The 72,089-nt window shown below is 43.1% G+C and overlaps 1 protein-coding gene across 32 annotated transcripts; it reads right to left on the bottom strand.

The window, feature by feature from the left end:
* Positions 1–23,181: 23,181 nt before the first annotated feature.
* Positions 23,182–29,754, bottom strand: LOC123127619 (uncharacterized). Of its 32 annotated transcripts, none has more exons than XR_006462680.1 (13): positions 29,262–29,752; positions 28,982–29,103; positions 28,519–28,652; positions 28,331–28,408; positions 28,151–28,241; positions 27,199–27,349; positions 26,963–27,074; positions 26,492–26,558; positions 26,370–26,419; positions 26,231–26,292; positions 25,277–25,435; positions 24,365–24,499; positions 23,182–23,588 (listed from the first exon to the last, which is right to left on the bottom strand). XR_006462680.1 is itself a non-coding variant. In XM_044547374.1 (4 exons), exons 1-4 carry the CDS (start codon positions 26,440–26,442, stop codon positions 23,499–23,501), a joined length of 360 nt encoding a protein of 119 aa, XP_044403309.1. In that variant the 5' UTR covers positions 26,443–26,457; the 3' UTR covers positions 23,182–23,498. The 32 variants fall into 32 exon arrangements, 1 of the variants encoding a protein (XP_044403309.1); XR_006462681.1 differs by having other exon boundaries at positions 28,331–28,485; positions 28,585–28,652; XR_006462685.1 differs by having other exon boundaries at positions 28,331–28,485; positions 28,585–28,652; positions 28,982–29,075.
* Positions 29,755–72,089: the final 42,335 nt, after the last annotated feature.

Genomic DNA, 72,089 nt, shown 5'->3' with positions numbered 1-72,089 from the left:
TCCCCTCCCTCTGTCGAGGACGAAGACGACACAGGAGGAGGCGGGCTGGGCCGCCTGCTGGCTGGGCCGGCCTGCTGCTGCTGGGCCAGAGGCGCCAGGCAGAAGCCCAGGTAAGGTTTTCCTGTTTTATTTCTTTTTCTAAATTTTCTGACATTTGTTTTGATTTAATAAAATACTAAATCAATTTATTACCTTATGCCAATTTTTGCAGGAGCTAGATATATTATTCCAGAGCTCCTTTATAAATGGCATAATTTTTGGACCATATTTCATATATATAACAATATATATCCAAAGCAAATAATTATCGGATTAATCCAAATGGCCAAAATTAAATATCCATGAGCTCCTAAAAATATTGGTTTGATTTTTATCTCTGTCCAATACTTTCAGAGGGCAACATGAGCATTTTCTTGGACCCTTTTGGAGAAATTTTTATTTGGGTCATTTTCAAAAATGATTCTTAGGGTTCCACCAATCCTCATTTCAAATTTAAATGAGATTTAAACATGATGCACAAATGGCTAGCTAGTCTAGGTCATACCAGACTAGGGATGTGACACCTTGAGGCCCTTCTCTCCTTTCCTGTATGGCCCATTAAGGCCCACTACTTCCCCCGGCGAATTCCGGTAACTCTCTGGTACTCTAAAAAATACCCGAATCACTTGAAACCTTTCTGATGTGCGAATATAGCCTTCCAATATATTGATCTTTATGTCTCAACCATTTCGAGACTCCTCGTCATGTCCGTGATCTCATCCGGGACTTCGAACAACCTTCGGTACATCAAATCACATAACTCATAATACAAATTGTCATCGAATGTTAAGCGTGCGGACCCTACGGGTTCGAGAACTATGTAGACATGACCGAGACACATCTCCGGTCAATAACCAATAGCGGAACCTGGATGCTCATATTGGCTCCTACATATTCTATGAAGATCTTTATCGGTCAAATGCATAACAACATACGTTGTTCCCTTTGTCATCGGTATGTTACTTGCCCGAGATTCGATCGTCGGTATCATCATACCTAGTTCAATCTCGTTACCGGCAAGTCTCTTTACTCGTTCCGCAATGCAACATCTCGCAACTAACTCATTAGTCACATTGCTTGCAAGGCTTATAGTGATGTGCGTTACCGAGAGGGCCGAGAGATACCTCTCCGACAATTGGAGTGACAAATCCTAATCTTGATCTATGCCAACTCAACAAACACCATCGGAGACACCTGTAGAGCATATTTATAATCACCTAGTTACGTTGTGACATTTGATAGAACACTAGGTGTTCCTCCGGTATTCGGGAGTTGCATAATCTCATAGTCAGAGGAACATGTATAAGTCATGATGAAAGCAATAGAAATAAAACTAAACGATCATTTATGCTAAGCTAACAGATGGGTCTTGTCCATCACATCATTCTCTAATGATGTGATCTCGTTCATCAAATGACAACACATGTCTATGGTCAGGAAACTTAACCATCTTTGATTAACGAGCTAGTCAAGTAGAGGCATACTAGGGACACTCTGTTTTGTCTATGTATTCACACATGTACTAAATTTCTGGTTAATAAAATTCTAGCATGCATAATAAACATTTATCATGATATAAGGAAATATAAATAACAACTTTATTATTACCTCTAGGGCATATTTCCTTCAAAGACTCCATATGAGATACTTACCGGCAACAAGCCCAATCTCAAGTACTTCCGAGTGTTCAGTTGTAAGTGTTTCATTCTCAAGAAAGGTGTTCGTTTGTCTAAATTCAAACATAGAGCTCAAGAGGGCATGTTGGTTATGCTACAAACTCTCATGCTTACCGTGTCCTCAACAAGTCCACGGGACTCGTTGAGGAGAAGTGTAACATAGAGTTTGATGAGAATAAAGGCTCCCAAGTGGAGCAAATTGGTCTTTGTGATGTAGGTGATGAAATTCCTCCTCAAGCCATAAGAAGAATGGGGATTGGTCAAATTCTCCCCATTGAGGAACCCCTTGTGGCCGAAGGAGAAGGACAATGCTCTACTCAAGTGGAGCCATCACCTACACTAGACCAACACGCTTCCGAAGAACAAAATGAAGGCCCTCAACCCAATGAACAAGATCAAGGGCAACACTACTGTAGGATGCTGCTAACGCGACACTATGATCAGAGACCCTTCGATGAAACTGTGTGTGATGCAATAATCGCAAACACTGATGTAAAACTCATCAAAAAAGGTGCAAAAAATGTTTGCGATGACGGATGCATCAAACACGGTTCAGATTTTAGTTGCGTGTGCGATGAAGGGCATACGGTTAAGTTCAATGAACTGTTTGCGATGAGGAAGAAGAACATAAACGGGCAGCCAGATGAAGGTGTGTGCGATATACAACATACGGTTCACTCGGATGAACTGTTTGTGATTAGGTAACACAAAAGAAATAGTCAGCCAGATCAAGGTGTGTGCGATATACGACATACGGTTCACTTGGGTGAAATGTTTGCTTTGAGCCAAGAGAACAGAAACGGTTCAATTTAACAGGATGTGTGCGATACGCGGTAAACAGGTCTGTAAACAGAAATGTGCGTGAAGACCGATAATAACACAGACGATTGCTTCTAATAAGATGTACGTGATATGCTCTGTCTACACAACATCTATTGGCCATTAGGCGACTGGTGGTCATCCGGGTACGCCATAAGCATGCGAAGAGGCATCCTCTATCAGTAAGGACTAGATGTTCCACCAATAGCTCATCTAAGAGAACTCTCAAGTTAACTGTGCTCAGGCTGGAGCAGCCATGAGATGGGTGACCGGATGGGGAGTTGTCAAAATTTCAAAACCCACTGATGGGATGTATCTTCAAGGTCCTGAAAACCCACTGATGGGATGGATCATAAATGTCCTTAATGGACCTTTAAGATACATCCCATCAGTGGGTTTCGAAATTTTGACAACTTCCCATCCGGTCACCCATCTCTTAACACATGTTAAAGAAGGTCTACCGCATTACTTCTTGACAATGTGCGAACATGGCATACAGTTGATCCACCCGGCCTGTTTGTGATGGAATAAGCCATGTGTGTTGTGGGGTGGAATTAACCTCAAGGTCCTTGTTTTGAAAAAAAAAATTTACTTAACACATGTTAAAGAAGGTCTACTGCATTACTTTTTGACTACATGTGATACGTGGCATACAGTTGATCCATCTGACCTGTTTGTGATGGAATAAGCCGTGTGTGTCATGGGCAAACGCTTACTAGTAACCAACTGTTTGCGATTGATGAATTAATCACCGACGGGTACCGTATTGTGGTCCGTGTTCATCTAATCATCATCTACTTCTTGTGCTAGCTCGATGTTCCTTATATGCTAAGTTTCCATTAATTGATGGTATTTTATGAGAACACCACTGTTTCCCGCCATTTCCTCACCTGTTTCCCGCCACCCAGCGATATTGCGCATAAACCTAGGAGGCGTGCGACGCACGGAGGCAACAAGCGCAGCCTGTAGCACATCCACCTTTCCCCAAGCATGCCAACCCACCAAAGCGCCACCTCTGCCATCAAACTTGTCGACGAGGAAAACGAGAAGGCGCCACGGTCCATCGAGGCCGAGGCGCTCCCCGGCAATGCGATGGACGACGCCGTGATGCGCGACATCGCCAGGGTTGAGTGATACGTCCATTTTGCATCATGATTTTATATCAATATTTATTGCATCATGGGTTGTTATTACACATTATGTCACAATACTTATGCCTATCCTCTCTTATTTCACAAGGTTTACATGAAGAGGGAGAATGCCGGCAGCTGGAATTCTAGGCTGGAAAAGGAGCAAATATTAGAGACCTATTCTGCACATCTCCAAAAGTCCTGAAAGTTCAGGGGAGCAAGTTTCAGATTATATAAAAAATATTGGGCGAAAGAAGTACCAGAGGGGGGCCACCCACCGTCCACGAGGGTGGGGGCGCGCCCTACCCCCCTCGGCGTGCCCCCTACCTCGTGGGCCCCCTGGCAGCCCTCTGATGCCCATCTTTGGATATATGGAGTCTTTCGTCGAGTAAAAAATCATAAGCAAGCTTTCGGGAAGAAACTCCGCCGCCACGAGGCGGAACCTTGGCGAAACCAATCTAGGGCTCCGGCAGAGCTGTTCTGCAGGGGAAACTTCCCTCCGGGAGGAGGAAATCATCACCATCGTCATCACCAACAATCCTCTCATCGGGAGGGGGTTAATCTCCATCAACATCTTCACTAGCACCATCTCATCTCAAACCCTACTTCATCTCTTGTATCCAATCTTTGTCCCAAAGCCTCAGATTGGTACCTGTGGGTTGCTAGTAGTGTTGATTACTCCTTGTAGTTGATGCTAGTTGGTTTACTTGGTCGAAGATCATATGTTCAGATCCATTATGCATATTAATACCCCTCTGATTATGAACATGAATATGATTTGTGAGTAGTTGCGTTTGTTCCTGAGGACATGGGAGAAGTCTTGGTATAAGTAGTCATGTGAATTTGGTATTCGTTCAATATTTTGATGAGATGTATGTTGTCTTTCCTCTAGTGGTGTCATGTGAACATCGACTACATGACAGTTCACCATTGTTTGGGCCTAGGGGAAGGTATTGGGAAGTAATAAGTAGATGATGGGTTGCTAGAGTGACAGAAGCTTAAACCCTAGTTTATGCGTTGCTTCGTAAGGGGCTGATTTGGATCCATATATTTCATGCTATGGTTAGGTTTACCTTAATACTTCTATTGTAGTTGCGGATGCTTGCAATAGGGGTTAATCATAAGTGGGATGCTTGTACAAGGAAGGGCAGTACCCAAGCACCGGTCGACCCACATATCAAATTATCAAAGTACCGAACGCGAATCATATGAACGTGATGAAAACTAGCTTGACGATAATTCTCATGTGTCCTCAGGAGCGCTTTCCTTTATATAAGAGTTTGTCCAGGCTTTTCCTTTGCTACAAAAAGGATTAGGCCATCTTTCTGCACCTTATTTACTTTTATTACTTGTTACCTGTTACAAAATACCTTATCACAAAACTATCTGTTACCGATAATTTCAGTGCTTGCAGAGAATACCTTACTGAAAACTGCTTATCATTTCCTTTTGTTCCTCGTTGGGTTCGACACTCTTACTTATCGAAAGGACTACGATAGATCCCCTACACTTGTGGGTCATCAAGACTCTTTTCTGGCACCGTTGCCGAGGAGTGAAGCGCCTTTGGTAGGTGGAATTTGGTAAGGAACAATTTATATATATAATGTGCTGAAATTTACTGTCACATGTTACTATGGAACATAATCCTTTGAGAGGCTTGTTCGGGGTATCTTCACCCCGACCAGTAGAGCAAAGAGTTGCTCCTCAACCTACTGAACCTACTGAGAATGTTTGCTTTGAAATTCCTTCGGGTATGATAGAGAAACTGCTAGCTAATCCTTTCACAGGTGATGGAACATTACATCCCGATTTGCACCTAATCTATGTAGATGAAGTTTGTGGATTATTTAAGCTTGCAGGTATGCCCGAGGAGGTTATCAAGAAGAAGGTCTTCCCTTTATATTTGAAGGGAAAGGCATTGACATGGTTTAGGCTATGTCATGATATGGGATCATGGAACTACAACCGATTGAAATTGGAATTTCACCAGAAGTTTTATCCTATGCATCTTGTTCATCGTGATCGTAATTATATATATAATTTTTGGCATCGCGGAGGAGAAAGCATCACTCAAGCTTGGTGGAGGCTTTAGTCAATGTTATATTCATGCCCCAATCATGAGCTCTCAAGAGAAATTATTATTCAAAAAAATTATGCTTGGCTTTCTCTCGATAATCGCTCCATGCTCAATACTTCTTGTACTTGTTCTTTTATGATGAAGACTATTGAATTCAAATGGGATTTATTGGAAAGAATTAAACGCAACTCTGAAGATTAGGACCTCGACGAAGGTAAGGAGTCAGGTATAACACCTAAGTTTGATTGTGTTAAATCTTTTATGGATACCGATGTTTTCCGTGAATTTAGCACTAAACATGGACTTGACTCTGAGATAGTAGCTTCTTTCTGTGAATCCTTTACTACTCATGTTGATCTCCCTAAGGAGAAGTGGTTTAAATATGATCATCCCATTGAAGTAAAAGTAGTTGAACCTATTAAAGTTGAAGAAAAGACTATCACTTATAATGATCCTGTTGTTCCTACTGCTTATATTGAGAAACCACCTTTCCCTATTAGAATAAAGGATCATGCTAAAGCTTAAACTATAGTTCATAAAAGTAATATTAGAACACCTACACCCTCTGAGCAAATTAAATTTGAACCTAGTATTGCTATGGTTAAAGATCTCTTGGCTGATAATATTGATGGGCATGTTATTTACTTCTGTGATGAAGCTGCTAGAATTGCTAGACCTCACACTAAAAATAAACATAGACCTATTGTAGGCATGCCTGTTATTTCTGTTAAAATAGGAGATCATTGCTATCATGGCTTATGTGATATGGGTGCTAGTGCAAGTGCAATACCTCATTCCTTATACAAAGAAATTATGAATGATGTTGCACCTGCTGAGTTAGAAGAAATTGATGTTACAATTAAGCTTGCTAATAGAGATACTATTTCACCCGTTGGGATTGTTGGAGATGTTGAAGTCTTGTGTGGGAAAGTTAAATATCCTGTTGATTTTCTTGTTCTTGGTTCCCCACAATATGACTTTTGTCCCATTATATTTGGTAGACCCTTCTTGAATATTGCTAATGCTAAGATAGAATGCAATAAGGATATTGTTTCTGTTGGTTTAGGGGATATGTCTCATGAATTTAATTTTGCTAAATTTCGTAGACAACCCCATGATAAAGAATTGCCTAGTAAAGATGAAATTATTGGTCTTGCTTCTATTGTCGTGCCTCCTAGTGATCCTTTAGAACAATATTTGCTAGATCATGAAAATGATATGTTTATGAATGAAAGAAGGGAAATAGATGAAGTATTCTATAAACAGGGACCTATTTTGAAACACAACTTGCCTGTTGAAATCCTAGGGGATCCTCCTCCACCCAAGGGTGACCCCATTTTTGAGCTTAAACCTTTACCTGATACTCTTAAATATGCTTATCTTGATGAGAAAGAGATATATCCTGTTATTATTAGTGCTAACCTTTCAGAGCATGAAGAAAAGAAATTATTGAAAACTCTGAAGAAGCACCGTGCTGCTATTGGATATACTCTTGATGATCTTAAGGGCATTAGTCCCACTCTATGCCAGCACAAAATTAAATTGGAGAAAGACGCGAAACCGGTTGTTGATCACCAACGACGGTTAAATCCTAAAATGAAAGAAGTGGTAAAAAAAGAAATATTAAAGCTTCTGGAGGTAGGTATAATTTATCCCGTTGCTGATAGTCAGTGGGTGAGTCCTGTCCATTGTGTCCCTAAGAAGGGAGGTATCACTGTTGTTCCTAATGATAAAGATGAATTGATCTCACAAAGAATTGTTACAGGTTATAGAATGGTAATTGATTTCCGCAAATTAAATAAAGCTACTAAAAAGTATCATTACCCTTTACCTTTTATTGATAAAATGCTAGAAAGATTATCCAAACATACACATTTTTGCTTTCTAGATGGTTATTTTGGTTTCTCTCAAATACCTGTGTCAAAAGAGGATCAAGAAAAGACAACTTTTACTTGCCCTTTCGGTACCTTTGCTTATAAACGTATGCCTTTTGGTTTATGCAATGCACCTGCTACTTTTCAAAATTGTATGACTGCTATATTCTCTGACTTTTGTGAAAAGAATGTTGAGGTTTTCATGGATGATTTCTCCATTTACGGAACTTCTTTTGATGATTGCTTAAGAAACCTTGATCGAGTTTTGCAGAGATGTGAAGAAACTAATCTTGTCTTGAATTGGGAGAAGTGTCACTTTATGGTTAATGAAGGTATTGTCTTGGGGCATAAAATTTCTGAAAGAGGTATTGAAGTTGATAAAGCTAAAGTTGATGCTATTGAAAAGATGTCGTGTCCTAAGGACATTAAATGTATAAGAAGCTTCCTTGGTCATGCCGGTTCTTATAGGAGGTTCATTAAAGACTTCTCTAAAATTTCTCGGCCTCTGACTAATCTCTTACAAAAAGATGTTCCATTTGTCTTTGATGATGATTGTGTAGCTTTGATTCCTGCACCTATTGTTCAGCCTCCTGATTGGAATTTACCATTTGAAATTATGTGTGATGCTAGTGATTCTGCTGTAGGGGCTGTTCTAGGACAAAGAGTTGATAAGAAATTAAATGTTATCCAATATGCTAGTAAAACTCTAGACAGTGCCCAGAGAAATTATGCTACTACTGAAAAAGAATTTTTAGCAGTTGTATTTGCTTGTGATAAGTTCAGACCTTACATTGTTGATTCTAAAGTAACTGTTCACACTGATCATGTTGCTATTAAATATCTTATGGAAAATAAAGATGCTAAACCTAGACTTATTAGATGGGTTCTCTTGCTACAAGAATTTGATTTGCATATTATTGATAGAAAGGGAGCTGAGAACCCCGTTCCAGACAACTTGTCTAGGTTAGAGAATGTTCTTGATGACCCACTACCTATTGATGACAGCTTTCCTGATGAACAACTAGCTGTCATAAATGCTTCTCGTACTGCTCCATGGTATGCTGATTATGCTAATTATATTGTTGCTAAATTTATACCACCTAGTTTCACATACCAGCAAAAGAAAAAGTTCTTCTATGATTTGAGACATTACTTTTTGGATGACCCGCACCTTTATAAAGAAGGAGTAGATGGTGTTATTAGACGTTGTGTACCTGCGCATGAACAGGAACAAATCCTACGCAAGTGTCACTCCGAGGCTTATAGAGGACACCATGCTGGAGACAGAACTGCACATAAGGTATTGCAATCCGGTTTTTATTGGCCTACTCTCTTCAAGGATGCCCGTAAGTTTGTCTTGTCCTATGATGAATGTCAAAGAATTGGTAATATTAGTAGAACGTCAAGAAATGCCTATGAATTATTCACTTGTTATTTAACCATTTGATGTGTGGGGCTTTGATTATATGGGGCCGTTTCCTTCCTCTAATGGGTATACACACATTTTAGTTGTTGTTGATTACGTTACTAAGTGGGTAGAAGCTGTTCCAACTAGTAGTGCTGATCATAACACCTCTATTAAGATGCTTAAAGAAGTTATTTTTCCAAGGTTTGGATTCCCTATATATCTAATGACTGGTGGTGGTTCACATTTTATTCATGGTGCTTTCCGTAAAATGCTTGCTAAGTATGATGTTAATCATAGAATTGCATCTCCATATCATCCACAGTCTAGTGGTCAGGTAGAATTGAGTAATAGAGAGCTTAAATTAATTTTGCAAAATACTGTTAATAGATCTAGAAAGAATTGGTCCAATAAACTTGAGGATGCATTATGGGCTTATAGAACTGCATATAAAAATCCTATGGGTATGTCTCCGTATAAGATGGTTTATGGTAAAGCCTGTCACTTACCTCTTGAAATAAAACATAAGGCATATTGGGCCATCAAAGAGCTCAATTATGATTTCGAACTTTCCGGTGAGAAGAGGCCTTTTGACATTAGCTCACTTGATGAATGGAGAACTTGGGCTTATGAAAACGCCAAACTGTTTAAAGAAAAAGTTAAAAGATGGCATGACAAAAGGATACAAAAACGTGAGTTTAATGTAGGTGATTATGTATTGTTATACCACTCTCGTTTAAGATTTTTTGCAGGCAAACTCCTCTCTAAATGGGAAGGTCCTTACGTTATCGAGGAGGTCTATCGTTCAGGTGCCATAAAAATCAACAACTTCGAAGGCACAAATTCGAGGGTGGTGAACGGTCAAAGAATCAACATTATATCTCAGGTAATCCTATAAATGTTGAAACTAATTTTATTGAAATCGTAACCCCGGAGGAATACATAAGGGACACTTTCTAGAACGTTCCAGACTCCGAAAAGGAATAGGTATGAGGTACGATAAGTAAACCGACTCCAAAACAGTTCTAATGGCAATTTTTCTCCGTTTTGGAATATTTAAGAAAATAGGAAAATAAGAAGCAGTCTGGAAAGGACACGAGGCTTCCACGAGGGTGGAGGGCGCGCCCCCTGCCTTATGGGCACCTTGTGTGCTCTCCGGACTCCGTTTTCTCGCACGCTACTTCTTTTGGTCGGCAAAAAATCATTATATAATCTCCCGAAGGTTTTGACCACCGTATCACGCAAATATCTCCTGTTTTTGTTTCGAGCTGTTTTCTACCAGGGTTGTCAAGGCCAGGCATCATGTCGTCTCCCTCCTCCTCCAAAAATGAGGGCAACGATTCTTGGCTAATGAAGATAGAGCTGAAGAGAGAAGAGCCCGGAGAGATCAACAAGGATGATGGGATCAAGAAGGCCATGTGGGACCAAGTTCCGGCAGTAGCAGAAGAAGACATCCTTCAACCTCACCAAAATCTCTTTACCCCAACGGAGATTGAGGCTTTCAAGATGATTGAGTTAGCTCGTATTCAAAACAAGTATCTCACGAGTGAAAATATTTTGTTGCAGGAGCATATCATCGCACTCAAGGGCATTATCCGCAAATTGGAAGATCTCCTACGCTCGATGTGCGACTATCCATCATCACCAACACCTTCTTCACCAACAAAGAAGAACTGAGTATTGGGTATGGGCACTCCCCTTGGCCACAGCCAAGATTGGGGGAGTGCCCCGGTATCATATCACCATCACACTTTTATCTTCACCATTTTTTAGTTCGATCCTTTTGATAATATCTTGATCTAGTAGAATAAAGTTTTAGTATGATCTAGTTTTGAGTTTGCTTTATGATCCTTCTTTGTAATCGAGTCCGTGAGCTATATATAATAAAGATTAATGTTGAGTCAAGGGCTTGATTACCTTACTACGATATTGAGGGAATAAAATAAAATAGAACAAATGAAAAGAAATAAAGGGATCATATGGATCTTATGGAGAGTAATGACTTCACATATAAAGAGTATGATGAATAAAAGTTGTTGAGAGTTGACAAGCATAGTTTTGGTCATCGTTGCAATTAATAGGAAGTAATAAACACCTAGAAAGTACTTCTAGTTTCATACTTGTTCTAGGTAAAGCGAACGTTAAGCGTGCATAGAGTTGTATCGGTGGTCGATAGAACTTGAGGGAATATTTGTTCTATCTTTAGCTCCTCGTTGGGTTCGACACTCTTACTTATTAAAGAGGCTACAATTGATCCCCTATACTTGTGGGTTATCAAGACCGTTTTTTGGCGCCGTTGACGGGGAGTTATAGTGTGGGGTGAATATTCTCGTGTGTGCTTGTTTGCTTTATCACTAAGTAATTTTTATTTGATGTTCTAAGTTGTTCTCTATCTTTAGTTATGGATATGGAACACGAAATACCAAAAAAAAATAGGTTTACTTGCTACTCATAGAGATGGGGAACCTCTTAAAACCCTCGATGCTCATTATGTGGAAGATATTATGTACTACTTTGTTAATCCTGAGAAAACCCCATTCAACTTTATAATGGGAGTAACGTTGGATCAACGTGAATACTTTAGGGATTGTCGCTTGACTCAAAAAGGGAAACTATTATGGGATCAAATTTATATGTTGCATTGGTATGCTCAGCAACTATGCTTGAGATATGATTATACTTGTTACTCTAGGATGAAGGCTCCACACCTTCCCTTTTCATGTGAATTTAATGATGATGAAACCTTGGCTTCTTATGCTAATGGTATGTACGATTATTATGATGTGGAACAAATAGAAGAATTCGTTGCTTTTATGGTGCTTATGAAATTGAATCTTTGTTTAAAGAGTTTGAAGATTTTGATGATTCAGTTTATAGACCTAAAATTTTTGCTATACTTAAATATTGCTATGAAAATTATGAATTCAATTCCGATATTGATGATTTTATTGAGAAAGTCTCCGCTGTCCGAGAAGAGATTAATATTTTGCAGGAGTCTATGGAAGAAGGAATTGATGAAAGTGTGAGCTCATTGGATGAAAAAGATGATGAGGAGAGCGAAGAACAAAAGGAGGAAGAGCGGATTAGCTACCCATGCCCACCTTCTAATGAGAGTAACTCTTCAACTCATACACTGTTTAATTGCCCTTTGTACTTACCGAGATTGCTATGATGATTGTTATGATCCCGTTGATTCTTTTGAAGTATCCCTTTTTGATGATGCTTGCTATGCTTGTGGCCAAGATGCCAATATGAATTATGCTTATGGAGATGAACTTGCTATAGTTCCTTATGTTAAACATGAAATTGTTTCTATTGCACCCACGCATGATAGTCCTATTATCTATTTGAATTCTCCCGACTACACTATATCGGAGAAGTTTGCCCTTATTAAGGATTATATTGATGGGTTGCGTTTCACTACTACACATGATGACTTTGATAGATATAATATGCATGTGATTGCTGCTCCTACTTGCAATTATTATGAGAGAGGAACTACATCTCCGCCTCTCTATGTTTCCAATAAGATAAAATTGCAAGAAACTATTTATACTATGCATTGGCCTTTACTATGTGTACATGAATTATTCTTTTATGACATGCTGATGCATAGGAAGAGAGTTAGACTTTGTTGTTGCATGATACTAGTTGACCCGTTGCGCCAAATGGCGCAGAGACCCGCTAAAGACATGTTGTCGATGAAAATAGTTTCATTTTGCAAGAACATATTCGATGTTGGTAGTAGAAAGCCTATGTGTTAAGTCATACTATATTGATAATATGTTTATGACGCTGAGAAATCTGAGTTTGCAAAAACAAATCTTATTTCTATAACATGCATAAACCAGCTAAGGGTGCATTTTTTTAGTTGAAAATATAGTTACCATGCTGAGAAATCTAAGTTTGAAAAAAATCAAGTTTGCATAATATATATAGACCAATTAAGGATGCATTTTCTTAGCAGTGTTTGCACTAAACTTTTATTTTCCATGTGCACGAAAAGAAAAACCCTCTATGTGTTGTGCATATGGAGGCATGGGTATTTGAAAGGCTCATATTCTACCTAGCCTAGTCCAGGAACAATTCTTTGTGTGGGCCATCCGGATACCTAGCCCGGTCCAGGAACAATTCTTTGTGTGGCCCGTCCTGGCCCATTACGCCATATAGCACAATGTCCATTTCAAACACGAAGTGTTTTGAAAATTAAATTAGGTTTTAGCATGGAGGAATAGTCCAGACTTGAAACAGCGGATGCAACCACTTTACCAATTCAAACTCTTTAGCAACCACTTATGGTTATCATGTCAAATGGCACAAGGTGTCGATTTAGACTAAGAGTTATTTGAAAAGTGTTTCATTTGTTCTTTATAAAGTGTTAGATACAATATCACTACACATAAGAATTTTCAAGCTCAGTTAAAAAGGTATTTTTAAGCATACAAACCACAACTCGGCGATGCAAAATTGTGGTTTAGTTGTGGATGTCAAAATGCTTGTGATTAAAAAAAGGCATTAGCTAGTTTCCTTTAATAGGGACAAACGATGTAAATACACCTTTTTTAAAAGAAAGCCCACTTAAGACAAAGAGTATGCACAAATACTAACATTAGTTTCTGTACGTGATACGTCTCCGTCGTATCTACTTTTCCAAACACTTTTGACATTGTTTTGGACTCTATCTTGTATGATTTGAATGGAACTAACCCGGACGGACGCTGTTTTCAGCAGAATTACCATGATGTTGTTTTATGTGCAGAAAACAAATATTCTCGGAATGACCTGAAACTCCACGGGAGGTCTTAGAAGAAATAATAAAAAATCCTCGCCAAATATGAAGACCAGGGGGCCCACACCCTTCTCACGAGGGTGGGGGCGCCCCCCTACCTCGTGGGCCCCCTGGAAACCCTCCGACGCCAACTCCAACTCTATATATTCGCTTTCGGAGAGAAAAAAACAGAGAGAAGAAATCATCGCGTTTTATGATACGGAGCCGCCGCCAAGCCCTAAAACCTCTTGGGAGGGCTGATCTAGAGTCCGTTCGGGGCTCCGGAGAGGGGGATTCGTCATCGCCGTCATCATCAACCATCCTCCATCACCAATTTCATGATGCTCACCACCGTGCGTGAGTAATTCCATCGTAGGCTTGCTGGACGCTGATGGGTTGGATGAGATTTATCATGTAATCGAGTTAGTTTTGTTAGGGTTTGATCCCTAGTATCCACTATGTTCTGAGATTGATGTCGCTATGACTTTGCTATGCTTAATGCTTGTCACTAGGGCCCGAGTGCCATAATTTCAGATCTGAACCTATTATGTTTTCATGAATATATGTGAGTTCTAGATCCTATCTTGCAAGTCTATAGTCACCTATTATGTGTTATGATCCATTAACCCCGAAGTGACAATAATTGGGACACTTACCGGTGATGACCGTAGTTTGAGGAGTTCATGTATTCACTATGTGCTAATGCTTTGTTCCGGTTCTCTATTAAAAGGAGGCCTTAATATCCCTTAGTTTCCAATAGGACCCCGCTGTCACGGGAGGGTAGGACAAAAGATGTCATGCAAGTCCTTTTCCATAAACGCGTATGGCTATATACGGAATACACGCCTACATTACATTGATGAACTGGAGCTAGTTTTGTGTCACCCTATGTTATGAATGTTATATGATGAACCGCATCCGGCATAATTATCCATCACTGATCCGGTGCCTACGAGTTTTCCATATACTGGTTTACGCTTATTTACTTTTCCGCTGCTACTGTTACAATCACTACAAAATACCAAAAACATTACTTTTGTTGTCTTTACTTTTGTTGCCGTTACCACTACTATCATATTACTTTGCTACTAAACACTTTGTTGCAGATACTAAGTTTCCAGGTGTGGTTGAATTGACAACTCAGCTGCTAATACTTGAGAATATTCTTTGGCTCCCCTTGTGTCGAATCAATAAATTTGGGTTGAATACTCTACCCTCAAAAGCTGTTGCGATCCCTTATACTTGTGGGTTATCAAGACCTTTTTTTGGCGCCGTTGTCGGGGAGTATAGCTCTATTCTTTGAGTCACTTGGGATTTATATCTGCTTATTATTATGAAGAACTTGAGAGATCCAAAAACTAAGATCTATCCCTCAACTACGAGGGGAGGTAAGGAACTGCCATCTAGCTTTGCACTTGATTCACCTTCTGTTATGAGTAAGTTTGCGACACCTACACCTGCTTCTGCTATTCGTTCTGATATGTCGTATGTTATTGATGATGCCACTTCTGCTATGCATGATAATTATGATGAAACTGCTTCTATATCTGATACTACTGTGCCCCTTGGTGAATTTCTTGATGAGCGAATTGCTAGGGCTAGAGAAAAAGAAATTATTGAATCTGAATGCGATGATGATAGTGATGATGAAAACATACCTGTTATTCCTAAAGGTTATCTTTTTGATAAGGAATCTTCTGTTGCTATTTTCGCTTGCAAGGATAGATATGAGCTTAAGAGGTTATTAATTTAATGGAACAAGGAATCACTTAGAGATAGAATGAGACCCGACCCTGCTTTTGCTACTTCACCTATATGTGTTCCTGATAAAGATTATGAATTCTCTATTGATCCTGATATAATTACTTTGGTCGAATCTGATCCATTTTATGGCTATGAATCTGAAACTGTTGTGGCACATCTTACTAAGTTAAATGATATAGCTGCCATGTTCACTAATGATGAGAGATCACACGTTACCTCTACTTACTCAAAATATTTCCGTTCTCATTAAAGGGTGATGCTAAGATATGGTTTAATTCTCTTGATCCTGGTTGTGTGCGTAGTCCCCGGGATATGATTTATTACTTCTCTGCTAAATATTTCCCTGCTCATAAGAAACAAGCTGCTTTGAGGGAAATATACAAATTTGTGCAAATTAAAGAAAAGAGTCTCCCACAAGCTTGGGGGAGGCTTCTCAAGTTACTTAATGCTTTGCCTGATCATCCTCTTAAGAAACCTGAAATACTTGATATCTTTTATAATGGACTAACCGATGCTTTCAGAGATTACCTGGATAGTTGTGTTGGTTCTCTTTTCAGGGAAAGAACGCCGGATGAAGCTGAAATTCTATTGAATAATATGTTGACAAATGAAAATAATTGGGCACCTCCTAAGGCACCTCCTGAGCTAGCTCCTGCTCCAATTACTGAGCCTATTCCCAAACCAACTCCGAAGAAGAGAGGTGTCCTATTTATCAGTCCCGAAGATATGCAAGAGGCAAAGAAATCTATGAAAGAAAAAGGTATTAAAGCTGAAGACGTTAAGAATTTACCTCCTATTGAAGAAATACATGGTCTTAATTCACCGCCTGTTGAAGAAACTTATGATTTCAATTATTTATTTGTTGAAGAACCTCCTGATCCCGATATCCCGACATAGGTAGTAAAGGTAAATTCTCTCTATAGATATGATAAAGCTGAAGTTCCTCCTACTAAAATTGCTAGTCAGTGCTTGGATGAGTTTGATAACTTTATGTATAAGCAAGACGACTTCAATGCTTATTTTGGTAGACAATTAAAAGAAAATGCTTATATGATTAGACGCTTGGGTGATTATATGGCTAATATTAAAGGTGAACTTAAACTTGTTAGAAAGCATGCTTCTATGGTTACCACTCAAGTAGAACAAGTACTTAAAGCTCAAAAAGAAGTGCTTGATGAAATGAATAGTAAGAAAAATGATTATGCTAAGAGTGGCTACTAGAACTGGTAGAATGACTCAGGAACCTTTATATCCTGAAGGCCACCCTAAGAGAATCGAGCAAGATTCTCAGAGAAATAATATTGATGTTCCTAGTTCTTCTAAAAAGAAGAAAAAGAAAAATGATAGAACTGTGCAAACTTCTAGTGACCCTATTGCTGAACCACCTGATAATCCAAATGATATATCTATGTCTGATGCTGAAACACAATCTGGTAATGAGCCTGAACCTAATAAAAATATTAATACTGATGTTCATGATGATGCTCAACCTAGTAATGACAATGATGTAGAAAATGAACCTGCTGTTGATCTTGATAACCCACAATCAAAGAATCAACGTTATGATAAAAGAGACTTTGTTGCTAGGAAACATGGTAAAGAAAGGGAACCTTGGGTTCAGAAACCCATGCCTTTTCCTCCAAAACCATCCAAGAAAAAGGATGATGAGGATTTTGAGCGCTTTGCTGAAATGATTAGACCTATCTTTTTGCGTATGCGATTAACTGATGTGCTCAAAACAAATCCTTATGCTAAATATATGAAAGATATCATTACTAATAAAAGAAAGATACCGGAAGCTGAGATTTCCACCATGCTTGATAATTATACTTTTAAGGGTGGAATACCAAAGAAACTTGGAGATCCCGGAGTACCTACTATACCTTGCTCCATTAAAAGAAAATATATTAAAACTGCTTTATGTGATCTTGGAGCCGGTGTTAGTGTTATGCCTCTCTCTTTATATCGTAGACTTGACCTGAATAAGTTGACACCTACTGAAATATCTTTGCAAATGGCTGATAAATCAACTGCTATACCTGTCGGTATTTGTGAGGATGTTCCTGTTGTGGTTGCAAATGTTACTATTTTAACGAACTTTGTTATTCTTGATATTCCCAAGGATGACAGTATGTCTATTATTCTTGGAAGACCTTTTCTTAATACTGCAGGGGCTGTTATTGATTGCAACAAAGGCAATGTCACTTTTCATGTTAATGGTAATGAGCATACGGTACACTTTCCGAGGAAACAACCTCATGTTCATAGTATCAACTCCATTGGAAAAATTCCATCGATTATAATTGGAGGTTTTGAATTTCCTCTTCCTACTGTCAAGAAGAAATATGATATTCTTATTATAGGGGATGTGCATATCCCCGTTGAGGTAACTTAGTGTTATTCGAAATTTCTTCGGTTTCATGATTATCGGAATGAGTTTGTTAACAAGACTTGATCAACCTTGTTAGTGGATTCTTTTTTATGAGTGTGAGATGGATGAAACTAGAAACACAAACTTCTGTACCCTCTCTATACTTTCTATTATTTATATTAAATAAAGTAAAAATAGTATTTTTCTGTCTGTTATCTGATTATTCGTGCAATATAAAAATAACCCAAAAATAAAAGTCCTCAGAATGACATGCCAATTTAATATGATTTTTTCAGGAATATTTGAGGATTTACTGTGCAAAAATCACCACGGGAGGAGCTGCCACCTGGCCATGAGGGTGGTGGGCGCCCCCCCCCCTATAGGGCGCGTCCCCCTACCTCGTGGGCCCATGGTGGCCCTCCTCCACTTATCCCAGCACCCATCTTCTTCCTCTATCTCACACAAACCCAAAAAACCAACTCAAGCACGAGTTCCAGCCACTTTTGTTGTGATTTTCGATCTCCTTGCTCAAAGCACCTCTCGCAAAACTGCTTGGGGGGGATTATTCCTTGGTATGTGACTCCTCCATTGGTCCAATTAGTTTTTATTCTAGTGCTTTATTCATTGCAAATTTGTGCTGCATAGGTGACCATGTTCTTGAGTTTGCATGTCAAATTTATATGGTTCCAAGTAGTTCTAATGCTTGATATAGGCTCTAGGCACTTGTAGGAGTAGTTACTATCAGTTTTATTGAGTTTGAAGTTACTAAAAATTTCAGATTGTTTCAGAAAAATGATGAGGAGATTATTGAGGGGCTCATCAAGCCAAAGCTCAAAGGAAAAGGCACCGAAGCCTAAGTATAATTTGCCACGCACCGCGGAGATTCGGGCGTGTGAATGGCCTTCTGAAGATTTCTTGAGAGCAGCCGGTATCTATGAAGATTTTCATGAATTGGCTCATAATGCAGGTCTCACCGCTTTCCTCCATGACAAATGCGATCAGTATCTCTTACTCACAAATACCTTTGTGCAAAACTTTTATTTTCATCCTAGGAACTCACCACCTACGGTGGAATTTCATTTATATGATGAGCCTAAGGAGATGTCACTTTATGATTTCTGTCGGATTTGTTTAGTCCCTTTTGAGGGCAAGACAGAAGAACCACATCATGATGATGTGGCTAGGTTTATTGATAATATCACTGTAGGAGAAACTAGGAAGGTCTCCGATGCATGAATCACTAGCATACATGTTCTTGTTTTGCGTTACTTTGCATTATTTGCTAGTCGTTGTTTAATTGGACGCGGAAATTCTAGAAACCTTAGTATCCCTGATTTAATTATTCTGCTCCAAGGTTTATATAGTGATAACACTTTTAGTTTGGGCGGTATTATTGCTAGACGGTTAAATATGAACTGTACTAAGGGCCCCATCTTTAGAGGCATCTACGCCACACGCCTAGCCGCACATTTTAACATACCTATTAGGCATGCTGAGAAGGAAGAAAAGGTGTTGCCCCGTGTTTATCTAGATCATAAAAGTATGGTGGCACATGATTTTATTGTTAAGAATAGGGCAGGGGAGCTTAGATATCAATTGTTCTTTAATAAACATCATCCTGAGACTATTACCTTGCCTGCTCCTTCTTTGTTTGATTTGATTGTAGGCACATATCTTGTTTCGTTGACGGCTATTCACGCCTACCGGAATCCTGCACCAACCGAGGAGCCAAAACAGGAACCACAAAATGAGCCTCCATGACAATCTGTTTATTTTTTGGATCCAGAGATGACTGTCAGCCAGTGGCAGCCAGAGTCCTCTTCTTCATCACAGTATGATCCCAACTATTCCTCCTCATCATAGTACGACCCCAACAACTATTATTATGGATATCCGCCAGGCCAGTCGTGGTCATAGACCAACTTAGGCCAAAAGCCTAAGCTTGGGGGAGTACGTATTTCTCACCGACATTACATTTATGTTCACACACACTCATTACTAGATGTCAGTGCTCATACTTTTTCACTGTAATATCCATGCTAGTTTATTTTCTTTTTCCTGCATTCTTCTTGTGTGCTTGTTAAACCTTAAGAAAACCAAAAAAAATAGTAGTAGTTTATTTTTCTGCTGTAGTAGTAATAATTAAAAAAGAAAACCCAAAAATATTTCCCGTTCTTCTTTTGCTTGTTGGGAGCTTTCCCGTGTAAATATTTTTATTTCTTTTCTTTTATTTGGGGGTCAGTAGGAGAAGACCATAATTAAATTGTTGAAGCGGCTCTTATATGCATTATTGTTGAATTAACCAAAGAGCCCATATTGCCTTGCCTTCTCCTGTTTATTGAATGCTCGCAGATTCCAGCTTAGTCCAATGCACGTGCACTCTTATTATTATTCACACCGTTCGGTCGTGCAAATGAAAGGCAATTATGATGATATATGATGGACTGACTGAGATGAGAAAAGCTGGTATGAACTCGACCTCTTTTGTTTTTGTAAATATGATGAGTCCCGCGTTCTTGATTCAGCTTATTATGAATAAACATGTTTGCAATGACAGTTAGAGATCGTAGTTGCTTGTGCCATGCTTGATTAGCTATGAGTTATAATGATTTACCTTGTATGCCAACATGTTATTAAGATGGTTATGATGTGGTATGATGGGGTGGTATCCTCCTTTGAATGATTTAAGTGACTTGACTTGGCACATGTTCACGCATGTAGTTGAAACAAATCAACATAGCCTTCACGATATTTATGTTCATGGTGGATTATATCCTACTCATGCTTGCATCCAATGTTTATTAATTTCAATGCATGTACATGGCTGTTGTCGCTCTCTAGTTGGTCGCTTCCCAGTCTTTTGCTAGCCTTCACCTGTACTAAGCAGGAATACTGCTTGTGCATCCAATCCCTTTAAACCCCAAAGTTATTCCAGATGAGTCCACTATACCTTCCTATATGCGATATCTACCTGCCGTTCCAAGTAAATTTGTATGTGCCAAACTCTAAACCTTCAAATAAACATTCTGTTTTGTATGCTCGAATAGCTCATGTATCAACAAAGGCTGTCCTTATCTTTCGTGTTAGGCGGGTTCTTCTCAAAAGGAGTGGACTCCGCTCCTCACTCACAAGAAAATGGCTGGTCACCGGGATGCCCAGTCCCATGCTTTATGCAAGCTAAATCCAAATTAATTGCAAACAAAACTCCCCCTGGGACCTGATGTATGTTGGAGGCACTCGTTGTTTCGATCAAGCCATGGATTGATGCTTGTTGGTGGAGGGGGGGTATAAACTTTACCATTCTGTTTGGGAACCGCCTATAATGTGTTTAGCATGGAAGATATCGCCATCTATTAGTTGTTACATTGACAATGAAAGTATACCGCTCAAAATACAATTTATCTCTATTGCAAAACCGAGTTCTGGCACCTCTACAAATCCTTACTTCCCTCTACGAAGGGCCAATCCATTTACTTTTATGATTGAGTCATCACCCTCTTATTAAAAAGCACTAGCTCGAGAGCACAGCTGTCATTTGCATTCATCACTATTAATTTATGTTGGGTATGACTATGATTGGATCTCTTTTATCATGAATTACAATGTCTAGTCAGTCCTTAATCTTTAAAGGTGCTCTGCATTTATGTTTTGCGGTCTCAGAAAGGGTTAGCGAGATACCATCTTGTTATATCATATTATGATTGTTTTGAGAAAGTGTTGTCATGCGAGATTTATTATTATGATTGCTAGTTGATTATGCTATTGATATGAGTGATTATGAGACCTGAGAATTATTGCAAATGTGGTTAGTTATGATCTATGCTGAAAACTTGAATACTAGCTTGACATAGTTACAACAATAAGAGCAAACAGAGTTTGTAAAAGTTTTTCTTTCTTTCTTTCAGTTTGTCAACTGAATTGCTTGAGGACAAGCAAGGGTTTAAGCTTGGGGGAGTTGATACGTCTTCGTCGTATCTACTTTTCCAAACACTTTTGCCCTTGTTTTGGACTCTATCTTGTATGATTTAAATGGAACTAACCCGGACTAACGCTGTTTTCAGCAGAATTACCATGATGTTGTTTTATGTGCAGAAAACAAATATTCTCGAAATGACCTAAAACTCCACGGGAGGTCTTAGAAAAAATAATAAAAAATCCTCGCCAAATATGAAGACCAGGGGGCCCACACCCTTCTCACGAGGGTGGGGGGCGCCCCCTACCTCGTGGGCCCCCTGGAAACCCTCCGACGCCAACTCCAACTCTATATATTCGCTTTCGGAGAGAAAAAAATCAGAGAGAAGAAATCATCGCGTTTTACGATACGGAGCCGCCACCAAGCCCTAAAACCTCTCGGGAGGGCTGATCTGGAGTCCGTTCGGGGCTCCGGAGAGGGGGATTCGTCGTCATCATCATCATCAACCATCCTCCATCACCAATTTCATGATGCTCACCGCCGTGCGTGAGTAATTCCATCGTAGGCTTGCTGGACGGTGATGGGTTGGATGAGATTTATCATGTAATCGAGTTAGTTTTGTTAGAGTTTGATCCCTAATATCCACTATGTTCTGAGATTGATGTTGTTATGACTTTGCTATGCTTAATGCTTGTCACTAGGGCCCGAGTGCCATGATTTCAGATCTGAACTTATTATATTTTCATGAATATATGTGAGTTCTAAATCCTATCTTGCAAGTCTATAGTCACCTATTATGTGTTATGATCCGTTAACCCCGAAGTGACAATAATCAGGACACTTACCGGTGATGACCGTCGTTTGAGGAGTTCATGTATTCACTATGTGCTAATGCTTTGTTCCGGTTCTCTATTAAAAGGAGGCCTTAATATCCCTTAATTTTCAATAGGACCCCGCTGCCACGGGAGGGTAGGACAAAAGATGTCATGTAAGTTCTTTTCCATAAGCACATATGACTATATACGGAATACATGCCTACATTACATTGATGAACTGAAGCTAGTTCTGTGTCACCCTATGTTATGACTCTTATATGATGAACCGCATCCGGCATAATTATCCATCACCGATCCGGTGCCTACGAGTTTTTCATATACTGGTTTACGCTTATTTACTTTTCCGCTGCTACTGTTACAATCACTACAAAATACCAAAAATATTATTTTTGTTGTCTTTACTTTTGCTGCCGTTACCACTACTATCATATTACTTTACTACTAAACACTTTGCTGCAGATACTAAGTTTCCAAGTGTGATTGAATTGACAACTCAACTGCTATGCTAATACTTGAGAATATTCTTTGGCTTCCCTTATGTCGAATCAATAAATTTGGGTTGAATACTCTACCCTCAAAAGTTGTTGCGATCCCCTATACTTGTGGGTTATCAATACAACAGTGGAAAAGTAGATATTCAATACTATGGTATTTGTAGGTGGAAGAAAATGTCCGAGGATACAACAGGAGCATAATAAATAACATTTTGCTTCTGTCTAACTTATGAGCACAACATGCCCTTTATTTACTCTAGGAATATCGTGTACTCTTTAGCTATTTTTGTAAGTGCATGGTGCATGCCCATTGATCTGAGTAAGCCGCTTCTTCAATATTGAAGAGAGAAGTTTGAGGCTGTCATGCCCACTGCTGAAATTAGACTGGGCATTATTCTGTAGGGCTTGGGGCACAGAATATCCTGAATCAATCACAAGACAAACATCAGTATTAAGCAAGGACTACAGTAGAAGTAGCTAGAGATAATAAACAGAATAAAGGGCTATTTTTCTATAAAATGTTTTTTTGCTATGAACAAGATTTGTTTAATTGAAATTAAATGTCAAGAAGTTAGAGAGCATGATATGATAAGTTCGAGAGAATGATTTGATGTTGCTATTCAACTGTTGAATAGATATTGAAGGCACATTACATAAGAGTCCTGGATTTTACATATCTGAAAGTAGGCGCACCATGAAAGTGATAATCATCCAATTAATAAAACCATTATTCTAAAAAAAAATAGACATTGCCTCATATACCAACGGGAGTAACTTTCTATTGGTTAGAAACCGTTGTGCTGACAGTTATTTAACACGTGTTTTTTTAGATGCACTAAGACCATATATAGGATGCAGACCATTCTCATGCCAATGTCTAGAATAGCCAATCTACATAAGTCCTAGTAGCATGCTCCTATAAGATTCTTACAAAAACCTACATGGGTATGTTCCCAATAGGAATGGATATAGATTATGCTTACAAAAATGCTACACTCTAACACTTCCACCGGAGCACAATTCAGCTCCCACAATCAGTAATCAGCATGAAAACTTAAAAAACAAGTTTGATAGAAATCAATGTTCAGGAAAGCATGAAGCATAAGCAAAGCGACAGGCTGACGCTTAGAGCAATGGGCGCTTAAGCATTTTTAAAAATAGAACTACAGGTTTTGGAGGTTGTAGACCGAGAATTAACCTGAGTAGACGATGCGGGACCTTGGGGAAGTTGGTGACATATTTCCTGAATGTGTATTGGCCTGTGTTGCCGCAACAGCATAGATGTGCAATGAAAGAACTTCATTATAAACATATGTTCCCAGCCTGGTCCTTGCTTGGAAAGAGAAGCAAAAAAGAAAAGGATTATGCAATAGACACACCAAACACCAAGGCAATGCAAAATATTCACTGATTTTACTCATATTTTTCGACGACACATATAAACTGGCCCTAAACATTATATTAATTAACAATAATGAAAAGAACTTCTTAAGGCACTCAGTCACAGGTTATGATTCTATCACCTACCATTTTTACACTGTAAGATGACCATGTCAGTACTGATTTTGTATGAAGCTACAAAGAGATAATAATAATAGCGACATTGATGAAAACTGAAATCACAATATATATAAAACTTGGTGTCACTCCCTCCTTACGTCATGGCAGTACCTGACCTCTATTCTAATAAAATCATATTATAACAATTTGCATATATATACCTGACCTCTGTTATAATAGAATTTATATATATGCTTCACTCAGTGTGCCTACAATTTTTAGAATGTAATTTTTCCCATGTTTTGAGAAACCATTTTAGGATTGCAAGGAACAATTTTGCAAAGTATAACATTGCAAGCAAATCACGAAGAGTTACTGAGAAGCTACCTAGCCTGTAGCATGGAATCTCTTTCGTCAGCACACTCAACCAAGAGCACCATTACACAGAACAAAGAGGCGTAGGAAAAATAGTTTGTTTCATGTATACTTGTAAACGATATTGCCATTTTCCAATAAATAAAGTCATTTCCTGAAAAAAAACGCAGGAAAAAGAGGAACAACCCAGGATTATCAAACCACCTCAACCCATAGACCGGCCCAGGTGGCTCACCTCAACTAACACTCGGAAAAGCATGTCAGGTTCTTGATGCCAGGCACGCTCTCGACATTGTCGCCTAGTGAGATATAGCACGCCACCGACGGTGTCCTCTTCCTCGTCCCCCTCTCTACTTCCCCACTACATGTAATCCGCAATCTGACTCCCCAGATCCTAAACAAAGCACCATCGATATCTTTAGTGTCTGAAGTGGAGAACCATCAAGGGACACTGTAAAACAAATTATTTGCAGGTACCAAGGTGCAGCTACTAATTTCCCTTCCAACCATATGAACCTTTGCCATACAAAACATTATTATGCAAAGCTATACATACATGAACATAGCTACGTACTCATTATACATTATCTTGCAGAACATTTTAGAACTACTGAAATAGCAGCTGATGGTAACGAAACACCGTTAGATTTTTCAACAAATAATCTCCAGCTGCTAATTTCTTGGGCGATTACAAACATACCCAGCGTCCATGTGTACAGGAATTATTTAGACAGGTCCCCAGGGCATGCTCACAGTCTATTCTATGTTACAGATAGCTTAGCTGTGCAAGAATTATCAGGGCAGTCTACTCTATGCAATTCAGTCAAGGTGTTGGTATCAATTACGATAACAGCGATGATACATGTGTGTGCTATATCCACCGGGAATTGAACTAAACTACTCGGGCCCCAATATTTCATAGTGAAAAATCAGTAGAAACTAAAAAGAATAAATTGTAATTAGTTTTGGTAGAAACATATTTCACATTAATTTTAATTAAGCAGAGCAGGGGAATTTCCTCAATGAGATGGGCCGGTGTGTTCAGAACCAATTGTGATCAGCAGAAAAAGATAAATTGTCAGGATGCCGACAACATGGATCAATGGAATAAATTCTCACAAATGAAATGACAGTGAAGGGGATATGAATCTTGACTCTGGATTGAACAAAGTAAATGGGATAAGCTCACCTTGCCGCAGAGAAGACGGACACCCAACTTCAATAAAAAAAGGCGAGTCCGCCAAGCAAAATCTGCAAGGGAAATCTTAATTTAGACATGGTACCACCTGAACATAGCAAGACATCCAGATGTCTAAAATGCACCTCACCTACTGGAATCACCCTCGCCTCAATGAAAGAAATATAGCGCAGTTCGACCCTGAATATGAAGCAAAAAGACATAACGAGACATGTTGAACCTGCAATGAATGAATGAATTGTTTGAACCTACACTGAATAGTTCATGTCCATCCATCCGTATGCTACTTTCTCATCAGAACGTCAATCCCAAAGATCTTCTGCTGGAAATATAACTTTATATTAGTCAGCTGACACAACACCTTAACTATCCAAGGGGTTTCCTAATACGCAACACTCTCAGAACATTTGAGGAACAAATCAAGGGAAGTTTTCAAATCAGCATTACATGTGTAAAGTCATAATCCCTGAACATGATAAATAGCGTAGTAGAAAATTTGAAAAGCGCAAAAATAGATATTAAAGATAGCACCATCGGGGCTAATGTACTATCTAAAAGTGCACTGATGCCTAGTATGTAAAGTTACCTAGAAAAACTCCAGCACATGAAAGGTGTGCCAAAATAAAGGGGAAACAACAATCCTCCTCAAGAAATGGTGCTGATAGGCAGACATATTCCTTTTCATGTACTGTGGTGCAAGAGTTCAGAAGAAATCAGGCTCACCTATCTTGGAAGGGTCCGACTGCTCTAGGGACATCAAGCCACAATATCTCCGGCCACTCAGAACCAAAACAATATGCCCTATCTTCAGTTTCAGACTTCCAGTCAAAGGAAACTGTATGGGCCAAAAATAATCTTCAGAGAACATAGCAAATAATAAATAAGCAAAAGGATCATCCCTGGAAATACAATACATGTTGCAAAACAGTCAAGGTCGTTTGAAAATATACACATCTTACCCTGCTGCTTGTAGTCCTCGACGACCTGCTCCTTCTTCCTGTCGTTGGCCGCGTCCCCTCCCCCGCAGCCATACCCCATTGCGGAGGAGTGCCGCTGCTTGCACTCCTCGATGGCATGCTCCTTCTCGTATTGTTATCCGCCTCTCACCCCCTGCAGCTCCACCCCAGACAGCATAAGGTCGCAATTTATATTCAGAGCTATTTGAAAAGTTTTGGTCCCAAATTTGTTTTCACTTTTAGTGCCAACAAAAATATAGATCTGCTCTGCAATTAATTTACATGACATGACGATGGCATCAATTCATATCCATCCATTACAACATGAACATTTATATTTTGTTCTGCGGAAAACAAACTGGACATATAAGGGAATATACTAAACCGAAACAGAAAAAAAAAATATGGCAATCTCTTTGCATAATCTGGAATGTAAAAAGGCATAGCTCCCAACTCAAGCTCTAATATAACCCAGACCTTTGCTACTTCTAGTAATTGTAACTAACTAACTATAACCGATAAAATTATCATCTGAAGAAGGGCAACAAAATTGTTCTCAGTTCTCAACTGAATGCCCATATCCATAAAATTAAAATGCTTCAAAAAGTATGAAAATGCACTCAAACGTGATAATGCTTTCTACTTCCTCCGTACCTAAATATTTGTCTTTTTAGAGATTCTAAATGGACTACCATATACGGATGTATATAGACATATTTTAGAATGTAGATTCACCCATTTTGATCCGTATGTAGTCACTTGTTGAAATCTCTAGAAAGACAAATATTTAGGAACGGAGGGAGTAGTAATCACTGCCTAGAACTGAGGTGACAATGCAACACATGTGTCAAGAGGAGAATGAGCAAGAGTGGATTTGGAGTTAAAGGAGAAACCAAATATGGGGACAGAAGGAGAATGAGCAAGAGTGGATCTGAAGGTAGGAGGAGAAACCAACCATGGGGCTCGTCAGCTCGATTCAAGCGTCGAATTCATCCGAGGGCCAACGTTCAGCGAGCGAGCACTCATGTTTAAGCACAATGCATATCCTACAAATTTAACAAAGATCAAGGGGGATATCAGTTATGCCAGCACCGCGCTCCCAAACTCGCATTTTGAGGTGTGAGCGAGACAAGACCTGAACAAATTCTACGGAAAGAAACTTATTTGATAAGAACACCAATGCAAGGGCATTGTGCAGAAGGTGGCCGTACTTCTGGAAAATATGAGGAATCGAATTGTGAAAATTTATCTTTCTGTTTTTGGTCCTATTGCTCAGAGTGTGGTATACCACTACACCAAAGAAAGCAATATCACACGGCAAACCTTATATTTTTCAACCGTCGCATAGAAGAATCATCTAAAGGAAGTAGACACATGCCATGGACTGACCTAAAATGAGTGGCTTCATCATGTGCAATTGCCTTGACCAAGAGGATATCTTGGGAGATGTAAGCAGGCTGGTATATATGTAAGCAATGAGATACATCAGTTGGCACCCAGCATGAGTTTTTTGACGTTACTTCTATATTACAGTAGCAAAGGGAGGGTCACATAACAACTCTTTTTTTTTAAATCTCAAGAGTTGCAAATGCATATGCATATCACATCACTTTTTTTTGTAACAAATATGGCCAATGGCCAATGTCTATATACTAATCAGGATCAAAATTCTAGAGGTTATTTAGTTAGTCTAAAATATCACATCATGTTTGGTTGAAACAATATGCTAAAATATTCAGTTTGCAAAGCACACTGCTAACATATGGGGGAGAAGGTGGCAGCTCACCTGCAGCAAGGAGCTAGCATCAGAAAAAGTAGGAGTTCATCCTTTAGCGTACTATGAACATGTCGCTGCTGCCTTGCACCTTGATGCACCGCCGCTGCCCATAGCAGATTAACATCCAATTGCTTTTGACCAATTATACATAACAAATTACTTGAATTAATACTTTGTAACTGATCAGCAAGAAGTAGCAACCAAATTCTAATAATGGAGAGCTGGGTCTAGGATGTATTACTCCTATTTCATACTAACTGTACCTACTGGGGAGAGCAGAAATTTTCACCTTGCAGTCATTTTCACTCCCGTACAACGCGCCCGAGCCCCAGCCTCGTCGCAGCTCCCGATCCAGGAGTGGATCGAGCCGCCGCCAACCTCCAAGTCGCGTCCAGGTCGGGCCCGTCCTCTCCGGCGCCGGCCGATGACCCTCTCTCCTGTCAGCCGCCGCACCTCCCTTTCCTCTTTCCTCTCTCTTTCTCCCTCCTCTCCTTCCTTCTCTCTCTCCCCCTCATTTTGTCTCTCAGCTAGGGTTCGTGCGCGAGGAGGGGCGCAGGCCGACGCCGGTGTAGGCCGACGCCGGCCGGTCACCCTCTCCCGTCCGCTGCCGGACCTCCCTCTCCTCTCCTCTCCTCTCCCCTTTCTCTCCCTCTCATCTTCCTATCTCTCTCTCCTAGGGTTCGTGCGGGATGACGGGACCGGAGTGTGCACGGCGTGCGGGACGAGGGGATTGGGTTGCGTTCGGTGCGGGCGCGGCGCGCGGATGGGACAAATTCTCTCTCACCCGGCCGCCGCTTACCCAGCCAATACAGACACAAAAAGAGCCCATCAGTCATTGGACAGAAAAATGAACTGTGGGGTGAAAATAATTTAACCGCAAGTGAAGATCCAACGGCTGAGGCGCGCCAGAAAGATAGATTGGACCGTCGACAATTCTCCAATCGGGGAAGCCTTGTGAAGGTAAGTTAGCTAGCCTCTTTATAGTTTTAAATATGTTATTTTGTGCTCACTACTAAATCACAAATCATTGTTAATTAAAATTGGCTTTGATATACCTTGGGATCTGGGTGGATTCATTACTTGAGCACTTTATGCGTAGCTTAATGGCTTTACAGAAAGTGTTGTCAGAGAGACAACCTGTAAGTTTTAGAGAGTCATTTATTTCTGTTGAGTGCTTTTATATGGTTTAAAAACAAAAAAAACATAGAGGAACCCAAAACTTTTCAAAAAAGAAAATGAAAGTGAGAGAGAAAAACATTGTTGAAGTGGGAGAGCTCCTTGAACTTTGTTCATGCTCACGGAAACTTTGTGAATCTTGATTACAGAAACTTTCTCAACAAAAATAATTATCCCCTTGTACAATTCCATTTTATTATAAAAATAATGTGCCAAGATTTGCTTTTAGGATGTTTACATTGCTTGTTGGTCTGTGCGATGGAGAACAGAAACTTTGGTTGTAGTGCGCGATTTTACATTTTTTTACTGGAACGTCAAACAGTTCTGAAACTTTTTGCACTGTCTTTCTATACAAATTTTTTGTTTTTCCTAATTTTTTCAGAATTTTTGGAATACCAGAAGTATGGTGAATATTCAGATTACTACAGACTGTCCTGTTTAAGACAGATTCTATTTTTGATGCGTTGGCTGTGCTTATGGCGGAAGTTAATCCGCCGGATCAGAATGTTCACAACGCGGAGATCGCAAAGGTAAAGGAACAGATCACCCAGGCCAAGGCGGATCTCGCGGCTGAGGACACCAAGATGGCCGCAGAGCGGGCCGCTTTAGACGCACAGGCCTACAGGCTTATGTTGGACCAGAGCGCGTCGCATGAAGTCATGAGGAGCTTTTTGTTGAGTTTTGTGTGGATGAAGTGTTCGAAGATCGAGGATGTCTTGATGTGAGGAGAAGTGGGAGAGGCAAGAGCTCAAGCTTTGGGATGCCCAAGGCACCCTAATTAAATATTCAAGGAGACTCAAGCATCCAAGCTTGGGGATGCCCCGGAAGGCATCCCATCTTTCTTCAACAAATATCGGTATGTTTTCGGATTCGTTTCGTTCATGCGATATGTGCAAATCTTGAAGCGTCTTTTGCATTTAATTTTCACTTTTCTTTTATGCACCATGCTAGTATGAGATAGTCCTTGGTTGATTTATACAATTCTGATTGCACTTCACTTATATCTTTTGAGTATGGCTTTATAGAATGCTTCATGTGCTTCGCTTATATCATTTGAAGTATGGATTGCACACATAGAAAACCGCCATTTGTAGAATGCTCTTTTGCTTCACTTATATTTGTTAGAGAGTGGGCATATCTTTTATAGAAAGAATTAAACTCTCTTACTTCACTTATATCTATTTAGAGAGATGACAGGATTTAGTCATTCACATGGTTAGTCATAAAATCCTACATAAAACTTGTAGATCACTGAATATGATATATTTGATTCCTTGCAATAGTTTTGCGATATAAATATGGTGATATTAGAGTCTTGACAGTGGGTAGTTGTGAATTGTAGAAATACTTGTGTTGAAGTTTGTGATTCATGTAGCATGCACATATGGTGAACCGTTATGTGATGAAGTCGGAGCATGATTTATTTATTGATTGTCTTTTTTATGAGTGGCGGTCGGGAACGAGCGATGGTCTTTTCCTACCAATCTATCCCCTAGAAGCATACATGTAGTACTTTGTTTTAATGACTAATAGATTTTTGCAATAAGTATGTGAGTTCTTTATGACTAATGTTGAGTCCATGGATTATACGCACTCTCACCCTTCCATCATTGCTAGACTCTTCGGTACCATGCATTGTACCATGCATTGCCCTTTCTCACCTCGAGAGTTGGTGACTTCGTCGGTGCATCCAAACCCCGTGATACAATACGCTCTATCACACATAAGCCTCCCTATATCTTCCTCAAAACAGCCACCATACCTACCTATTATGGCATTTCCATATCCATTCCAAGATATATTGCCATGCAACTTCCATCATCATCATATACATGACTTGAACATTTATTGTCATATTGCTTTGCATGATTGTAAGATAGCTAGCATGATGTTTTCATGGCTTGTCCGTTTTTTGATGTCATTACTACGCTAGATCATTGCACATCTCGGTACACCGCCGAAGGCATTCATATAGAGTCATATCTTTGTTTTAGACATCGAGTTGTAAGTAAATAAAAGTGTGATGCTCATCATTATTATAGCATTGCCCCAGCGAGGAAAGAATGATGAAGACTATGACTCCCCCACAAGTCGGGATGAGGCTCCGGACTTTAAAAAAAATAGGCCAAAGAAGCCCAAATAAAAAAGGAGGCCAAAGAAGCCCACCAAAACAAAAAAAAGAAAAAAATGAGAGAAAAAGAGAGAAGGGGCAATGTTACCATCTTTTTACCACACCTGTGCTTCAGAGTAGCACCATGTTCTTCATATAGAGAGTCTCTTGAGTTATCACTTTCATATACTAGTGGGAATTTTCATTATAGAACTTGGCTTGTATATTCCGATGACGGGCTTCCTCAAATGCCTGAGGTATTCGTGAGCAAGAAAGTTGGATGCACGCCCACTTAGTTTCCAGTTTGAGCGTTCATACACTTATAGCTCTTAGTGCATCCGTTGCATGGCAATCCATACTCCTCACATTGACATCAATTAATGGGCATCTCCATAGCCCATTGATTGGCCGTGTCAGTGTGGGACTTTCTTCCTTTTTGTCTTCTCCACACAACATCTTGTTGGAAATATGCCCTAGAGGCAATAATAAAAGTGTTATTATTATATTTCTTTGTTCATGATAATAGTCTTTTATTCATGCTATAACTGTATTATCCGGAAATCGTAATACACCTGTGAATACATAGACCACAATATGTCCCTAGTGAGCCTCTAGTTGACTAGCTCGTTGTGATTAACAGATAGTCATGGTTTCTTGGCTATGGACATTGGGTGTCGTTGATAACGGGATCACATCATTAGGAGAATGATGTGATGGACAAGACCCAATCCTAAGACTAGCACAAAAGATCGTGTAGTTCATTTGCTAGAGCTTTGCCAATGTCAAGTATCTCTTCCTTCGACCATGAGAGCGTGTAACTCCTGGATACCGTAGGAGTGCTTTGGGTGTATCAAACGTCACAACGTAACTGGGTGACTATAAAGGTGCACTACAGGTATCTCCGAAAGTATCTATTGTTTTATGCGGATCGAGACTGGGATTTGTCACTCCGTGTAAACGAAGAGGTATCTCTGGGCCCACTCGGTAGGACATCATCATAATGTGCACAATGTGACCAAGGGGTTGATCACGGGATGATGTGTTACGGAACGAGTAAAGAGACTTGCCAGTAACGAGATTGAACAAGGTATCGGTATACCGACGATCGAATCTTGGGCAAGTACAATACCGCTAGACAAAGGGAATTGAATACGGGATTGATTAAGTCCTTGACATCGTGGTTCATCCGATGAGATCATCGTGGAACATGTGGGAGCCATCATGGGTATCCAGATCCCGCTGTTGGTTATTGACCGGAGAACGTCTCGGTCATGTCTGCATGTCTCCCGAACCCGTAGGGTCTACACACTTAAGGTTCGATGACGCTAGGGTTATAAAGGAAGTTTGTATGTGGTTACCGAATGTTGTTCGGAGTCCCGGATGAGATCCCGGACGTCACGAGGAGTTCCGGAATGGTACGGAGGTAAAGATTTATATATGGAAAGTCCTGTTTTGGTCACCGGAAAAGTTTCGGGCGATATCGATAATGTACCGGGACCACCGGGAGGGTCCCGGGGGTCCACCAAGTGGGGCCACCTGCCCCAGAAGGTTGCGTGGGCCAAGTGTGGGAGGGGACCAGCCCCTAGGAGGGCTGGTGCGCCCCCCACAAGGGTGCAAGGCGCAAGGGAGAGTGGGAGGGGGCAAACCCTAGTCCAGATGGGCCTTAAGGCCCATATTGGTGCGCCTCCCTCTCCTCTCCCCCTTGGCCGCCTCCCCTTTGCCATCTAGGGCTGGCCGCACCCCTTGGGGGTGGGAAACCCTAAAGGGGGCGCAGCCCCCCCTTCCCCCTATATATAGATGAGGTTTGGGGCTGCCATACAGATGAGTTCTATCCCTCTTGGTGCAGCCCTACCTCTCTCCCTACTCCTCCTCTCCCATGGTGCTTAGCGAAGCCCTGCTGGATTGCCACGCTCCTCCATCACCACCACGCCGTTGTGCTGCTGTTGGATGGAGTCTTCCTCAACCTCTCCCTCTCTCCTTGCTGGATCAAGGCGTGGGAGACGTCACCGGGCTGTACGTGTGTTGAACGTGGAGGTGACGTCCGTTCGGCACTTGATCATCGGTGATTTGAATCACGACGAGAACGACTCCATCAACCCCGTTCACTTGAACGTTTCCGCTTAGCGATCTACAAGGGTATGTAGATGCACTCTCCTTCTACTCGTTGCTGGTCTCTCCATAGATAGATCTTGGTGACACGTAGGAAAATTTTGAATTTCTGCTACGTTCCCCAACAGTGGCATCATGAGCTAGGTCTATTGCGTAGATTCTTTGCACGAGTAGAACACAAAGTAGTTGTGGGCGTTGATTTTGTTCAATATGCTTACCGTTACTAGTCCAATCTTGTTTCGACGGTATTGTGGGATGAAGCGGCCCGGACCGACCTTACACGTACTCTTACATGAGACAGGTTCCACCGATTGACATGCACTTGGTGCATAAGGTGGCTAGCGGGTGCCAGTCTCTCCCACTTTAGTCGGAACGGATTCGATGAAAAGGGTCCTTATGAAGGGTAAATAGCAATTGGCATATCACGTTGTGGTTTTGCGTAGGTAAGAAACGTTCTTGCTAGAAACCCATAGCAGCCACGTAAAACATGCAAACAACAATTAGAGGACGTCTAACTTGTTTTTGCAGGGTATGCTATGTGATGTGATATGGCCAAAAGGATGTGATGAATGATATATGTGATGTATGAGATTGATCATGTTCTTGTAATAGGATTCACGACTTGCATGTCGATGAGTATGACAACCGGCAGGAGCCATAGGAGTTGTCTTTATTTATTGTATGACCCGCGTGTCATTGAAGAACGCCATGTAAACTACTTTACTTTATTGCTAAACGCGTTAGTCATAGAAGTAGGTCATTGGCGTGACAACTTCATGAAGACACAATGATGGAGATCATGATGATGGAGATCATGGTGTCATGCCGGTGACAAGATGATCATGGAGCCCCGAAGATGAAGATCAAAGGAGCTATATGATATTGGCCATATCATGTCACTACTCTATTTGATTGCATGTGATGTTTATCATGTTTATGCATCTTGTTTGCTTAGAACGACGGTAGTAAATAAGATGATCCCTTACAACAATTTCAAGAAGTGTTCTCCCCTAATTGTGCACCGTTGCTACAGTTCGTCGCTTCTAAGCACCACGTGATGATCGGGTGTGATGGATTCTTACGTTCACATACAGCGGGTGTAAGACAGTTTTACACAACGAAAACACTTAGGGTTAACTTGACGAGCCTAGCATGTACAGACATGGCCTCGGAACACGGAGACCGAAAGGTCGAGCATGAGTCGTATAGCAGATACGATCAACATGAAGATGTTCACCGATGATGACTAGTCCGTCTCACATGATGATCGGACACGGCCTAGTTGACTCGGATCATGTAATCACTTAGATGACCAGAGGGATGTCTATCTGAGTGGGAGTTCATAAGATGAACTTAATTATCTTGAACATAGTCAAAAGACCTTTTTGCAAATTATGTCGTAGCTCGCGCTTTAGTTCTACTGTTTTAGATATGTTCCTAGAGAAAATATAGTTGAAAGTTGACAGTAGCGATTATGCGATCAGTAGAAAGCTTATGTCCTTAATGCACCGCTTAGTGTGCTGAACCCCAAACATCGTTTGTGGATGTTTCGAACATCGAACATACACGTTTTGATAACTACGTGATAGTTCAGTTAAATGGTTTAAGTAGAGGCACCAAAGACGTTTTCGAAACGTCACGAAACATATGAGATGTTTCGAGGGCTGAAATTGGGATTTCAGGCTCGTGCCCACATCAAGAGGTATAAGACCTCCGACGATTTTCTTAGCCTGCAAACTAAGGAGAGAAGCTCAATTGTTGAGCTTGTGCTCAGATTGTCTGAGTGCAACAATCACTTGAATCAAGTGGGAGTTGATCTTCCAGATGAAATAGTGATAGTTCCTCCGAAGTCATTACCACCAAGCTGCTAGAGCTTCGTGATGAACTATAATATATCAAGGACATATATGATGATCCTTGAGATATTCGCGATGTTTGACTCCGCGAAAGTAGAAATCAAAAGGGAGCATCAATCGTTGATGGTTAGTAAAACCACTAGTTTCAAGAAGGGCAAGGGCAAGAAGGGATACTTCATGAAACGGCAAATCAGCTGCTGCTCTAATGAAGAAACCCGAGGTTAAACCCAAACCCGAGACTAAGTGCTTCTGTAATAAGGGGAACAACCACTAGAGCAAGATTACCCTAGATACTTGGTGGATGAGAAGGCTGGCAAGGTCGATAGAAGTATATTGGATGTACATTATGTTAATGTGTACTTTACTAGTACTCCTAGTAGCACCAGGGTATTAAGATACCGGTTCAGTTGCTAAGTGTTAGTAACTCGAAATAAAAAAAGCTACGAAATAAAAGGAGACTAGCTAAAGGTGAGCTGACAATATGTGTTGGAAGTGTTTCCAAGGTTGATGTGATCAAGCATCGCACGCTCCCTCTACCACCGAGATTGGTGTTTGCGTTGAGCATAGACATGATTGGATTATGTCTATCGCAATACGGTTATTCATTTAAGGAGAATAATGGTTACTCTATTTATTTGAATAATACCTTCGATGGTCTTGCACCTAAATAAATGGTTTATTGAATCTCGATCGTAGTGATACACATTTTCATGCCAAAAGACATAAGATAGTAATGATAGTACCACTTACTTGTGGCACTGCCATGTAAGTCATATTGGTGTAAAACGCATGAAGAAGCTCCATGTTGATGGATCTTTGGACTCACTCGTTTTTGAAAAGTTTGAGACATGCAAACCATGTCCATTGGTGTTTACGCATGAAGAAACTCCATATAGATGGATCATTTGGACTCACTTGATTTTGAACCACTTGAGATATGCAAATCATACCACATGGGCAAGATGACTGAAAAGCCTCGTTTTCAGTAAGATGGAACAAGATAGCAACTTGTTGGAAGTAACACATTTTGATGTGTCCAGTCCAATGAGTACTGAGGTATGCAGTGAATATCGTTATGTTCTTACTTCACAGATGATTCGAGTAGATGTTGAGAATATTTACTTGATGAAACACAAGTCTGAATTATTGAATGGTTCAAGTAATTTCAGAGTGAAGTAGCAGATCATTGTGACAAGAGGATAAAATGTCTATGATATGATCATAGAGATGAATATCTGAGTTACGAGTTTTGGCACACAATTAAGACATTGTGGAAATTGTTTCGCAATTAATACCGCCTGGAACACCATAATGTGATGGTGTGTCCGAACATCATAGTTGCACCCTATTGGATATGGTGCGTACCATGATGTCTCTTATCGAATTACCACTATCGTTCATGGGATAGGCATTAGAGACAACCACATTCACTTTAAATAGGGCACCACATAATTCCGATGAGATGACACCGTATGAATTATGGTTTAGAGAAACCTAAGTTGTCGTTTCTTAAAAGTTTGGGGCTGCGACGCTTATATGAAAAAGTTTCAGGTTGATAAGCTCGAACCCAAAGCGGATAAAATACATCTTCATAGGACACCCAAAACAGTTGGGTATACCTCCTAATTCAGATCCGAAAGCAATATGAATTGTTTCTAGAATCGGGTCCTTTCTCGAGGAAAGGTTTCTCTCAAAAGAGTTGAGTGGGAGGATGGTGGAGACTTGATGAGGTTATTGAACCGTCTCTTCAACTAGTGTGTGACAGGGCACAGGGAGTTGTTCCTGTGGCACCTACACCAATTGAAGTGGAAGCTTATGATAGTGATCATGAAACTTCGGATCAAGTCACTACCAAACCTCGTAGGATGACAAGGATGCGTACTACTTCAGAGTGGTACGTAATCCTGTCTTGGAAGTCATGTTGCTAGACAACAATGAGCCTACGAGCTATGGAGAAGCGATGGTGGGCCCAAATTCTGACGAATGGTTAGAAGCCATGAAATCCGAGATAGGATTCATGTATCAGAACAAAGCATGGACTTTGGTGGACTTGCCCGATGATCGGCAAGCCATTGAGATAAATGGATCTTTAAGAAGAAGACGGACGTGGATGGTAATGTCACCATCTATGAAGCTCGACTTGTGGCGAAGAGTTTTTCACAAGTTCAAGGAGTTGACTATGATGAGATTTTCTCATACGTAGCGATGCTTAAGTCCGTCGGATTCATGTTAGCATTAGCTGCATTTATGAAATCTGGCAAATGGATATCAAAACGAGTTTCCTTACCAGTTTTCGTAAGGAAAGGTTGTATGTAATACAATCAGAAAGTTTTTGTCGATCCTAAGGATGCTAAAAGGTATGCTAGCTCCAGCGATCCTTCTAAGGACTGGAGTGAGCATCTCGGAGTTGGAATGTATGCTTTGATGATGATCAAAGATTTTGGGTTTGTACAAAGTTTATGAGAAACTTGTATTTCCAAAGAAGTGAGTGGGAGCACTATAGAAATTCTGATGAGTATATGTTGTTGACATATTGATGATCAGAAATGATGTAGAATTTCTAGAAAGCATATAGGGTTATTTGAAAGGTGTTTTTCAATGGAAAGCCTGGATTAAGCTACTTGAACATTGAGCATCAAGATCTATAAGGATAGATCAAAATGCTTAATAATACTTTCAAATGAGCACATACCTTGACATGATCTTGAAGGTGTTCAAGATGGACCAGTCAAAGAAGGAGTTCTTGCCTGAGTTGTAAGGTACAAAGTTAAGACTTAAAGCTCGACCACGGCAGAATAGAGAGAAAGGACGAAGGTCGTCCCCTATGCTTAAGATGTAGGCTCTTCAGTATGCTATGCTGTGTACCGCACCTGAAGTGTGCCTTGCCATGAGTCAGTCAAGGGGTACAAGAGTGATCCAAGAATGGCTCACAGGACAGCGGTCAAAGTTATCCTTAGTAACTAGTGGACTAAGGAATTTTCTCGATTATGGAAGTGGTAAAAGAGTTCGTCGTAAAGGGTTATGTCGATGCAAGCTTGACACCTATCCGGATAGCTCTGAATAGAGAGACCGGATACATATAATGGAGCAATAATTTAGAATAGCTCCAAGTAGAACAGTTATTTGGAATAGCTCCAAATAGAACGTGGGAGCTACATCTAGGAGATGACATAGAGATTTGTAAAGCACACACGGATCTGAAAGGTTCAGACCCGTTGACTAAAACCTCTCTCACAAGCAGAACATGACCAAACCCCAGATCTCATTGAGTCTTGATCACATGATGATGTGAACTAGTTTAGTGACACTAGTAAACTCTTTGGACGTTGGTCACATGGTGATGTGACCTGTCAGTGTTAATCACATGGTGATGTGAACTAGATTATTGACTCTAGTGCAAGTGGGAGACTGTTGGAAATATGCCCTAGAGGCAATAATAAAAGTGTTATTATTATATTTCTTTGTTCATGATAATAGTCTTTTATTCATGCTATAACTGTATTATCCGGAAATCGTAATACACCTGTGAATACATAGACCACAATATGTCCCTAGTGAGCCTCTAGTTGACTAGCTCGTTGTGATCAACAGATAGTCATGGTTTCCTGGCTATGGACATTGGATGTCGTTGATAACGGGATCACATCATTAGGAGAATGATGTGATGGACAAGACCCAATCCTAAGACTAGCACAAAAGATCGTGTAGTTCATTTGCTAGAGCTTTGCCAATGTCAAGTATCTCTTCCTTCGACCATGAGAGCGTGTAACTCCTGGATACCGTAGGAGTGCTTTGGGTGTATCAAACGTCACAACGTAACTGGGTGACTATAAAGGTGCACTACAGGTATCTCCGAAAGTATCTATTGTTTTATGCGGATCGAGACTGGGATTTGTCACTCCGTGTAAACGGAGAGGTATCTTTGGGCCCACTCGGTAGGACATCATCATAATGTGCACAATGTGACCAAGGGGTTGATCACGGGATGATGTGTTACGGAACGAGTAAAGAGACTTGCCGGTAACGAGATTGAACAAGGTATCGGTATACCGACGATCGAATCTCGGGCAAGTACAATACCGCTAGACAAAGGGAATTGAATACGGGATTGATTAAGTCCTTGACATCGTGGTTCATCCGATGAGATCATCGTGGAACATGTGGGAGCCATCATGGGTATCCGGATCCCGCTATTGGTTATTGACCGGAGAACGTCTCGGTCATGTCTGCATGTCTCCCGAACCCGTAGGGTCTACACACTTAAGGTTCGATGACGCTAGGGTTATAAAGGAAGTTTGTATGTGGTTACCGAATGTTGTTCGGAGTCCCGGATGAGATCCCGGACGCCATGAGGAGTTCCGGAATGGTCCGGAGGTAAAGATTTATAGATGGGAAGTCCTGTTTTGGTCACTGGAAAAGTTTCGGGCGATATCGGTAATGTACCGAGACCACCGGGAGGGTCCCGGGGGTCCACCAAGTGGGGCCACCTGCCCCAGAAGGTTGCGTGGGCCAAGTGTGAGAGGGGACCAGCCCCTAGGAGGGCTGGTGCGCCCCCCACAAGGGTGCAAGGCGCAAGGGAGAGTGGGAGGGGGCAAACCCTAGTCCAGATGGGCCTTAAGGCCCATATTGGTGCGCCTCCCTCTCCTCTCCCCCCTTGGCCGCCTCCCCTTTGCCATCTAGGGCTGGCCGCACCCCTTGGGGGTGGGAAACCCTAAAGGGGGCGCAGCCCCCCCTTCCCCCTATATATAGATGAGGTTTGGGGCTGCCATACAGATGAGTTCTATCCCTCTTGGTGCAGCCCTACCTCTCTCCCTACTCCTCCTCTCCCATGGTGCTTGGCGAAGCCCTGCTGGATTGCCACGCTCCTCCATCACCACCACGATGTTGTGCTGCTGTTGGATGGAGTCTTCCTCAACCTCTCCCTCTCTCCTTGCTGGATCAAGGCGTGGGAGACGTCACCGGGCTGTACGTGTGTTGAACGCGGAGGTGCCGTCCGTTCGGCACTTGATCATCGGTGATTTGAATCACGACGAGAATGACTCCATCAACCCCGTTCACTTGAACGTTTCCGCTTAGCGATCTACAAGGGTATGTAGATGCACTCTCCTTCTACTCGTTGCTGGTCTCTCCATAGATAGATCTTGGTGACACGTAGGAAAATTTTGAATTTCTGCTACGTTCCCCAACACATCTACCATCATATTCTATTCCACCTATGGTGCTATATCCATGGCTCACACTCATGTATTGCGTGAAAGTTGAAAAGGTTTGAGAACATCAAAAGTATGAAATAATTGCTTGGCTTGTCATCGGGGTTGTGCATGCTTTGAATATTTTGTGTGGTGAAGATGGAGTATAGCCACACCATACGATTTTGTAGGGATAACTTTCTTTGGCCATGTTATTTTGAAAAGACATGATTGCTTTATTAGTATGCTTGAAGTATTATTGTATCAATGTCAAATGATAGACTATTGCTTTGAATAACTCGTGTATTAATATTCATGCCATGATTAAATTACATGATCGAGATTATGCTAGGTAGCATTCCACATCAAAAATTATCTTTTTTATCATTTACCTACTCGAGGACGAGCAGGAATTAAGCTTGGGGATGCTGATACGTCTCCGTCGTATCTATAATTTTTTATTGTTCCATGCCAATATTATACAACTTCCATATACTTTTGGCAACTTTTTATACTATGTTTGGGACTAAGATATCGATCAAGTGCCTAGTGCCAGTTCCTGTTTGTTGCATGTTTTTTGTTTCGCAGAAAATCCATATCAAACGGAGTCCAAACGGGATAAAAACTGACGGGGATTTTTTTGGAATATATGTGAATTTTGGGAAGTGGAATCAATGCGAGACGATGCTCGAGGGGCCCACGAGGCACGGGGCGCGCCCTAGGGGGGGCAGGCGTGCCCCTGACCCTCGTGGCCACCCCGTAAGGCGGTTGATGCCCTTCTTTCGCCGCAAGAAAGCTAATATATGAATAAAAATCATGTCCAAAATTCAGCCCAATCGGAGTTACGGATCTCCGGGATATAAGAAACGGTGAAAGGGCAGAATCTGGAACGCAGAAACAGAGAGAGACAGAGAGACAGATCCAATCTCGGAGGGGCTCTCGCCCCTCCGCCACCATGGAGGCCATGGACCAAAGGGGAAACCCTTCTCCCATCTAGGGAGAAGGTCAAGGAAGAAGAAGAAGAAGGGGAGCTCTCTCCCCCTCTCTCCCGGTGGCGTCGGAACACCGTTGGGGCCATCATCATCACCGCAATCTACACCAACAACTTCACCGCCATCATCACCAACTATTTCCCCCCTCTATGCAGAGGTGTAACCCCTCTTTTACCCGCTGTAATCTCTACTTAAACATGGTAATCAACGCTATATATTATTTCCCAATGATGTATGGCTATCCTAGGATGTTTGAGTAGATTCGTTTTGTCCTATGGGTTAATTGATGATCGTGATTGGTTTGAGTCGCATGTTTTATTATTGGTGCTGTCCTATGGTGCTTTCCGTGTCGCGCAAGCGTGAGGGATCCCCGCTGTAAGGTTTGCAATATGTTCATGATTTTCTTATGGTGGGTGGCGTGAGTGACAGAAGCACAGACCCGAGTAAGTAGGTTGTTTGCGTATGGGAGTAAAGAGGACTTGATGCCTTATAATGCTATGGTTGAGTTTTACCTTAATGATCTTTAGTAGTTGTGGATGCTTGCTAGAGTTCCAATCATAAGTGCATATGATTCAAGAAGAGAAAGTATGTTAGCTTATGTCTCTCCCTCAAATAAAATTGCAATAATGATTATCGGTCCAGTTATCGATTGTCTAGGGACAAATAACTTTCTTGTGTGACAACAAGCTCTCTACTAAAACTAACTTAGTTGTGTCTTCGTCTAAACAGCCCCTACTTTTTATTTACGCACTCTTTATTATCTTGCAAACATATTTAATAACACCTACAAAGTACTTCTAGTTTCATACTAGTTCTAGGTAAAGCGGACGTTAAGCATGCGTAGAGTTGTATCGGTGGTCGATAGAACTTGAGGGAATATTTGTTCTACCTTTAGCTCCTCGTTGGGTTCGACACTCTTACTCACCGAAAGAGGCTACAGTTGATCCCCTATACTTGTGGGTTATCAACAGCCCTCTGATGCCCATCTTTGGTTATATGGAGTCTTTCGTCGAGGAAAAAAATCATAAGCAAGCTTTCGGGAAGAAACTCCGCCGCCACAAGGCAGAACCTTGACGGAACCAATCTAGAGCTTCGGCGAAGCTGTTCTGCCGGGGAAACTTTCCCCCGGGAGGGGGAAATCATCACCAACGACCCTCTCATCGGGAGGGGGTCAATCTCTTGTATCGAATCTTTGTCCCAAAGCCTCAGATTGGTACCTGTGGGTTGCTAGTAGTGTTGATTACTCCTTGTAGTTGATGCTAGTTGGTTTACTTGGTGGAAGATCATATATTCAGATCCATTATGCATATTAATATCCCTCTGATTATGAATATGAATATGATTTGTGAGTAGTTATGTTTGTTCCTAAGGACATGGGAGAAGTCTTGCTATAAGTAGTCATGTGAATTTGGTATTCGTTCGATATTTTGATGAGATGTATGTTTTCTTTCCTCTAGTGGTGTCATGTGAATATCGACTACATGACACTTCACCATTGTTTGGGCCTAGGGGAAGGCATTGGGAAGTAATAAGTAGATGATGGGTTGCTAGAGTGACAAAAGTTTAAACCCTAGTTTATGTGTTGCTTCGTAAGGGGCTGATTTGGATCCATATGTTTCATGCTATGGTTAGGTTTACCTTAATGCTTCTGTTGTAGTTGCGGATGCTTGCAATAGGGGTTAATCATAAGTGGGATGCTTGTCCAAGGAAGGGCAGTACCCAAGCACCAGTCCACCCACATATCAAATTATCAAAGTATCGAACGCGAATCATATGAACGTGATGAAAACTAGCTTGACGATAATTCCCATGTGTCCTCGGGAGCGCTTTTCTTTATATAAGAGTTTGTCCAGGCTTGTCCTTTGCTACAAAAAATATTGGGCCATCTTGTGCATCTTATTTACTTTTATTACTTGTTACCCGTTACAAAATACCTTATCACAAAACTATCTGTTACCGATAATTTCAGTGCTTGCAGAGAATACCTTACTGAAAACTGCTTATCATTTCCTTCTGCTCCTTGTTGGGTTCGACACTCTTACTTATCGAAAGGACTACGATAGATCCCCTACACTTGCGGGTCATCATTGAGCGGACCCTTGGCGCATGGCGCTTGAGCGCCACGGATCAAGATAGGCATGTCAGCACCGAGAGGCTGCAGCTCGCCGCACAACATGATCGATGGCGCGCCGCAGAGTAAGCTAGGCGCATCCGCGCCGATAGGGTGCGGCTCGCCGCATGGCGAGACCATTGGAGCGCCGCAGAGCAAGAGGCATGGTGCGTCGCACCGCAAGAGCGGATCCATCGGTGCTTGCCTGCTGTCGACACGGCGTCGCAGCTGGGTACATGTCCCGTCAATACCCCCGTTCCTTGCCGGGAGTGGGCAGAGGCCCTCTACGTCGTACTTGCACCATAGGCCGGCCACGTCGTACTTGCATGAACGCCGCCGCGCCATTCGCCTTGTCCGCGTCCCGCTCGATGCCAACGCGTTGGTCGGTAGGCTTGCCCGCCTCCTTGGCCCATGTGTCCACCTGGGCGCAGTAGAAGAACATGGTTGTTGCATCCTCAAGCTGGTGATCTCCGATGAAATAGCCAACTTGGAGCTCGAGATCGCGCTCCAGATATACCGCGCGTGTCGAACACTTGGACGAACGCCTGCACAAGTTTAGGCAGAGCCAAGAGCTACCGTAGGCAAGGGTTGCTGGTCATGGTCTCATCGAATCATTTTATTTTGTTGAGTCGTTTCGACGTGGATAGCTATGTATTAACAGCAATCATAATATTGCGTTGTTAATTGCTCTGTTTCAATGTGTGTACTCTGTTTTATGTTCTTATATGTTCTATTTCAATGTGTGTGTGTATGCTTTCCATACTGTATATATGGATGATAACAGCTAGATTCAAATTAGTATTAAAAACTGATAGAAAATGTAATTCATAATATATATATATATATATATATACATTAATTGTTCATTAGTTCATCACAGAATATATATAATATCATCACATATACGTGATGGTACTTAACGTACAATGCATAAAATTGAAAACGAACAATACTAAAACTAATAATCCCTCCTGATGCGCGGCATCTTCCCAGCGCAGAGGCAGTACTCCGCCTCCTCCGCCTCGCAGCTCTTGACATACCGATCTGCCTCTTGCTGGCGGACGAGCGCAAACGATCTTGTCATTTTATTGGGCGTCCACCGGAGCTCCTTATCGGTGGCACGCTGGAGCTTATCGGCCCACTTCCACGCAGCGATGAGGCGCCTAGCGCCTTTGATCTTCCTCGCGAAATACCCGTCTTCGTACACCTCCTCCACACGACGACGCGCCCGCCCCAAAGCTCCACCTTCTCCTTTTCCCAGGTGGCATCACGGGCTTCACAAGCCGCCTGGTACCTGGCTTCCTCCTCCGCCATATCCTTCTTGAACGCCACTTGCCTGGCTTTCTCAGCCGGCGGCAGTGACTTCCACAGACAAAAATTGTACTGGCCCCAAAACCAATCCAAAGATGGGGGTCCCGCGCAACCTCGTCCGGCGGCGCGTAGGGGTCCTCCTCGTCGCTGCTCTTCGGCTGAGCGTCCTCGGGGGGCGGTGACTCCTCGCCGGCGCGTGGGCAGATCGGCGGCGCCATAGCAGAACTTTGAGAGAAAGAGAGAGAGCGAGGGGAGGATGTAGATGAGAATCCAGGTGGAATGATGTAAGCAAGGTAGTATTTATTGGTGGCCGGAATCTAGATCGACGGGAACTGTACACACGCCGATCGCTGGAATTTACGAGTACTATAGTTTGAATTACACACGATTCCTGCATTAGAATCCGTGTGTGAACATAATAGCTGACGGTTTCCAATACAGAATCGTGTCTGATTAATAACCCCCGCTATTCACCTTCCAAACCTCGAGGCGCGAAATAGAGTGCCAATCGTGTGGGGGCAGTTGTCTTGCCAGATCTTTACATTTTCTTTTTTGAACACCAGATATTTACATCGTCTGAAGATTTTTTAACTCGCACACAAGTACACAAAAAAATGATTTTTCAAACCGTTATGGTTAGCCGTTGCATGTAGATGTAGTTCAAATTTGAATTACGGTGATTAAATGGCTAAAAATCACTTAAATGTCTTTAAAAGGTCAAATGACCCCTAAAATTTTCCAAATTTTCACACGACAGTTGTATTAGTGCACGTTAAACATAGAAAAAATTGAAGGCCATAAGGGGAAGCTATCTCCCGTTCGTCATCAAACATGCATTGTTCCCTCTCGGAATCACTAGCCTTCTAGTGAGTTGCTCTGGTTTGTGAAGGGGTGTGTGTCCAAACGTTCATCGAACAGACCAATTTTTTATCACATCATCTTGGTGGCATGACATTACATCAAGCAAGGTTTCATGTTTTTTTGATCATTTTTATTTTTTTGGAGTTTAAATGCCATGACACTTCATGCATGTACATGTGTCCATGCCGTAAGACCAATATGTTTGAAAATTCTTCTAATTTATTGCACATGGAATTAACTCGCAAACAAGTATGCAAATATGATTTTTCAAACCGTTATGGTTAGCCATTGCATGTAGATGTAGTTCAAATTTGAATTATGGTCAATAAATGGCTAGAAAATCACTTAAATGTCTTTAAAAGGTCAAATGACCCCTGAAATTTTCCAAATTTTCACATGACAGTTGTATTAGTGCATGTTAAACATAGAAAAAATTGAAGGGCGTAAGGGTAAGCTATCTCCCGTTCGTCATCAAACATGCATTGCTCCCTCTCGGAACCACTAGCCTTCTAGTGGGTTGCTCCGGTTTGTGAGACGTGTGTGTCCAAACTTTGTCAAACATACCAATTTTTTTACCACATCATCTTGGTGGCATGACATTACATCAAGCAAGGTTTCATGTTTTCTGATCATTTTTTATTTTTTTGGAATTAAAATGCCATGGCACTCCATGCATACATATGCATGTGTCCATGTCGTGAGACCAATATGTTTGAAATTCCTTCTAATTTACTGCACATGGAATTAACTCGCACACAAGTACATAAATATGATTTTTCAAACCTTTATGGTTAGCCGTTGAGATGTAGTTTAAATTTGAATTACGATCATTAAATGGCTAGAAAATCACTTAAATGTCTTGAAAAGGTCAAATGACCCCTGAAATTTTCCAAATTTTCACATGACAGCTACATTAGTGCATGTTACACGTAGAAAAAATTGAAAGCCGTAAGAGGAAGCTATCTCCCGTTCATCATCAAACGTGCGTTGTTCCCTCTCAAAACCACGAGCCTTCCAGTGAGTTACTCCGGTATGTGAGGGGTGTGTGTCCAAACTTTCGTCAAATAGGCCGTTTTTTACCACATCATCTTGGTGGCACGACATTACATAACTAAGGTTTCATGTGTTTCTAATTTTTTTTTGGAATTTAAATGCCATGGCACTCCATGCTTAATTGTATCATAGCCGTTAGACCAATATGTTTGAAAATTCCTTCCAATTTACCGCACATGGAATTAAATCGCACATAAGTACACAAATATGATTTTTCAAACCGTTATGGTTAGTCGTTGCATGTACATCTAGTTCTAATTTGAATTACGGTCATTAAATGGCTATAAAATCACTTAAATGTCTTCAAAAGGTCAAATGACCCCTGAAATTCTCCAAAATTCGACATGACAGTTGTATTAGTGCATGTTACACGTAGAAAAAAATTGAAAGCCGTAAGAGGAAGCTATCTCCCGTTCGTCATCAAATATGCATTGTTCCCTCTCGGAACCACGAGTCTTCTAGTGAGTTGATCCGGTTTGTGAGGGGTGTGTCCAAACTTTCGTCAAACATGCCAATTTTTTTGCCACGTCATCTTGGTGACATGACATTACATTAACCAAGGTTTCATGTGTTTCTGATCTTTTTTTTAATTTTTTGGAATTTAAATGCCATGGCACTCCATGCTTAATTGTGTCATAACCGTTAGACCAATATGTTTGAAAATTTCTTCCAATTTACTGCACATGGATTTAAATCACACACAAGTACACAAAATATGACTTTCCAAATCGTTATGGTTAGCTGTTGCATGTACATGTAGCTCAAATTTCAATTACAATCATTAAATGGCTAGAAATTCACTTAAATGTCTTAAAAGGGTCAAATGACCCCTGAAATTTTCCAAAATTTGACATGATAATTGTATTAGTACTACAATTTTTCCTGTACATTTAAAACACCATCCGTTGCCACTTTACTCAAATTCGTCTTTCACAGCTAATAAAAAATATCTACAACATCACACACAATTTTTTTGCAGGAACCGTTTGCAATGAAATTTTTTGGGTCTATTTAAGTCTTCCTGCTCAAGCTTCGCCGGCTCGTCTGCTCTAGTGCCGGCAACCCCCAAATCCACGAATCCCGATCCCCATTCCCGCACCCCCTTCTTGCAAAGATGACATCATGGAAACGCTTTGTGAAGGCTCGTACGATGCTCCCCCCCTGTGCGCCGCCGCCCGGACCGAGAGCGCGGCCGCTTGCGTCGAGAGGGCGCCTGCGGCAGCCGAGACGGCTGCTGCTGTTGCGATGGCGGCTGCAAACGCCGAGAGCGCTCGAGCTACCGTCTGTGCCGCCGATGTCGCCCTGGTCCGGGTCGAGGCCATCCACGCCAAGATATTCCAGGCCACCTCGGAATCCAGCATGCAACCCACGTCCGAAAAGGTGGCGGTGGCCATGGAGCACTTGCTTTCTCATGAGGTCGCCGAGCTAGAGCTGTAGATGCAAGAGGGGCGGAGATCGAGGAGCGCTGGGAGGAGGAGTTGCGCATGGCCAAGGTCGAGGTAGAGAAGAGTCTGTCCGTCGAGGAATCAGCGATGGAATACAAACGCGAGCTCTGGCGCAGCCACTACTACGAGTACAACAACCTTGAGGGCAGCGCCGTGGACGAGGATGCGGTCAACTTCAGCACGGGGGCGCGGATTCCACCAATGGCGGCATGTTGCTTGGACAAGTCATCGACGTCTCATCTCACACAGACGATGCATAGGCCGGCGCAGCGGTGGATTTGTTAAAATTATGCATACTTAGGCTTTTTTAATGCTGGTCTTTTGTTAGAGCAATGTTTAGGTCAACTGGCTCTGTTTAATTACTAAAATTGCTCGATTCTGTAAGTGTGGTCTGTCTGCTGTACGCTCTTTTATGTGCCCAAATTAGCAAGCGATGTTAACTTATGCAATGACGTACCCGGACCACCAAAATTTTAATTATCAAACTCATCCCATGCGCATAAAGCAGAAGAATCATTTGCGATGCACACAATCGTTCAAAGTGAATGGTGTCCGGCGGCACCACGCGCAAAGTTTCCCTCCACATTTCCAAAATTTTGGCCTATCGCCAAAATATCTACCCCCTCCCCCCTTCCCCACCCACTTTTCTCCCCGACCACAAGTCACATTTCTCCTGTTTCCTCCTTCCTTCCTTCCTTCCTTCCTAAGCTATAGCCGCTTCCTCGCTCTCGCCGTCTCGCATCCTACCGCCGAGGTCGCCATGGTCTTCTTCAAAGACCTCTCCAGCGATGACTCCTTCACCACCCGGGTATGCCTCTCTTCTCTCTCTCAGGCTATGACTTGGAATGAAGGATTTTACCCGCCGGTCGATTTGAGTCATTTCTTCCTTCTGTAGCTCCCTAGGACCATGAGTGGCAACGAATGGAGCGGGGTGGCTGAAGATCTATCTGCTCTTTGTCACCATCAATCTCCATGCATGAAGCTAGTTGTGTTTGAATCTGTGGATAACGGGAGGAAGTTTTTGGCATGTGTAGAGAAGGTTAGACCCTCTTTCGTTGTTACAAATCATTTGTTAGATGTGCTTCAGACACTGTCATGGTCCCAATCCATTCATACCAAACCTTTAACCAAACACATCCTAATACAGTGTCACAGTTTGTACCTAGTATCTAAAATTGTTGCCATCTCATCAACGGTGCCATTAGAAAATTATTTGGCATCGCTTCAGCAGTTTGTGCAGCCAACTTTGGTCCACACATCCGAGTAGCCAAGCAATAAAATACTAAATCTTTATGGGACGAAGGAACTGGGTATCGAAGCAACTAGGTGCTCCGGAGTCCAGGTCCCTGATTTTTTCCACTGGATCGGCTCACCAGTGCAGGGCACCGATGCGAGCTATAGCAACAGTTGTCTTTACACCAGTTTTGGCATACATAGTGGACGGCCTTAGTGCTATTAGTTCTATGTTACTAAATTTGTGCATGTACACACCTGTTAGTATCAATTTGCTGTCATCCAAACACTGTCGCTATGCTGTTGTAGTTATATTTACCTTCCTCATAAAATGTTCACTTTTTTATTTAATGTACATGAGTAAGAACTTGTAGCGTTGTTGTAGTTAATTATAGCTTTTGGTGTTTCAAAATTTGGTTGTTGTCTCAGTAGCAATTAATTCATTTGCACATTGATCTTTTTGAGAAGATATGTCATGATTAACATGTTTCTTCAGTTTTTCAAAATAAGCATTGGTGAATTTCTATGTTGCTATAAACCCATTTCCCCTACAATTGTTATTGATCTAGTTTTAAATATTATAGGATGAACGGAAGTGTTCTTACTTGGAGTGGGTTGATCAAGAGTGGCCACAATCTTTGAAGATGTGCCTAGAAAAGCTCTGGAGCATGTATGAGGAAGAGAACAAAGGTAGGCTTGGAGAAGGTGTTTTCAATGTTGAAGAATATTTGAAGATACGGGATAAAAAGAGGAAGGTGGAGAATGAGCTCAGGTTTTTTTAAATTAGACTTTGCTAAGATGGTGTTGGCGAAGGAGGAGGCACTTTCCTAGTTGGCCAGTGTAAACAGGTTCATACTGAACTGAAAGCGGAGGTGGATAAGACGAGCCTGGATGATCTCAATTAGGGAAATGAACATGGTGTTCTAATATTGTTCTTATGAAGTTGAACTAGCTATATGTTGTACTATGTTGTTTTCAGATAACTATCGTACTGTGGTGTTAAAATATATTTATGTGCCTGATATGAAAATGGAAAACAGCTGTTCGATATGAAATGTTAATTTGCGTAATACTGGAATTATTAATTGTAAACTAATAAACCTACTAAATGTGTTATGGAACTTTGCAAACGGTTCTAGCAGTAAAAGCGCTTGTGATGGATAACCCAATGCCACATAGTTTTCTTCATCGAATCATGTGTGAAGTAGTTGATAAAAGCAAACGGTTAACCAAGGCAGAGTGTGTGTTATAGTTACACCTATCACACACGAGCCTATAAATAAACATGTGTGGGATGTACATGTTGGAAATATGCCCTAGAGGCAATAATAAAAGTATTATTATATTTCAATGTTCATGATAAATGTCTTTTATTCATGCTATAACTGTATTATCCGGAAATCGTAATACACGTGTGAATACTTAGACCACAATATGTCCCTGGTGAGCCTCTAGTTGACTAGCTCGTTGTGATCAACAGATAGTCATGGTTTCCTGACTATGGACATTGGATGTCGTTGATAACGGGATCACATCATTAGGAGAATGATGTGATGGACAAGACCCAATCCTAAGCATAGCATAAAAGATCGTGTAGTTCGTTTTGCTAGAGCTTTGCCAATGTCAAGTATCTCTTCCTTCGACCATGAGATCGTGTAACTCCCGGATATCGTAAGAGTGCCTTGGGTGTATCAAACGTCACAACGTAACTGGGTGACTATAAAGGTGCATTACAGGTATCTCCGAAAGTATCTGTTGGGTTGACACGGATCGAGATTGGGATTTGTCACTCCGTATGACGGAGAGGTATCTCTGGGCCCACTCGGTAATGCATCATCATAATGAGCTCAATGTGACCAAGGTGTTGGACACGGGATCATGCATTACGGTACGAGTAAAGTGACTTGCCGGTAACGAGACTGAACAAGGTATTGGGATACCGACGATCGAGTCTCGGGCAAGTAACGTACCGATTGACAAAGGGAATTGCGTACAGAGTTTGATCGAATCCTCGACATCGTGGTTCATCCGATGACAACATCGAGGAGCATGTGGGAGCCATCATGGGTATCCAGATCCTGCTATTGGTTATTGACCTAAGAGCGTCTCGGTCATGTCTGCATGTCTCCCGAACCCGTAGGGTCTACACACTTAAGGTTCGGTGACGCTAGGGTTATTAGGAAGACTAGTATGTGACTACCGAATGTTGTTCGGAGTCCCGGATGGGATCCTGGACGTCACGAGGAGCTCCGGAAGGGTCCGGAGGTAAAGATTTATATATGGGAAGTTGTCAAACGGACACCGGGAAGTTTCGGGGTCATACCAGTATTGTACCGGGGCCACCGGAAGGGTTCCGGGGGTCCACCGGGAGGGGCCACCCCTCCCGGGGGGCCACATGGGCTGCATGGGGCAGGGAGCCAACCCCTGGTGGGATGGGCGCACCCCCTCCCTTGGGCCCTTGCGCCTAGGGTTGAGGGGGGAACCCTAGAGGGGGCGCCCCCCTTGGCTTGGGGGGCAAGCCACCCTCTCCCCCTCTCCCCTTGGCCGCCGCACCCCCCCTAGATGGGTTCTAGGGGGCCGGCCCCCTTCTCCCTTCCCCCTATAAATAGAGGGGTGAGGGGAGGGCAGCCAGACCACCCTCCAAGGCGCAGCCCTCCCCTCCCCAACACCTCTCCTCCTCCGTTGTGTGCTTGGCGAAGCCCTGTCGGAGTACTGCCTCTCCACCATCACCACGCCGTCGTGCTGCCGGTGGAGCTGTCTTCCTCAACCTCTCATTTCCCCTTGCTGGATCAAGAAGGAGGAGACGTCTCCCGTCCCGTACGTGTGTTGAACGCGGAGGTGCTGTCCGTTCAGCACTTGGTCATCGGTGATTCGAATCACGTCGAGTACGACTCCATCATCACCTTGCAAGCTTCCGCACGCGATCTACAAGTGGTATGTAGATGCAAACTCTCTCCCTTGACTCGTTGCTTAGATGAACTCATAGATGGATCTTGGTGAAACCGTAGGAAAAATTTTAATTTTCTGCAACGTTCCCCAATAGTGGCATCATGAGCTAGGTCTATGCGTAGTTCTCTTTGCACGAGTAGAACACAATTTTGTTGTGGGCGTGGATTTTGTCATCTTACTTGCCTCTACTAGTCTTTTCTTGCTCAACGGTATTGTGGGATGAAGCGGCCCGGACCAACCTTACACGTACGCTTACGTGAGACCGGTTCCACCGACTGAGATGCACTAGTTGCATAAGGTGGCTGGCGGGTGTCTGTCTCTCCCACTTTAGTTGGAGCGGAATCGATGAACAGGGCCCTTATGAAGGGTAAATATAAGTTGACAAAATCACGTTGTGGTGATTCGTAGGTAAGAAAACGTTCTTGCTAGAACCCAATTGCAGCCACGTAAAAGATGCAACAACAATTAGAGGACGTCTAACTTGTTTTTGCAGCGATTGATCATGTGATGTGATATGGCCAGAAGTTGTGATGAATGATGAATTGTGATGTATGAGATCATGTTCTTTGTAATAGGATTCACGACTTGCATGTCGATGAGTATGACAACCGGCAGGAGCCATAGGAGTTGTCTTTATTTTTTGTATGACCTGCGTGTCATTGAATAACGCCATGTAAACTACTTTACTTTATTGCTAAACGTTAGTCATAGAAGTAGAAGTAGTCGTTGGCGTGACAACTTCATGAAGACACGATGATGGAGATCATGGTGTCAAGCCGGTGACAAGATGATCATGGAGCCCCAAAGATGAAGATCAATGGAGCTATATGATATTGGCCATATCATGTCACAACTATATAATTGCATGTGATGTTTATTATGTTTATGCATCTTGTTTACTTAGGACGACGGTAGTAAATAAGATGATCCCTTACAAAAATTTCAAGAAGTGTTCTCCCCTAACTGTGCACCGTTGCTACAGTTCGTCGCTTCTAAGCACCACGTGATGATCGGGTGTGATGGATTCTTACGTTCACATACAACGGGTGTAAGACAGTTTTACACAGCGAAAACACTTAGGGTTAACTTGACGAGCCTAGCATGTGCAGACATGGCCTCGGAACACGGAGACCGAAAGGTCGAACACGAGTCATATGGAAGATACGATCAACATGAGAATGTTCACCGATGATGACTAGTCCGTCTCACGTGATGATCGGACACGGGCTAGTCGACTCGGATCGTGTAACACTTAGATGACTAGAGGGATGTCTAATCTAAGTGGGAGTTCATAATTTGATTAGAACTTTATTATCATGAACTTAGTCTAAAACCTTTGCAAATATGTCTTGTAGATCAATGGCCAACGCTAATGTCAACATGAACTTCAACGCGTTCCTAGAGAAAACCAAGCTGAAAGATGATGGCAGCAACTATACGGACTGGGTCCGGAACCTGAGGATCATCCTCATAGCTGCCAGGAAACAATACGTCCTAGAAGGACCGCTAGGTGACGCTCCCGTCCCAGAGAACCAAGACATTATGAATGCTTGGCAGTCTCGTGTTGATGATTACTCCCTCGTTCAGTGAGGCATGCTTTACAGCTTAGAACTGGGGCTCCAAAAGCGTTTTGAGCACCACGGAGCATATGAGATGTTCGAAGAGCCGAAACTAGTTTTTCAAGCTCATGCCCGGGTCGAGAGATATGATGTCTCCGACAAGTTCTACAGTTGTAAGATGGAGGAAAACAGTTCTGTCAGTGAGCACATCCTGAAGATGTCTGGGTTACACAACCGTATGACCCAGCTGAACATTAACCTCCCAGATGAGGCGGTCATTGACAGAATCCTCCAGTCGCTCCCACCAAGCTACAAGAGCTTTGTGATGAACTACAACATGCAGGGGATGGAAAAGACCATTCCTGAAGTGTTCTCGATGCGGAAGTCAGCAGAGGCTGAAATCAAGAAAGAACATCAAGTGTTGATGGTCAATAAGACCACTAAGTTCAAGAAGGGCAAGGGTAAGAAGAACTTCAAGAAGGACGGCAAGGAGGTTGCCGCGCCTGGTAAGCCAGTTACCGGGAAGAAGTCAAAGAATGGACCCAAGCCTGAGACTGAGTGCTTTTATTGCAAGGGGAAGGGTCACTGGAAGCGGAACTGCCCCAAATACTTAGCGGATAAGAAGGCCGGCAACACCAAAGGTATATTTGATATACATGTGATTGATGTGTACCTTACCGGTACTCGTAGTAACTCCTGGGTATTTGATACCGGTGTCGTTGCTCATATTTGTAACTCACAGCAGGAGCTGCGGAATAAACGGAGACTGGCGAAGGACGAGGTGACTATGCGCGTCGGGAATGGTTCCAGAGTCGATGTGATCGCCGTCGGCACGCTGCCTCTACATTTACCTACGGGATTAGTTTTGAACCTTAATAATTGTTATTTAGTGCCAAGTTTGAGCATGAACATTGTATCTGGATCTCGTTTAATACGAGATGGCTACTCATTTAAGTCTGAGAATAATGGTTGTTCGATTTATATGAGAGATATGTTTTATGGTCATGCTCCGATGGTCAATGGTTTATTCTTAATGAATCTCGAGCGTAATATTACACATGTTCATAGTATAGATGCCAAAAGATTTAAAGTTGATAGCGATAGTCCCACATACTTGTGGCACTGCCGCCTTGGTCACATTGGTGTCAAGCGCATGAAGAAGCTCCATGCCGATGGACTTTTAGAGTCTCTTGATTATGAATCGTTTGACACGTGCGAACCATGCCTCTTGGGCAAAATGACCAAGACTCCGTTCTCCGGAACAATGGAGCGAGCAACCAACTTGTTGGAAATCATACATACCGATGTGTGCGGTCCAATGAGCGTTGAGGCTCGCGGAGGATATCGTTATGTTCTCACTCTCACTGATGACTTGAGTAGATATGGGTATGTCTACTTAATGAAACACAAGTCTGAGACCTTTGAAAAGTTCAAGGAATTTCAGAATGAGGTAGAGAATCAACGTGACCGAAAGATAAAATTCTTACGATCAGATCGTGGAGGAGAATACTTAAGTCACGAATTTGGTACACACTTAAGGAAATGTGGAATCGTTTCATAACTCACGCCGCCTGGAACACCTCAGCGAAACGGTGTGTCCGAACGACGTAATCGCACTCTATTGGATATGGTGCGGTCTATGATGTCTCTTACCGATTTACCGCTATCATTTTGGGGATACGCTCTAGAGACAGCTACATTCACTTTGAATAGGGCACCGTCTAAATCCGTTGAGACGACACCGTATGAATTATGGTTGGGAAAGAAACCTAAGCTGTCGTTTCTAAAAGTTTGGGGATGCGATGCTTATGTCAAGAAACTTCAACCTGAAAAGCTCGAACCCAAGTCGGAAAAATGCGTATTCATAGGATACCCTAAGGAAACTGTCGGGTATACCTTCTACTTAAGATCCGAAGGCAAGATCTTTGTTGCCAAGAACGGATGCTTTCTGGAAAAAGAGTTTCTCTCGAAAGAAGTAAGTGGAAGGAAAGTAGAACTCGATGAAGTACTACCTCTCGAACGGGAAAGTGGTGCAGCTCAGGAAAATGTTCCTGTGATGCCCACACCAACTGAAGAGGAAAACATTGATGATGATCAAGGTACTTCGGATCAAGTTACTGCTGAACTTCGTAGGTCCACAAGGACACGTTCCGCACCAGAGTGGTACGGCAACCCTGTCCTGGAAATCATGTTGTTAGACAACAATGAACCTTCGAACTATGAAGAAGCGATGGCGGGCCCGGATTCCAACAAATGGCTTGAAGCCATGAAATCCGAGATAGAATCCATGTATGAAAACAAAGTATGGACTTTGACAGACTTGCCCGATGATCGGCAAGCGATAGAAAACAAATGGATTTTTAAGAAGAAGACGGACGCGGATGGTAATGTTACAATCTATAAGGCTCGACTTGTCGCTAAGGGTTATCGACAAGTTCAAGGGATTGACTACGACGAGACTTTCTCTCCCGTAGCGAAGCTGAAGTCCGTCCGAATCATGTTAGCAATTGCCGCATACTATGATTATGAGATATGGCAGATGGACGTCAAAACAGCATTCCTTAACGGGCATCTTAAGGAAGAACTGTATATGATGCAGCCGGAAGGTTTTGTCGATCCTCGGAACGCTAACAAAGTATGCAAGCTCCAGCGATCCATTTATGGACTGGTGCAAGCATCTCGGAGTTGGAACATTCGCTTTGATGAGATGATCAAAGCGTTTGGGTTTATGCAGACTTATGGAGAAGCCTGCGTTTACAAGAAAGTGAGTGGGAGCTCTGTAGCATTTCTCATATTATATGTAGATGACATACTCTTGATGGGAAATAATATAGAATTTCTGGACAGCATTAAGGCCTACTTGAATAAGTGTTTTTCAATGAAGGACCTTGGAGAAGCTGCTTATATATTAGGCATAAAGATCTATAGAGATAGATCGAGACGCCTCATAGGTCTTTCACAAAGCACATACCTTGATAAGATTTTGAAGAGGTTCAAAATGGATCAGTCCAAGAAGGGGTTATTGCCTATGTTACAAGGTGTGAGACTGAGCTCGGCTCAGTCACCGACCACGGCAAAAGATAAAGAAGAGATGAGTGTCATCCCCTATGCTTCAGCCATAGGATCTATTATGTATGCCATGTTGTGTACCAGACCCGATGTAAACCTTGCCGTAAGTTTGGTAGCAAGATACCAAAGTAATCCCGGCAAGGAACACTGGACAGCGGTCAAGAATATCCTGAAGTACCTGAAAAGGACGAAGGACATGTTTCTCGTTTATGGAGGAGACGAAGAGCTCGTCGTAAAGGGTTACGTCGACGCTAGCTTCGACTCAGATCTGGATGACTCTAAGTCACAAACCGGATACGTGCAAGCAGAGCGTCGTGGCGGGATCTACGTGTGAAGCGGAGTACATGGCAGCCTCGGAGGCAGCGCATGAAGCGATTTGGGTGAAGGAGTTCATTACCGACCTAGGAGTCATACCCAATGCGTCGGGGCCGATCAAACTCTTCTGTGACAACACTGGAGCTATTGCCCTCACGTAGGAGCCCAGGTTTCACAAGAAGACCAGGCACATCAAGCGTCGTTTCAACTCCATCCGTGAAAATGTTCAAGATGGAGACATAGAGATTTGCAAAGTGCACACGGATCTGAATGTCGCAGATCCGCTGACTAAACCTCTCTCGCGTGCAAAACATGATCAACACCAGAACTCTATGGGTGTTCGATTCATCACAATGTAACTAGATTGGTGACTCTAGTGCAAGTGGGAGACTGTTGGAAATATGCCCTAGAGGCAATAATAAAAGTATTATTATATTTCAATGTTCATGATAAATGTCTTTTATTCATGCTATAACTGTATTATCCGGAAATCGTAATACACGTGTGAATACTTAGACCACAATATGTCCCTGGTGAGCCTCTAGTTGACTAGCTCGTTGTGATCAACAGATAGTCATGGTTTCCTGACTATGGACATTGGATGTCGTTGATAACGGGATCACATCATTAGGAGAATGATGTGATGGACAAGACCCAATCCTAAGCATAGCATAAAAGATCGTGTAGTTCGTTTTGCTAGAGCTTTGCCAATGTCAAGTATCTCTTCCTTCGACCATGAGATCGTGTAACTCCCGGATATCGTAAGAGTGCCTTGGGTGTATCAAACGTCACAACGTAACTGGGTGACTATAAAGGTGCATTACAGGTATCTCCGAAAGTATTTGTTGGGTTGACACGGATCGAGATTGGGATTTGTCACTCCGTATGACGGAGAGGTATCTCTGGGCCCACTCGGTAATGCATCATCATAATGAGCTCAATGTGACCAAGGTGTTGGACACGGGATCATGCATTACGGTACGAGTAAAGTGACTTGCCGGTAACGAGACTGAACAAGGTATTGGGATACCGACGATCGAGTCTCGGGCAAGTAACGTACCGATTGACAAAGGGAATTGCGTACAGGGTTTGATCGAATCCTCGACATCGTGGTTCATCCGATGACAACATCGAGGAGCATGTGGGAGCCATCATGGGTATCCAGATCCTGCTGTTGGTTATTGACCTAAGAGCGTCTCGGTCATGTCTGCATGTCTCCCGAACCCGTAGGGTCTACACACTTAAGGTTCGGTGACGCTAGGGTTATTAGGAAGACTAGTATGTGACTACCGAATGTTGTTCGGAGTCCCGGATGGGATCCTGGACGTCACGAGGAGCTCCGGAAGGGTCCGGAGGTAAAGATTTATATATGGGAAGTTGTCAAACGGACACCGGGAAGTTTCGGGGTCATACCGGTATTGTACCGGGGCCACCGGAAGGGTTCCGGGGGTCCACCGGGAGGGGCCACCCCTCCCGGGGGGCCACATGGGCTGCGTGGGGCAGGGAGCCAGCCCCTGGTGGGCTGGGCGCACCCCCTCCCTTGGGCCCTTGCGCCTAGGGTTGAGGGGGAACCCTAGAGGGGGCGCCCCCCTTGGCTTGGGGGGCAAGCCACCCTCTCCCCCTCTCCCCTTGGCTGCCGCACCCCCCCTAGATGGGTTCTAGGGGGCCGGCCCCCTTCTCCCTTCCCCCTATAAATAGAGGGGTGAGGGGAGGGCAGCCAGACCACCCTCCAAGGCGCAGCCCTCCCCTCCCCAACACCTCTCCTCCTTCGTTGTGTGCTTGGCGAAGCCCTGTCGGAGTACTGCCTCTCCACCATCACCACGCCGTCGTGCTGCCGGTGGAGCTGTCTTCCTCAACCTCTCCTTTCCCCTTGCTGGATCAAGAAGGAGGAGACGTCTCCCGTCCCGTACGTGTGTTGAACGCGGAGGTGCTGTCCGTTCAGCACTTGGTCATCGGTGATTCGAATCACGTCGAGTACGACTCCATCATCACCTTGCAAGCTTCCGCACGCGATCTACAAGTGGTATGTAGATGCAAACTCTCTCCCTTGACTCGTTGCTTAGATGAAATCATAGATGGATCTTGGTGAAACCGTAGGAAAATTTTTAATTTTCTGCAACGTTCCCCAACAGTACATACGAACGGAAATGTTTTCCCTGGATTGACTATGTGGGATGTACATACGAACGGAAACGTTTTTCCTGGATTGACTGTGTGGGATGTACATTCAAACAAAAATGTTTTCCCTAGATTGACTGTGTGGGATGTACATACGAACGGAAATGTTTTCCCTAGATTGACTGTGTGGGATGTACATACGAACGGAAATGTTTTCCCTGGATTGACTGTGTGGGATGTACATAAGAACAGAAACGTATTTCTTGGATTGACTGTGTGTGATATACATACGAACAGAAATGTTTTTTTGGATTCGTTGTGTGAGATGTACATACGAATGGAGATGATTGGGTTTCGATGCCTCGCCCGATCGCACACGAGTTCATTTTGCCCCAGCTTATGTCCGAGGAGGGCCTATCCCCGATGGTTTTCTAGGTCGTGTGGGAAGGACCCCCCCTATCGCCCACACTCACTTGGCGGCGGTTTTAAATGTCGTCACGGAAAGGGGTTAAAACCCATTTGTATAGCACCGACGCGTACTGGTGCAAGATCAACTCCATGGAGGTGGTGATGTGCAAAATGATGCCCAAGATCAAGTTCATGCCTCCGAGCGTGCTCAAGGTCAAGAGTAAGCTCAAGATGGTGGTCAAGGTCAAGAGCAAACTCAAGGTCTAGAGCAAGCTCAAGACGGTGCTCAAGATCAAGAGCAAACTCAAGACGGTGCTCAAGATGTGCAAGATGATCCTCAAATGCCCACTGAGGAACTTCTGGAGCGTCGTTCCGCTATGGTGGCTTCCAAGCTATAGCATCAACAACATGTCATGGAAAATGTGCTAGGAAGTTCGAGAAAAGGGGTAACTACTCGCAAACAATTGTCAAAAATTTGTGAGCATCATGCGTTCGTTTCATGTGTTGAACCCCAAAAGGTACATGAGGCGCTTGATGATGAGGATTGGCTTGAAGCAATGCATGATGAACTCAACAACTTTGAGCGCAATCAAGTTTGGGAATTAGTGCCAAGGCTAACAGAGGAACATAATGTCATTGGAACCAAATGGATCTTCAAGAACAAGCAAGATGCAAATGGTGTGGTTGTTCGAAACAAGGCAAGATTGGTGGCACAAGGTTACTCCCAAGTCAAGGGTATCGACTACGGTGAAACCTTTTGCTCCTGTTGCTCGTCTTGAATCTATTCGCATGTTGCTTGCTTATGCATCTCATCGTGACTTTAAATTGCAACAAATGAATGTGAAAAGTGCATTTCTTAATGGTCCTTTGAATGAATTAGTGTATGTCAAACAACCACTGGGATTCGAGGATCCCAAGTTCTCCACTCGTGTATACAAACTCAAAAAGGTGCTCTATGGCCTTAAGCAAGCCCCACGTGCGTGGTATGAGCACCTTACCGAGTTGTTGCAAGATCGTGGGTTTGAAATTGGGAAAATCGATCCCACTCTTTTTACTAAGAGGGTCAAAGGGGATTTGTTCATATGCCAACTATATGTTGATGATATTATCTTTGGTTCTCCTACCAGATCTTTCAATGATGAGGTCGCCGCACTAATGACCGAGAAGTTTGAGATGTCTATGATGGGAGAGTTGAAGTTCTTTCTTGGGTTCGAAGTTAAACAAAGAAGAGAAGGAACTTTCATCAACCAAGCCAAATATACCCAAGACATGCTCAAGAAATTCAAGCTAGATGATGTCAAGCCGGTCAAGTTTCCAATGCCCACCAAATGCAAGCTTGACAGTGATCCCAGTGGTAAAGCAGTGGATCAAAAGGTATATCGTTCCATGATTGGATCCTTACTTTACCTTTGTGCATCTAGACCGGATATCACTTTGAGTGTGGGAACTTGTGCATGGTTTCAAGACGCGCCTAAGGAAAGTCACTATGTGGCAGTCAAGCGAATATTTCTATATGGCTCATACCCCAAACTTTGGCTTATGGTACCCCAAAGGAGCAAGCTCCGATCTCATTGGTTACTCGGACTCGGATTGGGCGGGAGATTGTGCGGATAGGAAGTCAACTTCCGGAGGGTGCCAATTCCTTGGTCGCTCTTTGGTGATTTAGTCTTCAAAGAAGCAAAATTGTATATCTCTCTCATCCACCAAGGCCGAGTATGTAGCTGCCGCAAGTTGTTGTGCACAATTTCTATGGATGAGGCAAACTTTAAAGGATTACAGTGTCACTTGTGACAAAGTGCCTCTTCTATGTGACAATGGAAGTGCTATCAAGATCTCTCTCAACCCGGTGCAACATAGCAAGACGAAGCATATTGAGATTCGTCATCATTTCATTAGGGATCACATCAACCGGGGAGATATTGATATCATCTACATCAACACTCAAGAGCAACTAGCGGACATTTTCACCAAGCCTCTAGATGAAGCAAGATTTCGTGAGTTAAGGCATGAGCTAAATATCATTGATTTGAGCAATGTGGCTTGAATCTAGGCACACCCCACCGCAATCATCATCATATCTTGTTCTAGATGTAGGCATGGACATAGGGGAGTGTTGTTCTCTCAATGAACTCTCCCTCCCCCCCATTATGCATAAATCGATCAACTCTTTCACATTAGCCATTTTTATGGTACTTGTGCTTCAAAGATGAGTTTTGGTCATGGGCCCAAGGTTAAAATCTTCGTAGTGCCATACCTTTGCACTCAAACATATGTGGCCTCTGCCACCGCCCCTTTTTCCTTAAAAGGGTTGGTTTCTTTGGATCTTATTTGCTCTTGCTAGATTTTTGTTAGGTCCTAGGTGTTGTGATCTCCAAGTAGTGGTTTTACTTGGTTGCTTATTGCACTCGTGGAGGTCACCACACCCTATTCCAGTGACTTTTTCCATCCCAAGCCTTTCTATCCCTAATAACCATCTATTCCAATTGCACACAACTTGATCATGGTGTGGGTGATGTTGACTGGGTGGTACAACTGGTGTCCCTGGCGGTTCAACTGCTAGAACACTTGTTTGTGTCGTCCTAGGGGTACTTCCACGATTGTCTGGGCAGTTCCACCGCTGCCCCCCAGGCCTGCTCCTGGCCGGTACTACCGCTCGGTTCCCGGCGGTACTACCACTGCCTTCTAGGCGACGGAAGTACCGCCTGCAACCGCTGGTTTGTACTAGGGAGCGGTACCACTGCTTCTATAAGCGGTACAACCGCTCCGCGGTCTACGGGTATATATAGGGGTCGAGGCCGAAGGGGTATCTTCTTCCTCCCCTCGCCCCCGTTCCCCTCGCCTGCCCTAGCCACCAATCATCATTGCCCCTGCCCCGAAGTGCTCTTCGGCGCTCCAGATTCATGGGCCCTCCTTGGATCCGCTCCGTCGAGGCCCCCCTCCCTCCCGATCTCTCCCCACGAATGCCGGTAATGCCCCATTTCTTCTTTCTAGGGTTTCACCCCTTGTTTACTTCTTCTTAGGGCATTGCTTGATATCCCGCATTTATTGTTCAAACTATTGGGCGGAAGAGATCTATTTATGCTCCTGCAATTGTTTGTGTTCTCTTAGAACTTAGAATATTGCTAGGTTGATTCAAATCCCGTAGGTAGTTCTCAACTTGGTGGTATTGTTCGCTTCGAGCGGTTCTACCGCCCCTATGGGCGGAACAACCGCTTGAGCGGTTCTACCGGTTGTAGAACCGGTACAATCGGGTTTTTTGAACCATGTAGCAATGTTTTACCTTCTATGTTTCACAAGCATTATATTCTCTTGCTCTTGTGTGCAATCCTCTCATCTTTGTTGGGTCTCTTGTGTTCTTCCCGTGTGTGTTTGCAGGTGGATCTAGTTCTCGTTCTACCCCTCGTACCAAGACCAAGAAACTAGTTCAAAGATGCAAGCGACCCATTGAGTCAGATGGGGAGGAGGAGGTTGTGATTCCCACCAAGCCAACCCGTCATGAGATGTCTGCCGCTGCCAAGCAACGTGTGGTCATGCCTTTGCACAAACGGAAAGCCAAGGAGTGGGATGCCTTCCCGAAAAGGAATTTGTACATTGTTCCTATTGCTCCTCGTTGGACTAATGTTCAGTTCCGGAATGAGATGCAAGAGAGGATTGTTCATGAGCTTTTCGAGCATAACAAGAATCGTTTCACCAAGCAATGGACCATTGACCTTGACCATTGCAGGAGCAACATGGAGTACTTTGGAGAGGCCTTGGCCCTTTGTGAGGAGTTTGATTTGGTCAAACTTATGTCTGTCAACTGTGACTTTGATGTTCGGCTTATCCATCAGTTTTATGCAACCGTTCACTTCGGTGAAGATGATGCTCGCACGCTCTCCTTCATGTGTCGTGATGAGTTCTTTCAAGTGCCCTGGAGGGCCTTCTGCAATGCTATTGGCTATGAGGATACCGGTCTTGAAGGGAATGGGGGAATTCATCCTCACGACCATCCCCATTCCATGCCTAAGGAGAAGCTTGCTCCTTTGTACATTAGTGGACGAGGCATTATTAGTGAGTCTAAGGATCTTCAGAAGGTTTATGACATCATGCATCACGTGTTTCGCAATGTGCTTCTGCCCAAGGTTGGGAATCAGGATAAGATCTATGGGTATCTTGTTGACTTGCTTGTTGCCATGAAGACCAAAGTGGGGACCGGGGCTACTTTTGACGTGTCCAACTGGCTTTGGCAAGAGATGTACAACATGGTCATCTATAGAAAGGTTCCCATCTATGCACCGTTTGTCATGTGCTTTCTGAACTCTGTTTGAGCCGTTCGCTGTCCTGGAGAGTTCCTCACCTCACTAGATAATCTCACTGTGCATGAGGTCAAGCAACTTAAGAAGAAGAAGCATGTTGAGCCCCGTATTCCTGTGGATGATCCCGAGGATGTGTATGCCGCCTCCGATGACGAGGACTTTGAGATGGAGCCAGGTGCCAAGCCCTCCTGGGTGGCCAAGCTCACTGCTAAAGTAAAGAAGACCTTTTGCCTCCAAACAGACATTCAGAAGAAGATGTATGAGGCACATGTCAATGAGAAGCTTGCTCGGCGCCGTCAGATTGCCATGATGAAGCACCTCAATATGGTTATGAAGAGTGGATCTGAGAAAAGCATCACTCCAGAGGACCGGTGGATCTCTACGCACATCGCCTGGACTGATGATGAGGCTGAGGCATCTGGTCATCATGCCACCTCCATAACTGTTGCGGTTGATGATGCTATGGAAGAAGATGCAGAGTCCGAAGATCGTGATTCATATGAAACCTAGGGGTCAGACGAGATCTAATGAGCTCTGGGGCGTTAGCATCGCTCTTTTCCTTTTTGGTGTCTTGATGCCAAAGGGAGGAGAGTTCTACTAGGTCTTGGGATTTGCATGTCGAGTTGTGAGTTAAACTTGTGTTTCTTTCTGCTCTGTCTTATTTTGTGGACCATGTGGTGTGAGACTCAACTTGCATGGTGTGAGACATGCATTCTCTATCTATCTATGTATCGTATCTGTTTATCCATAACTTATCTATCTCGGTTAGTAGGATTGGTGGGTCTATAAAATCTAGGGGGAGCTTTGATCCTAATGTGTGACTTTGCATTCCAAAAGCAAAATCAAAATAGCACACACATCTAGGGGGAGCCCGTCTATATTTTCTAGACCTCTTGTGCAAATCTCGTTGTTGTCATCATCCACCAAAAAGGGGGAGATTGTTAGGTCATTTCCCGTCTTTATGTTTTGGGTGATGATGAAAACTCTCCTTGTGGTCTAATCATGTGTTAAGTTCTTCACGTTCTCTATGCTCAGGTACGCATCGATTAGACATTCTCTCTGGAAGGAAAAGGTTGAAGACAGAGTTTTCTGCGTGTTTATTTCCTTGGTCATAGGAAACCCGTACTATCAAGAGGGAATCCACATCGGAAGGCATGGGGTGAATCATTGCACGTACACTATTCTTGTCACCCACCTTCACCTTTCGTTCCGTGAGAGAGAGGTTCCCTTTAGTCCTTCTGGTGCAGTGGTTTCTCTTCAGCGGTTTTACCGCCCACTAGGGTGGTTGTACCGATGGCCTGTTGTACCGGCTCAACCACTGCCCCAGGGATGATACCCTGGGGTTGCACCTCCTAGGTCCTTGCCAAGCGGTTGTACCGCCGCTCCAGGGCGGTGGTACCGCCCTCCTGTTGGAGGAACTCTAGTGCTCTGCTTTGGTCGGTTGTACCGGCTAGGTACCGCCCGACCATCGGACTCGCTTATGTGATAGGGTGGTGGCCCGGTTGTCCCGGTTGTGCTCTGCATACCGGTACTACCGGATGTCCTGAGCAGTTGTACCGCTTGGGACTTAGCCACCCCCAGCACCAGGAACAGACGGTTGTTCCCGAGCACTACTGCTCAACCACCGCCCATAGGGTGACTCCTTTCTGGTTCCAGGCGGTTGTTGAGCGGTAGAGAAGCGGTCGGTCTGGTTATTACTAATAACCGGTACTACCGCTCTAGAGTCCGGTTGCACTGTGTATCATTAGGTACGAAGAGGAACACTCCCAAGTAGCTAAGGAGAATCACCAAAGAGTAGGAGAAGCACCCCAAGACCTTGAGGAACAAGAAGGAACCCCAAAGGAGCAAGACAGGAAGTGATGTGGAGCATCCCACGATCATCCCCATGGACGCACCTACACCTCCAACGACACCACTTGGACCAATGACAAGAGCCCGAGCTAAGTCTATCAAAGATAAGGTGAACTCATTCCTCTCCGAACTTCCACTTTTTATGCATGAGACATGGCTACTACCTAAGTCCGAGACGTTGTGCATGATTAGGTATCAAAAGGATCCTCCCGAAGATGCACGTGAAGATGTACAAGCCCCCAAGTTCACGGATGAAGAAAACCAACGGAAGGAGTCAAGGACACCTCCCAGGCCCCGGACATCCGGCCACGACCCCGGACGTCCGGCCCCTGGAGCTTCACCCACCACAGCCGCTCAACCGCCAGGACACTACATGCCCCAGACATCCGGCCTCGCCATCCCGGACATCCGGCCCTTCCCAAGCCCTCGGAAATCCGGCTGCCAGCCTGGATATCCGGACAACCCCGAACACGAGAGCAACATGGCCAGCTTCACCAGCCCTGACATCCGGCCTCCACAACCCGGACATCCGGCCCTCCACGAACGCCCGGACATCCGGCCCGATGCCCGAACGTCCGGCCTCCCCTGTCTGCGCACAATGTAAGGGCCGAGGCCCGTGTACCCCTTCACCCCCTAGACTATATATACTCCATCTCGTCCTACTTTCTAGGGTTAGCGTTGTGTTAGCTCATTTGTGAGATAGAGCATCGCTCATCCATATCGGATCTACTCCTTGAGAGAGACTGCGGCCCCTCTTCGGAGAAGATCCACCTTGGATTCAAGACCCCTTTTCGGGAAGATCCCCTTGTGGATTCAAGACCTCCTCACGGAGAAGACCGGTTACCATTTGTATTGTCCTTATTGACTTTGGATCTTCTATCTCCTCTCGTGTTTCGAGGATCTAGCACATGTGTGACTTAATCTTGTTGGTTTGAGTGATTCTCTTGTGTCTCCCCTCGTGATTTCCCTCGTGTTCTTCGTGTTCTTCGCGGGATCTGCTCCTTTCGTGAAATATCGGCCATCTAGGGTTCCACCCTACATCATCTTGGTATCAAGAGCCACGTTGATCACGATTTCGGAGCCTCCCCGTTGTGTTTCTAGCCTAGTTTTTGTTGTTTTCGTCCCTAATTTGAAAACTCCCCACAAAAATAGCCCCATTTTTTGTGATTTGTTGGTGTGATGAAGTTTTGTTGGATTTGATCCGCGGATTTCGTGTGTTGCGGGTAGATCTAGCTTTCCATCCACTTTTCGCCAATTTCCATCCACAAATTCCTCCGAATTTTGCCCGAATTTGCCACCTTCCACGCGGAGTTCGTCCGGATCCAGAGCTCGGACATCCGGCCCGATATCCCGGACATCCGGCACCCCGGACATCCGGCCCCTCGCAGCATCACTTCCTCTCCACCGCCCGTTTTCCGCCCATATTTCGCCAAATTTTGTTCCGGTGCCCACATATACTTCCGCATACCACCACCACTTCCACATAGCACCACCATATACCACATACATAACCACCGCTTACCAACACCAACTCCGAGAATTTTGGTCCATTTTTGTTTTGAGAATTTGAGTTGCGGTTCCGTGTCCTACTTGTGTTCCGGCTATTTAGGCACGGTTCGACATCAACATCATCGCCGCTCATCTTTGCCACGGACGCGTCATCAACAACGACCACCTCGACTACATCTTGGTATTCATGCCACCCATTTGATCACCGTCATCCGTTCTTGCGTACGGACGAGGAACCAAAGAAACGGTAACCTCATCTTGGTATTGGACATATCACTCTTGCCATTACATTGATAGCCATCATATCCTTACTCCTTTGCATCGCTTACCCATCGAGACTACACTTTGAGTATTGTCGGCAACCAAACTTGTGCACATTAGTGATCATACTTCCCATGGCATACATACATCATTGTTGCATATCTTGGTATCATCTCTGGCGTCACAAGGTTGTCATCGCATACACAATTGCTATCTTGGTCCGTCAAGCATTGCATGAGAAAAGAGCTCAAACAACAAAGAGCCAAACAAGCTTTTAAGCAAAAGGGAAAGATAAGAAAAGAGCTTTTAAGCAAGAACCATAGAATCATACAACATTAATATTGTCATATTAGATCATCTTGGATCATCTCATAGAAACACCATGCATAGAGCATACTTGGGATAGAAGTCGTTGATTTTTGCTTAGTAGGTTGTGCACAAGTCTTTGTATCCGCCTATTGTGCAATCGTGCTAGCGTCTCTCTAGTGTTGTGCAACAAGAGCATTTTTGTGGATTCCACATTTTGGCTCATCCTTGGTTGCACGACCCCACTTATCTTTTTGCATGTGTGTTTCCGTGTACCTTGTGTTGCTTGGTCTACTTGTTGCATTGCAATCTTGCAAATCTTTTCCAACATTATTGAAGCTCACTTACAATTGCATCAAATTGTGTGCCACCATCCTAACCAAGCTCCACCATAAGCTTTTACTCGTGTAGGTGTGAGAAACCGACAAGAATTGGTACCAATTGTGCTATTTCATTGTCCACATTGGAGTGATCATTGATCCACTTTCAACTTCGGTCAAGGTACATTTGGTATTCGCTCTTCTCTTTCTACCACTCACATTTTTCTCTTGGAATGATGTATATGCCAAGTACCTCTACCAACCCTCTCTTTGTTGAGCACGACGACGACATGAACTCCTACGTCACCAAGAGCCACCTCTTTGGTGCACAACGTGCTTTGCATCAAGAGCAACAAGCAATGAGTGAACGCATCGACAACCTCACCACCGACTTGCGACTCTTCGAGCAACGTACAAGGGACTACTTCAACCACAAGCTCGACGATCACATTCAAGAGAACGACGCAAGAATGGACGAGATTCACGCTTTGTTGCTCAATCGCTCTTCTTCCACTTCGTCTTCATCAAGAAGGACTCACTCAAGTCGACACTCCGACTTCACCCTCTCAGGCTCAAGTACACTGACATCGAACACTCTTCGACGTGCCGCGCGCAACGATCGTCAAGCAAGCCTCAATCCTCTACGCGGCACCAACTCTCAAGAGCACCGACAACGTCAAACCCAAGAGGCTTTTGCGCTAGCACGAGAATGGCAACGACAACACCAACATGAAGAGGAAGAGAGCGCGCGTCTACACCAAGTTGCACAAGATGCCGAGGCACAATGCCAAGAACAATAACTCCGGGAAGCTCAAGCACTTGCGGCGCAACAAGCCCTCCAAGATGCAAGTCGCGCCATAGCCAACCGAGGTAGACAAGCTCGTGAACATGAAGAAGCACTTTGCGAAGAAGTTCAAGAACGACGATTTCAAGCTCGCGTGCATCGTAAAGTTCCTCAAGTTCCTCCTCGAGCTCAACAAGCTCCTCCACAAGCTCGCCAAGAACATCAAGTTCACCAAGAGCATGAACACAATGGGAATCCTCCACAACAATAGCAACATGAGGTTGACAACCCTCCTCGCCAAGAGCAACACGAGCTTGACAATCATCAACAACATGGACGTCATCATCCCCGAGCCCAACACAATGAAGAGCAACGCCATGGCAAACTCAAGTTCACCATGCCCAAGTTCAATGGAAGCAATGATCCCGGAGAGTACCTTTCATGGGCATTGAAGGTCGACAAAATCTTCCATTTGCACAACTATGAAGAAGATAAGAAGATCGCGATGGCATCCCTTGAGTTCCAAGACTATGTCCTCATTTGGTGGGAACAAGTTATCGAGCGCCGAGAGGCAAGAGGTGAACCACCCATCACTACTTGGGTGCAAATGAAGGATGTCATGAGAGCATGCTTCGTGCCTACCTACTACAACCGCGAACTCTTCAAGAAACTCCAACTACTCAAGCAAGGAACCAAGAGCGTTGAAGAGTACTACAAGGAGATGGACATTGCCATGATAAGAGCCAACGTCACGGAAGATGATGAGCAAACAATGGCACGTTTCTTGAATGTACTCGACCATCATATCAAGAAGATCGCCGACTTCCAACCATACTCGAGCCTCATTGAGCTTGTGCATCAAGCTACAAAAGTTGAATGTCAACTGCAAGACGATTACAAGTATGCCAAGTTCTCATCCAAGCCCTACGGCTTCTTCAACAATCCAGCTTCAACGACTCCAACATCTTAGACTACCCCAAGTCATCATCCTACTACAAGCAACTTCAAGCCGAGAGCTTCATCATCATCTACCCCAACCGATGAGACCGTCAAGACGAGTTCCTTCAAATGCTTCACATGCGGCAACCAAGGCCACAAGTCATTCGAGTGTACCAACAAGCGAACCATGATCCTCAACGACGATGGTACATACGACTCCATGAGTGATGAGGAGATGAAAGCCCTTGAGCAAGTGGCAATGCACCGGCGCGTGACCGAAGAAGAAGAGAATCAAGTCTTTTGTGACGGAGATTCAAGTCCCGCTCTCGTTGTCTCCAAGGTCTTGACTCTTCAACATCAACAAGAAGAAGACCAAAGATGCCACATGTTCCATACCAAGGCCTGCATCAATGGAAGGTCCGTCAAGGTAATCATCGATGGAGGGAGTTGCCATAACTTAGCAAGTGAGGAACTATGCTCTAAGCTCCATTTGGCAAAGACGAAGCATCCTCATCCATACAAAGTTCAATGGCTTAGCGACCCTGACACTATCCAAGTTGAGCATCGAGTACAAGTCTCCTTCAAAATCGGCACCTACGAAGACACTTTGGAGTGTGATGTCGTTCCAATGACCGTTTGCCACCTTCTTCTTGGACGCCCATGGCACTTTGATAGAGGTGTCATCCACAACGGTCGGACGAACCACTACATCTTCAAGATGAAAGGAAAGGAGTATGTACTTCGACCTATGTCTCCAAGCCAAGTGATCACCGACAAGCAAGTCACCCATCGTGGAGAAAATAGTGAGAGAGCGAGCCACCAAAAACAAAGTGAGCGCCACAAGCCCAAAGTGAGCGACTCCACGATGAGCGACAAGAAGAACTTAGTTCTATTTGCTATCACGCGTGAGATGAGAGAAGTGTGTGACAACCCATCTAGTGTCATGCACTGTAACGCCCCGAGACTGATGCTCGAGAAGACTTCCATAT

The sequence above is a fragment of the Triticum aestivum genome, chromosome 6A (assembly GCF_018294505.1).
Source record: "Triticum aestivum cultivar Chinese Spring chromosome 6A, IWGSC CS RefSeq v2.1, whole genome shotgun sequence".
Taxonomy (NCBI): Eukaryota; Viridiplantae; Streptophyta; class Magnoliopsida; order Poales; family Poaceae; genus Triticum; species Triticum aestivum.
This window is presented reverse-complemented; position numbering and strand designations above follow the sequence as displayed.

Coding starts and splice junctions, on each gene's coding strand:
- LOC123127619 (XM_044547374.1), bottom strand. CDS start 26,442: ATGTCTTTTTGCTTCATATTCAGGGTCGAACTGCGCTATATTTCTTTC. Junction 26,293..26,369: donor GGCGAGGGTGATTCCAGTAG/GTGAGGTGCATT, acceptor TTTCCCTTGCAG/ATTTTGCTTGGCGGACTCGC. Junction 23,589..24,364: donor GTCCCGCATCGTCTACTCAG/GTTAATTCTCGG, acceptor TGATTGATTCAG/GATATTCTGTGCCCCAAGCC.